Raw genomic sequence first — 72089 nt, 5'->3', positions numbered from 1 at the left:
ACATCCAATTTGATGAATTGAAGTTCAATTTGGCCAATTAGACTTTAATCAAGTTCATTAGTCTAGTTTGGCAGTGCAATTAACTCAAATTGAAGAGCAATTGGGTCAAACAAGTTAAATTTAGTTAATTTGTACTTGTATTTCAAATTGGTTCAATCTAATTTCATCAAATTCAATTCAATTTGGTCAATCAATCATAATAGGGATGAAATTGGACCAAAATTGAGCCAAGAACCGAACCGGTTCAACCCAGTTTGATCGGAATTGAACCGACCACTTCAAGATGGTCATTTCCCGGCTAAAATTCCGACGGCCGGTGGTCCATTCCGACCAGCCAAGGCCGGCCAACCAGCCATCGCTCCCTTTTGTGCCCAAAATTGCTAAAATACCTCTAGTGAATTACAAAATTGCCCTTATTAGAGGAATTACTTAGGGATTAAGCAAATAAATCTTTGCCATCTATCAAAAATGCATCTTGACCATTCATTGTGCCACATTACCTATCCTTAGCCCCTAAGAAATATTCTTAACCTTTAAGGAAGTAATTTGGACCATTGGATCAATCCAAAGGCCAATATTCAAACTTAGGGGAGGTATATAAGGATTTTCCCTCCAAAAATCAAAGGGGGGCTCATTTTCCAAATTCACTTTCTCTCACTAAACTCTCTCTCTCTTTCTCTCGCGGCCGGATCTACCCCCGCCCGATCCGACACCTTGCTGGCCACTTTCTGGCGTGCTGCCGCCTCACCGGCGTCCCCCTCAATTTGCTACCAGCCATCACCTCTAGTGGCCGGAGCTTCCCTGATCAGCGCCGTTTTCTCTCTGGTCTCATCACCGGTGCCCATGCTGGACTAGTTTCCAGCTGGTTCAAGTGGTTGAACCGACCCTCCGGCATCCTTCCAAGGTGGCCCGAGGCGTGCAACCGGCCTCCTTAGACTCATCCCGAGACCATGGTGGCCGGTCTTCACCAGAAAAGCCACCGGAACTTCCTAAACTTGTTTGATTTTGCTTCTTGTTCATTATTCTTCGTCGGATCACTATCTCGCTTCGATCTTCTTACGCTGTGACGTAGATATCGGGAGCTATCTTTGGCTCCATTCCGAAGTTCATCGATGGCAAAAATAGCTCGATTAAGCTCAACAACTTCATTGAACAAGATAGGCACTCTCGAATCCTATTCTGTGAAATTATGTATTAAGGAACCTGCATAATTACACTAATGATTCCAGCTCGTGTATGTCAAAATCTGAAAAAGCGTTCAACTAGAGATTTGATCTATACTCTGTGAGCTTCAATTTGATATGTTGCATGCTTAAATCAGACTTTGTTTGCTAGGACAAAATCACTTCGTAAGTTAGGATCAGAATCTTGAATCATGACTTTACATTCTATTCTTGTGATTTCTTGATTGATGTTATTCTGTTCTACGATTTTTCTGATTTTCTATGATCGTTATTTGAAGAAACTTCCTCATGAAAGTCGTAGAGAACATTCATATCTGTCTAGCATAAAATATTCATGAAATTTCATGCTAATTTAGTATGCATGATTGATGCTAGAAGTTACGTCATCTAGTCTGTGATAATCGGTTTCAGACCGACCTCTTCGTGTTCTATGATTTTTGTAAATTTTTGTATACATCATTTAGAGAAACTTCCTACAGGGAAGTTGTAGAACACATCTTGATCTACAAAAATTCAAAATTTTATGCAATTCCATGTTTATTTGGATGGTCCAATTGGCCTATGATGAAGATGTCAAGATTCTGTGATTTGATCCAAAAATTCCCAGTTTCAGTGATCGAATTGGTTTTACAATTTTCATAAAGTTCGGGACCTTTTTAGCAAAAAGTTAAAACTTAAAAGTTGTTCATTAGGGCCTCATTATGTGAACTAGAAATTTTGGGGACCTAATGGCAATTTTTGAGGGGTCAATTTGCTAAAAATTCCACATAAGGTCCTCCCGGCTTCAAAAATGTTTTGCAAACGAGTCCCCGGTGAAAACCGATTTTTATAAAAAATAAATAAATAAATAAAGAGCTTTTGGAAAAAAAACTCAAAGTATGAAAGTTTTTGGAAACACAGAATCCTAACTGCCTAAAAATTTTCACGTGGTTTGGATAACGTTTGTTATTTTTCCTACCATTATTTTGAAATCCCTAACTGAACCTGATCAAGTCTGTCATTCCAAACTAAACTATGATTTTCGGGAAAATCAGGCGGGAATTGAGAAAAATAGTCTCTTGACTTTTGATCCACACGATCTAAGCTTTCTAAAGACACCTTATTTGTATCATTTGGACATCATTAGATTGATTAATCACATTTGAACAAAATGGATCCGAATTTGACAATTATGATTGAATAAGTAGTCCACTCATGAGGCCCACTCCTCATTGTTTGATTGATTGAAAAACAAGGCCCATGGACCTAGTTTTGCATGTGATTGTTAGATGCAGGGGTGTTAAAAACCGAACCGAAAACTGAACTGAAATCGAAACCAAACCAAACCAAACCAAACCAAAAATTCGTGCACTTTCAGTTTGGTTTGGTTTCAGTTCGGATAATATGTAAATGAATTTGGTTAGCATAACGATTCAGTTTAGCTTAGCTCAAATCGGATCGAATTTTGGTTTTTAATGTTTTTTCTTTCTTTCATGCACTCTTTCTCTCCTAACTCTCACTCTTTACTACTACTCTCCTCTCACTCACTTTTCTCTCTCTCTCTTTCACTTTTCTACTTTATTCTCTCTCTTCCTCTGTCTTCGCACTCTCATTGCTCTCCTCTTTATTCGCACTCTCTCTCTCTTTTGCTTTATTCTCTCTCTTCCTCTTCCCTCATAGCGTTTTCATCTCCCAAAAAGTGACAAAACACATACTTTTTTCACAAAAACCGAGCTTCTTGAAGTTGGGCTAGGTGCTGTGCTTGAGCTGCTCAGAGGCAATTCGCGATGGGTTGGAGGCGGAGAAGACGGCCTCACAGTGGGAGCGCCGGAGCTTCACGGCTTTGGTGAGGCCAATGTCGGCATTGTGGACAAGCATGGGCTCGAGGTGAACCCAGTACCATGCACCCTTCCCCTTGATGGCCTTTATTCGTACCATGATGAGCCCTTCATAGCACTTGTTCACGGCCTTGGCCATCAGCTCGTCGGTCGAGGCTGACATTGAGACCAAGTCCACCTGGATCGACGGCGGCGGCTGCGAGGTGTTTGTGGTGGCCACCATTAACCAAATGGGTCACTCGAGTCCCATTCCTTGCTTTTTTTGTCGTTAGGGCAGGTTTGGTCGTCGGAAATTCGGTCTCCGGCGAGTTTCTATGACATCCTGATTCTAGCTCGCCTATATTAATGCGTAAAGAATAACATTTGGTTTTGCTATTTCGCTTTAGCTATCGAAGAATAATCCTTGAGCGATTAATTCCTGATTTAATTACCTTTCTTATGTGAATTATCAGTTTTGCAATGATTGTGATTTTAAGATACACGAGCTGTTTATAATTTTTGTTATTGTGGCATGTGATCTAAAGGGCCTAGTATAGGTGGTGCCTTGCTTTTTTGGCTTATGGTGTTTATTAGCTTGTAAAAATCGGCTCGGTGGCAATATCGTAATTTTCAAAAACTTCAGGGGTATTTTGGGAAAGAGGTCAATTATAAGTCAAATTTGATTTTCATTTGAAAACCTTTGACCCCCTTCTTCACATTGATTCTGCCACCACTCATCTTCTTCTAGTCTATGATTATAGCTTCGAAATTGTCATCTTTCCCATTATTTCAATTGAAGAGACAGCCAAAAGTTGCCTCTCTCTCTCTCTCTCTTCTCACACCCAAGACTAACCAGCCATTACTCTCTCTCTCTCTCCTCGTCACTTTATAAGTTCATTGGATATTTTGGAATTCAATTATTTGAGAAGTGATGATGACTTAGCCAAGAAAGTCTCCTTATTCAATTAATTGAGAAGTGATGATGAATTTGCCGAGAAAGTCTCCCTCTCTCTCTCCTCTCCTTTCACTCGGCCGAAGCTATCCCTTCCCCTTCATTGTTCTTGTCTTATATCAATTGATATATTACATTGGATAATGTTTTGGGTAGAATTGATTGAAAATTTATGATGATATTTGACTTTGTGCTCTCTTCTTCTCATCTTTCTTCTTCTTTCTCTTGCTCCCTCACGTCTTCTGCTTCATCACCGAACAGCCCCCTCACTCCACCGTGCTCTCCCTTTTCTTTCATTTCCTCATCTTTTGCTTCTTGAAAATCTCGCTCGTTGAAGCTTGGATTCCGGTGTACCTCGAGGAAGACGGAGGACGGAGTTTACGTTTGTGTTTAAGGCGAGTATTCTCGCCATTTCTCTTATTTTCAACCTTTTATGTCATGGTTATAGGTGGAGCTTGGGTTGTGTGATGTGTGTGAAGCCGACCGGCAGTCGTGCGGAACTCGTGATTGATGGTGGAAACTTCAAAATGAAGTGGTTTGTGATAATGAGATTGTTTGCTTAGAGATGGAGGAGAGATGCGATTTTCCGTCGATTCGGAAATTCCGTTGGTAGCTGACCATGTTGATGTTGCGGCTAGTGCTTATTTGAGGAAGAGAAAATACTCATTTCATAGTTAAATTGGCACAATGAGATCGTGTAATGATTATGTGCATGAAAGATGAACGTGAATTGCTTTGCATTGTTAGCTTTTACTGTTTACATGCTTCTACAACTTTCTATATGTATAGTGAGCTGGTTGTGATGATCACAATGATGTGATTTATATTAGAATTTTCAGTGGTGTTAGGATCGAGATGGTTCGGTTAGTAGTGTAGCCATGGACACTGTCTGATGGTTATTTCGACTATTGTCTAACATATCTTACTAACGATATCGATATAATTATTATCGAGCATTGAAGTGGTATTTTGCATTTTCATCATTTCATACATATACATTACATTGAGAGGATTACAGTAAGGACCATTGGATGGCGAACCAATGATGCCCCATGGGAGCCAACGAGGGAAATCGGGAAGCTCAAGGTCGTATATCTTAAGGCCATGCTTCGTGGTCTCGATGGCAGATGCGCAAGTAAGTCGTATAACGTCGGAGTAGAAGCGAGATGCCTGCTACTGTGTGGTCTGCAGAAGATTAGTTCTTAAAATTGATGGTTACGAATGTAGTGGCATTCGCGGGGAATTCATGGGCATATCCATATGCATTCTCATATGCATATTATCATTATTTATATCCCGATGGCAATCAATGATCTTGTGGTAGACCCTTTAATTGTGATATAACTATTTGGAATGAATAGTCAAGGCTTGATTTACTTGCTGAGTTGATCTCATTATTGTTGATTTCTATGTTTTTCATACCGGTAGAATGGCTTTTTTTCCGTCGACCAGACCTATCTCCACTTATGATTTAGTTTTAGATATCGAGGGATCGTTTGCCGAGTGTCCCAATCCCATTGTTCCTGGTGTGGTGTAGGAGTAAAGCAATCAACCCACCACTTGACCACTGTTTTGATCGATTGCTTTACTCCTTTGGGTCGTTTGCCATATCGCTTTGTAGCATACTACTTTTGCTTGGATGGTTGCTTGTATGGACCCGTTCCCTTCCCATGCGAGAGTATGAGGAGGTTCGCATCTGGTGGTTGATCAAGCTAGGTGTTGGTGCAGCAGCCCTTTTTTGTTGGAGCTACATCATGGCTGCTGGCTGGTAGTCTCCTAAGACTTTTGGTGTGACAACTTAAAGTCAGACGTGAATGTGACTTTTTGTAGCTGGTAGTAGGAGTAGACTAATCCTTGCTTCCTAGTTATCATTTCCTTTACGTTGTAATTATGCTTATCGCCTAAAGAAAAAGATAAATAAAAAGCTGTTCATTATGTTCTTCTGATATTTCTATTTTGTATTGTTGTCTTCCGCTAGCGTTTTTAATCAAATCTGATAATTAAGCCAAATAGTTTTTATGACGGCCTGGGACATCACAACTAGTGTTGGTATTATCATAGTGTCCATGGTTGGCTCCGGTGATCTAGTGGGGGCCTTCGGTGGTCGTCGTTAGCGACGGGTCAATTGAGCTGCTTCTTGACAAGAAGAAGAAAGAAGAAGCAGTTTCCCAGAGAAGGGAAGAGCGAGAGCGGAAGAAGAAGACGAGGAGGAAGAGGAAGGGAAAAAGCGCAATAAAAAGAAAAAAAGAGAAAACCGAACTGAACCGAACCGAACCACTTTTTCGGCTCGGATCATATTTCGGTTTGTGTCATGTTTCAGTTCGAATCAAGCACACATCTAAACAGTTCGGTTTTCTAGGAAAACCGAACCGAACCATTGACACCCCTAGTTAGATGTATGTCTAGGCCCAATGTATGTTCAGTAGGTAACCCATGGTGAACACTTCAAACCAATATTAAGGGTTAATTGATACGAGCCATCGTTTTGTGAATGCAAATGGTGGCTTGTTATCTTTAGTCGTTAATTAATCAATGTTAGTTGATTAATTGGATGGATTGATCGGAATGCATGTAAAACAAAAGCCGACCCGTTTTTAAGGTGATGTTTGAATGTTTGTACTTTGCCTTGTTTGAGTACTACTCGAATGTGTGGTATGAATGTCAAACTGACACCTGTAAGGTGGTCCATGGAGAAGATGACTAAACAACTTTGAAAATGGTGACTAAAGACCGATGTCCAATCCGGTCTCGACTTATACACAATTCATGTTACCCGACCATGTCTCGGGTCTTTCTATTCGTGTTGCATTAAACACCCGACGAGTTACAGGTTTCTCTTTTCTCACACTTAGAATAATTTTTCTTTTCATTTACATTGTATGTTTACTTATGCAATTTATTTCAATTCAATTGTTTGTTAATTTCTCTTTTCTAGACTAAGATAGGATTAGTTTGGAATCTTAGATGGAAAACACAAAAAGAAAATGAATGATCACCTAGTAGACTAAGACTTTAGCATGAAAATGGTAAAAACAAATGCATGACAACTTAGATAACAATCATGTTAAGTTTAATGATACCGAAAGGGCATTAGTGGAAACATTAATGTAAATTAGTCCCCGAACCTTTGATCTCTGGTTTTCGTGGAAATCAAAACGAAATTCCGGCATTTCGGTTGGGTATTCTAGCCGAACCCCGGCCTCGGCTAGTGGCAACTCCTAATTGCTAAAAAAATAAAATCAATATGCTGTCACACGAGGCATGGGCTAAGGGAAAGTCCACATTCGTGATTAATGGACCTTATGGATGAACAAAATATTGATGTTTCGGTAAGCCGTCTTTTGAGATATGTCATTCGGACCGTTTCATGAATACTTACCTCTAAACCTGCTTCTCGAGTTCGACCCTCGAGGGAGGTAGGTCGCGACAGTCATTGATATGCTATGCAGATCCTTTGAATTTGTTTCCAGGCACGATCTCAGGCGAAGGATTAGTCTCCCGTGTGTCAAATTTTGTAAGGAAGCACCTTCTTGACAGCTTGGAGCTGTGTATAGACTATTTTTCAAGTTGTAGGTGACTGTGCAGGCAATCTAACAACTGGACCACCGTGCCTTTCACCGTCCTGAATGAGAACACTCATTGATCAGTGATTATAGAGAAGCAGAAGAGTGTTACTTCTACTTGCTAGCGGTGAAATAGAGCACTGCCGCTACATATGACTGGAATTTTTCATTTCCTTAGAAGCTGGCTTCTTCGAATTGGCAGGGACATTATGCGAAGCCTTGTGCCGTTGGGGTGCTTTCATTATGAAGATATGTACTTGTTCCGTGCCACATCCAGGTGTTGAATTACCTGATATTGAAATCATGCTGTGAATGTAGTCCATTCCTAAGATAACATTACTGTGAAGAAATAACCCATTCTTTAACAACTGGGGAGTTCACTCATAATCATGCAGTACATGGCTGAGGAACCTGGAGCTTCTCTAAGCCAGAAAAAGTAAACTGATATATGGCGGACCAATTTCCACGGTCGCCCTTTGTTGTTGAAAATGAGAAATAAGAGCGAACGTGTTAACTTTTGTTAAACTGATCATACTAAAGTAAAGCAAATTCTACATAACCATCAAGATTGACTCCCATAATTACCTATATAGTAACATAGAAATCATAATTCCAAGGAAAGATATGATGACTTCATATAATATTATCATTGACATAATAGAGCCTATTTTTCTTCTAATTAACTTTAAATCTCCTTTTGTGATTGCCAATTCTTCATTTTCGCTTGATGCCTCTCCAGAATTGACTACATCTACATTTTTAGGTGAATAGATCCTGCATTCCTCAATATAATCTTCAATACATTGCACAAACCCTCGACAATTATCTGTCTGAAAAAAAATTAGTGTAAAACAATATCAAATATTACAAATGTCACTACATGCACAATATGGTAAATTGATACACTTATGTTACAAGTCGAATCATAATATAACCTTCCTCAATTAATAGGATTCTTTTGCACTTTTTTTACCGTGCATAATATCCCTCGACGATATGGACATGTCTTGGATGGAAAATCAACCGACCAATTTGAAGATACTCGAGATGTCATACTAAAGTAACAATATCATATAATCAAAATTAGATTAGATATAATCAACAAAAGTAATCCAAGCCAAGAGTTTTGGAATAACAAATAAATGTAATAGATAACAAAACCTACAACAACCTTTTTAGTTTATTTAACAAAACCACTTATCTGCAAGATATTGAAAGAAAAATCTTATCGGCAGGTCGCACAACCAAAAATTTGCGGGCTACAACAAAAAATCTTATTGTGCCTATGTTATTATTTTGTTAACAAAACTCTTTACATAGATAATTATGTGCTCTAAACTTCACCTAGTGACCAACAATGGCGAAACTATCCTTGGTCTACCTTCAACTTCTGATTCGTTTCCATTTATTGATTTTTACATCTTTTTTACCTCTGTGGGAGCATCATTGAGTGAAGCAGGTCTTAATTCAAGTCAATCGAGTGTAATTCTAGGTCTCTGCATTTACAAAAGTTGGCATTTCTGAAGCATGATCAAATATTGGGGAGCTTCCATGAATGATATCTTACCACGTTGCTTGGAAGATATTCATCATCCTCTCGCTTGCTTAGCAATCACAATTGCTGCTTAGAAGAGAACTCCTGTATCATTCCTACACATCCCACCCTTGGATTTTCACTAATATTCTCATGAAAATGCAGATGAAGTTGATCACAGTTTACATCAGAGAAGTTGAAAATTTGAGCATTACTATCTGATCGTATTCTGACTCAAATCTGCCCAAGCAAAACCGTGTCTGCAAGATGAATTCTCCTCTCTGTCAATTTTAAGCTAAAGAAACACGGAAACACAGTTTATACAGCCTAAGGAAACTGTGCCACAACATCGTTTCATCTCATTTTGTCCGAAAAGAAACAAAAGATTGCACGACCTATTGTAATGCGTGTGGTGAACATGCATGATCTACATTATGTACAATGACTCATCTCAAAAATAGCTAAATCTGCATGTTTCAAGCTTTAGAAGTGGAAAAGCAGTAACCAGAGGAACAAAAAAGAAAATCAACAATTGCTTTTGATCCACACATAGAGAAATTCAATCACGAATTGTAGAAAGAGTTCGATCATCGAGAACCCAGAAAATACCTGAAAACTTTGGAGCCGATGGGGCTTTGGAGGCGAAGGTGACGAGGGGAGGTGGGAGGGTGGAGATGGAGGCGACAAACAGGAGGTGGAGGCCACGAGGCGGAGGCAACGAGGAGGGGGCAAAGGCGGAGGTGACGAGGCGATGAGGCAGAGGCTGGAGCCGATGGGGCTCCGGAGGGAGAGACCACGAGGGGGAGGCGGAGGCGGAGGCGGAGGCAGGAGGGTAGAGTCGGAGGCAGAGGCTAGAGCCGATGGGGCTCCGGAGGCCACGAGGCGGAGGCAGGAGGGTAGAGTCAGAGGCAGAGGCTAGAGCCGATGGGGCTCCGGAGGCCACGAGGCGGAGGCAGGAGGGCGGCGGAGGCGGAGGGGGCTTAGGACTCAGCCGTTGCGACCGGCCTTCTGCTTTTCGCTGGAACCCCAAAGGTCGCCAACAGTTTCTGGAGCCGACGAGAACGAAAGCAAAGAACGAAGGATGAGATGAGGGAAGCTTTATGGGGAAGGAGAAGAGAGTCCAAAGTGAAAAAGAAAAGAGCCATTCAAACGAAAGATACAAGAGAGCGGGAGGGAGAGAGAGAACGGGGCAATAAATGCTCGCATTAAATGCATTGCTTGCTTGCTCAGTCCTTCTTGAGGCACCAGAGGAGAGAGCATAAATCCTCTTTAGGGCGCCAGAGGAGAGAGAATCTGAAAATATGGCTTTTTTCTTATTCCGAATCAGAGCCACGTGTCATTTCACTAGTGGGTTCACATGAATTTATGCACATCACGTGTTTACGTGACGTGGCGTGCACAAATCGCTAAATATTTTCTCACCTCTTTCGTTTATAATGGACTCCCCTCAACCTTGTTCCCATCACTAATGTGACAGAGCATCTATGAATTTGTTGTTTTATTATAAACCCAGATTGCCACCCTGCTCCAAGGCATCGGCATTTGCCCCACTCTTGCAGCTCCTCATCCTCTTTCTCCAGATTTGTACGAATCCAAAATGCGTAATGGACATTAACGATGGAAAGACATTCTTGTCATTCTCACGTTCATCACTCCGATCATGGTCAACTTATCGCCGCGAAATACCGACGGAAGCCAAATTCTCCATTTGACACTCACCTCATCACCATCTTCCTCTATATCTTCTCTCTCCTTCTCTATTGATACTTGTCCTTTGCCCTTGTTGCTAATATACTGGCCTATTATACTGTTTGTGGTGCCCGAGCTTTTTGCATCCTCATGCTCTTTTCCTTTTCCCTCTTCCCAGCGTTTACTTGCATCATCGTTATTCCAATGCCTCTCATTCTTTTTCGTCTATCTGCCATTGCCGATACCAATCTCTGCAACTCACTCGTGTGGTCTCTTTCAAATTTTAATTGTTGTGTTCATTCATTTGTATTATCGTTGACTGGGCGGACGAAGAGAACTGTTGCTTCCGCCATTTATGGTTGCCAATATGCATTTAATGTTAGAATTGTAATATCTGCCGGTGTTCAACTGGTTCTTGCTAGTAGCAGTAACACACCGCCATGACGTGGCGGTGTTTCACATGAGATAAGCGGCGATTTGACCTGAAAGAATATATTGGAATTTTGTACACGGGTTTAGTAATAAATTGTAAACATTGAAAAGTTTAGGATTAAATTGTATTTGTACAATAAGTTTAGGACTGACTGGATAATTTCTCCCCAATTTGGGCTTACTAGTTTCAAATTGAGAGGGGAATCCCATTCGTTGGGATTAGCTCAAGACTCACGTACACTGTACACTATCCAAGAAACAGAAAGCGGGAAAAGAACCAAATTATCAACCAAATAGATTCAAAGAAAAACGACGATAAGGCTAGTAATGGAAGAATGTGGGGGTGAAAATTCTAGACATCATAGAGAGAGAGAAGCGCTCATTTAGACAGAGACTTATTAAGTCCATCGCTTGTTGGGAAGTAGATGGATCTCACTAAAAATGGTGACAACAAATACAAAATTCTTTCACTGAACCACCATAAGGAGGGCTCAAAGGTAAGAGCACGGAAGGTAGATAGATGAAAGGCCCAACTAGGCCTAAACTGGGCGTCAAATCAGGTTTGGAGGCCTGCCACTACTGCTAATACTCTCTCTCTCTCTCTCTCGACAAAGCATGAGAAATGTTAAAACGTCTCACATAACTATTCTCTGTAAGTTCTTTTGACATACAGTGTAACATTTTCATTGTGAAAATATCAATCTTATCCGTGGCAGAACAATCGCTTACAAAGAGTCCCGTGAAACGTGACATGATCACTGAAACTATTAGTACCAAAAACAAAACATACTAAGAAAGAACTACAGACTCTTTAGACTCAAACTTGTGTTTATAGGGTTACGGAATTACTGGCATGATACCTTCAATACATAAACATGATTTGAAGGTAGTGTGTCTGGGTTCATGCGTATTTGGGTCTTAATTGTATGAACTCGTTTGACATAAGTAAAAACATGATCGCATTGGAATCAGTTTGCACGTGTCTAAAACGTTCTAGTTTACCTTTTTAAGATATGGGTCATGTTACCTAACCTACATTGGCCAATTCATCTTGAATTGGTAAGATTTTCCTCACCTTAATTATATAAGTTTACATTATAAGTGGATGAAGGTATTGATAATTACAATTACACTTCAAAGGTATTAATTAGAAAGCTTTTCTACACCTCTTATTGGTCTATCCTATTATAATTCTCAACTCGCTCTCAGACCCCTGAAAAGGTGGGGAATCAAACTCCCCACCTCCTCCTTTCCAAGTAGGAAAGGTGGCCACTGGGGCGTTATCTCATTCACATGTTGAGCTGTTAAAAGTATTTGGACAACTGTGGTTCCATCGTAGTTATTCAGAACGTTTTTCAATGATATCACACAAAACGAAGTGAAGATAGCAGATCTTTCATGTTTGGCTACAATGGCCTTGCAATTTTTCAATTTTTTCCACTACATGTACGTTCTATTAGGTACTTGGAAGGGACTGATGAGCTATCGGTCTTAAGTTGAGCTATCAAACACTGTATTGGGCATCCGTTTTTGTTCTTTTCTCTCGAAAGTTACTGATTGTTTTTACTGGCGAGTGTCTTAGCGATTAGTGTTTGCAATTTGAGGCAGATATGAATAAAAAAAACATGTTTTATATGTTCATGCCGCTATTATTTATTGTTTATGTCGGTGATGGTGAGCAAAAATGGAGCAGGGGAAAGCAGAAGAAGAAGGTGAACAATATGGCGCTGTTTGACCAGGCAACTTATGACAAGATAAGCTCATCACCTCGTTCATCCTCTTTGATCGCTGGATGGTACGCCTTAACGTTAATCTAATCAATATTTATAATTGTCTCTGTATTGGTTTATGCATCTACTTTTTCCCCTTTTCTGCTTACAAGATCAGTCGTCTTAGCCATTTCTGCAATGAGATGGTAATTACTATGTTCACACTCGAACCTTTTTGGACATGTTTTGATGGAACCTTTCATTGATACACTTAGGACAACCATGTACATGTACACAACTAATAGGATGTTTTCAGCAGGATCTTGCTCTGTTAGTTCTCAGAAGTGCCTCAACTTACTAGTTTTGTATATAGTGGAGTTCTCAAGTAGACTTCAAATCCAATAAAATTCATTGGCATGGTTTCTTTAGGTCTATCAAGTTAGGAGGATCTGAGTTCCGAAAGTTTGTTCACATTGGCAAATGATGATATTACTTCAGAACTCACCGTCAGCTCACTTCCTGTTTGGAATAGAATTGTTATTCTTCTTGGCCTTAAAAAGTACGCACTCTTCAGCAGCAAATTTTGCTGCTGTGGGACATATCGCTGCTAATATGGATAAGTCAGCCTTGGTTGGAAAATATAATTCACTTTCTGAGATTTGTACTATGAAGCAGTCTCTTCTGGATCCTCTGAACTGTTAAAATTTGAGACAATGTCATGATTAATACCTTGGTTTTGGCGAATTTGGTCCTTGTGCTCTTTTTATATAACCAATTTAGTCCTTTAATCTAATTTAGCTCGATTGGCATATGACATGACAATCCAGCTCAGCCATGGGACCTCTGTTTGTTGACGTGGCTGTCCGCATCATTGACACATAAGCACAAATTGTTAAAAATAAGGAGAAACTGAAAATTTTTAAAAATATATTAAAATGAAGAACAGTAAAATGGCCGAGAAGCCGAGAAACCAGGGAGCAAACTCTATGCAAAACCAAAGATTAATTACAAATTCAAAATTTGATGGTATGAGCGATCGAATAACTCAAATCAGAGATTCAATGCAAATGATGATGGCTGCATCGAGCTCTAGCAACGTGAACATAAAGGCGTCAAAACCAACTTGTTGGCGATGAAGCACGTCAAAGGCAGCGGAAGCACGGAAGATGACGCCATCGATTGAGGTTCAGGCTCGACTACACGTTGCGCTACAATTATTTAATAAGTTTTCATAGAAAAGTATGAATCGGGAGTAAGAAATGAAGGCGGCGTTTTAAAAATGTGCACGTGCAGGAAAACTCCTAACAAATCCTGGTGAGGGTCGACGGCAAAGGGAGACGCACACGGCCACAATTTGATTTTATAAATGCACCAACTTTAATGTATACTTGGTGTTGAAAATATTATTTATTATTCTATAAAAAAAATTCCTCCCTTCTTCATTTTTGTAGGCAGAAAGTCAAATTCTCAGAATGCCATGATTAAGGCAGCGGATTGCCAGTGCTGAACCTGTCATAATTCAAGAAGAAAAATTTCAAATCAGTACTCAAAGTGGATCGGCGAATCCAAGTCCTTACTTGAGATTAATTGGGCACTTCGGGCTCCTAGTTGAAACTGATTGGGCACTTCAGGCCCTTATTTGATACTATGTCCACTTTGGACCTCTTTTTTGAAAAAATGACCCCATTCTAGATACTGATTTGAAATTTTCCCTAATTCAAGGTCTCATAAGGGAATTGGAAAATTACATTTTCTGTAGAAACTTCAGTAATTCAAACACCCAAAAAAGGTCCACTATAACAATGTTCACAGCCACGGGTGCTCTTGTTGCCTGGCAAATTGTGACTCAACATTGCCGCAAAAGAACCACTCCGCTCCCATATATGATTTTTCAGGAAAATCATGACATGTAGGCATTACAACTAACAAAATAATGGCCTAGAGAAATCATAAGATTCCTTAGGTTTATTTCAGTAGACTAACAGCTATGGAAAGCATTTTTTTTTTTATATGCCAACAGCTTGGAAACATCTCATACCTGTAACAATACTCCTATGTATTCCCTCGCCACGGTTTCCATTGTTTCTTCTTGTGCTACTAACAATAATTGGTTGAACACTGGTAGATACTACAAGTCTAACATGAAATGTGTATTGGCAACAGTATGTGGCAGAAGCAGTGGCGCTCTTTCTCCGTGTAGTCGACAATAGAACAAATGAATGAATGTGACTACTGGAATTTGTTGCCTTAGCAAATGAAGGAGTTTTTGCGTGAGACCACATAAGTGAGCCGTGGAGAGTAGTATCAGCAAGGGCAGATAGAGGAGAAAGAATGAGAGGCCTTGGAACAACAGCAATGTAAGCAAAAGCAAAAGCGAAAGGCGCAAGCACCGTTAGCAATATTAAAGGTTGGTAGACGAGCAACAAGTGGAAGGGACAAGGAGTAATAGAGAAGGAGAGTGAAGACGGAGAGGAAGATGGAGATGGGTGGGTATCAAATGGAGATTTGGGCTTCCCTTGGTACTTCAATGCAATCAAGTTGAGCAGAATTGGAAAGATGAAGATAAGAATGGCGTAGTGTCGCTCCATTGATCACACCCGATAATAGGCATTTTGGATTTGTATAGCTTTGGAGGAAGAGGAAGAGGAAGAGGAGGTGCAAGAACAGAGAGAATAAAATTCCATATGATTTGGAGGGAGGATGGAGACGTGTTTATAGTGACTCAAATTAAAATTTTAACCCATAAATCTTCCAAAATTGTTGATGTAGGGAAGGACCAAGAATGCTTACGATTTAGACTCTATTTGTTTCGCGAAAAAACATTTTTCAAAAAAATATTTTCCTCATTTTTCAGCGTTTGGATTTCTTACGAAAATGAGTTAATGGAGAAATGTTTTCCTCGTCAATAGGAAACCTATGCTTAAATTCAGGAAAATAATTTCATATTAAAAAAATAAAAAATCATTGCTCAAAATATGACTAAATATTGGGCTCTTTGACCAAAAACTCTGTGCTTGGGAATGGGAACCCTCAGCTCATTCTCGAACACTAGGGTCTTGGGGTTCAACGAGGCTAGAATTGGATCCTCGTGCCCATGCTTGATTTCCCGACCATCCGTATGCAAGTCATTAGTGCCCGAATAATATATGTGTATTTAGGAAAATCAAATTAGATTTCATGTCCAAACAACAGAAAATATTTTTCGACTCTTTTTCATATTGTAGTCAAACACCGAAAATATTGCTATTTTCTTGAAAAATGACTTCCTAAAGAAAATTTTATAAAAATATAATATTTTTTGTTAAACAAACGAATCCAGTGAAATTATTAGGTTGGTGGAAAAGAGAGAGAAATTTTTTATACATAAAAAGGAAATAAAAGAAAGATGCACATGTGAAGAGAGCCGCCGCGAAGTATCGTTGGCAGCAGAATTCGTTCACGACACATTTTAATGTCGAAATTCGTCGACCTAGAACAATAAGGAGGAAGAAAAGTCATAGGGGTGTAAATGGTTCGGTTCGGTTCGGTTTTTCAAAAAAACCGAACCGAACCGAACCATTAAGGGTGCCCCCTTGAACCGAACCGAATTTGAACCGAACCGAATTGGAACCGAACCGAAAAATCGATTTGGTTCGGTTTGGTTCGGTTTGTTCGGATCAGTTTTCGGTTTCAAGTTCATTAAGCATAGAGAGAGAGGAGAGAGGAGAGAGAAGGGGAGAGAGAGAGGGCAAAATAGCCCAAAACCGAAGTGTTTATTTTAGTTTGGTTCGATCCGAACCGAACCGAACCGAACCGAAATGAACCGAACCGAAAAGAAAAATTGGTTTATTTTGATGATCCGAACCGAAACCGAAACCGAACCGAAATGCACGAAATTTTCGGTTCGGTTCGTATCTCGGTTCGGTTTTTCGGTTCGGTTCTGACACCCCTAAAAAGTCAAGCTCCGGTATGGACCAAACCGAATTCTAGTTGATTAGAAAATTAAGTGGGGCCAAATAAAGAATTTGCTTTTTCTAGCTTGGATTTGTTCATACTCGAGAAAGTAAAATAAAAGTACCAAGTCCTGACGTATACACAATTTGGTGATGACTAATCAAAGGTATTTTTTTTATGGGTTAATACTACGAAAAGCCCTGACTGATATTTTTATGATAAATTTATCACAAATTAATTTTTTGACTACAAAAATCTCAAACTGGTACACACATGACAAATTTACTCTCTGTTAGTTTTCGTTAAAATTTACCGTCAAATTATTAAGTTGGATGACATGTGATAGTTGACGGGTGTATCAGTCTGGAGTTTTACCCTTCGTGTATCACATGTGTACCAATTTATGATTTATCATGGTATTGATATAATTTAATGAAAAATAAATTTATCACAAATATATCAGTTTGGGATTTTTTGTGATATTAACCTTATTTTGATTTGTACATATTAGAGAAACAAGAAGCATGAAGAGTTGTTGATGCCTGTGGGGAGATAGCACTTCATCTCCACATGCATCATATTAGGCCCACAAAGATTTGTAGATTATTAAATGAAAAGCAACCAATCCTTTCGTGTAATTTGAGGTAATTTTGATCTAACAAATTTCGATACTCATCAGACCCTAATCAAATCAAAACATATAAAAGAGACTACGGCTCTCCTGATCAGAAGACTTTTAGAAATAGTTTAATTCTATCGCATTTCTTTTAGGCCTAACATCCTAAATAACTTTTTGAATCCACAAGATCTAGTTAACGTTTTAGTCTTCCGTACACCCATGCTGTACGAGCTCATCCACAAGCGAGCTCGCTTAACCATTCTTATCTAACCTTTATTTGTTAATCACAATCATTCCCAGCACGTTAATTAAAAATTTCTGTTAAAACTAATCGTTTCTTAAAATTATCGACATGATATTTTCAATACTACAAAAAATCTCAAACTAGCGACACATTTCAATAGTCGCGAGATGGGGGAACGGTGACCTAACATGCAACTTGGATGTCAAGAGACATATTATTCATAAATAAGGTCATCCCGAATTTTTTATAGATAATATAAAATTGGCGGTCCGGTCCTTCATTTGGTGGTAGGCATAGAACCTGGATTTTATATATATTTTTTATAAAGTTAACTGTCCTTGCATAGAAATATATATATTATTAACTGTCCTGGCATAGAAATATATATAAATATATATAAAGTTAACTGTCCTTCATCAGGGGTGGGCTTAGAAATATTTATATAAAATCCGGGGATGAGCCAAGCTGCATCTTCTCACTAAAAAGCTATATATACATAGTTCTTTTCAACACCATTTTTCTTAACATACTCTATACACTGTACTATTCTTCAGACATTTGCTCTGCTCTTGCAGCGCTCTCTCTCTCTCCCCTTCCTGTTTCCACATCTATATATTCAAGAATGCCGACTTTCGTGCGTGATAAATGGAACAACATCGATGCCATTGTCACTTTCATTGTTCCAGTTCTACTCAACTTCATTACCATGAAATATCAGAGGACACCCGATTCTCCATTTGACACCCACCCCATCTCCATCTTCCTCACCATCTTCACTCTCCTTCTCTATTGCTCCTTGTCCCTTCAACTTGTTGCTCGTCTACCAATCTTTCATACTGCTTGCGGTGCCCACACCTTTCTCTTCTTAAGGATTTTTTCCTCTCTCTATAGCTTTCCTCACGTCGGCGTTGTTTCGAGGCCTCTCCTTCTTTCTCCTCTATTTGCCGTTGTTGATACCGCTCTTTGCAGCTCACTTTTGGAGTCTTATTCAGAAGCTCAAGTAAAAGATTCTAGTGGTCACATTTGTCCATTGGTTTCGCCATCGAGGAAGAACGCCTCTGCCACGTACGATTGCCGATATAAATTTCATGTGAAAATTGTAGTACTAATTGGTGTTCAACCAGTGATTGTTAGTGGCACAAGAATAAATAAAGGAAACAGTAGACGGTGTAGAGTGATACACTGGCGTAGGATGCTTGTCTGCCCAAATGAGATAAATTTTCTTGTATTTAAGTTATCTCATGGTTATAGCTTCATTGAGAGGCTCAAATTGATAAGTTATTTACTCTGTCGTAAAGGGAGTATATTATAATCCATACTTGCTCAGATAAAGCATTGATTCATATCAATAGCCCACACCAAACATACTGGATTTCTTTGTATTAATAGATGTGCTATGCTGATCATCAATGTGATTTCTTTTCATTGCCAGCTTTTCCTTTCTTTCATATTTGCATCTAATGTCTTGTCTATAATAACCCGACGAATGACGCTCTGAAAGGGGGAAAAGACCTAACTTTTTGCTCGTTTCTTGGTAGTGAAACCCGATTGAGGTCGTTCCTATTGGTTGTTCTTGCCCATTTAGTTTTGCTGCGATGCAAAATTTTGCGGTTTGGGTCCAAATCGATGAGCATTTCTGCATTTTGGATTTTTCTAGGTTTATGTTAGTTAACCCGTTTTGTTTTTCATTGGAGCGATTGGCTTCCGCTTTTCACTTTCGACCGTTCTTCTGACTTGATGTATGCTTTAATGCTGGATTTTTCAGTTCCATTGTATACGTAACTCATGTTTGATGGTTTTATCTAGAGGTGGCAAATGGGTAGTGGGCTAGGTTGGGTTTGAGTGGATCATAAATGAGTTCAACCCAAATTCATCAATTTAACTCATATTGATCAATTTATTAATTATATAATTTACATGATCCATACCCAACTCAATTCATAACCAACCCAAATGCACCCATTTTATTCATTTTTTTTTCTATCTCCTTCTTTCAAAATCTATACCCACCAATAGAACCATTAAAATGAGCCATAAATATATTTCTTAACTCATATGAGTTAGCTATATTTAGGAAATGAATCATAAATGAATTTAAACAATGGTTCATAAATGGGTTAGAATTGGTCATAAATAGATTTACAACCTATTTAGACTTAATCCATTTCTACGATTTTCTTTATTCTTTTTTGTCTTCACTTGTGTATACTCACTGTGCAATCTTATCTCAATTTAATTAAATTAAATATAAAAATATTTTAATAATATGAATCGGGTTGGATATTTGCATTACATAAAAAATAGGTCAAAACGGATTGGATTAAATGTATCTATTTGAGTCACGTCATTTTTATCCTGCCCAAACCTCACCTGACCTGACCCACCGTTGGACGGGTTTTACCCATCAGCGCCACCACCGTCTCCTCCTCCTCCCCAAACCCCAGTCCCCATCTCTCCTCTCTGGCTCCGTTCCGGTGCTCGGCCTCCTCCTTCCCAGAGAAACGTCGCGCTGGCTCCGCGTCCCCCTCCTCCTTTCACACACGATCACGCGAGACTTCACTCGAAAGCGCCGTCGAGCTCGTGACGGGTTCCCGGAGATGGAAAGCAATCAGTAGTCATTCTGGCAGTTCAGCGGCCAGCTTCGCCTCGCCAACCTCTCCCTCAACGACTCCATCTGGAGTAACGACTTCGCCTCAAAACTCCCCGAAGAGCGACGCAAGTTCGACACCAGAGTCGGAGGCATAATCACCCCCCACCAGCACCAGCAACGCCGATACCAACATCAACGCCAACGCCAACAACGACCCCCTGATAAATCCGCTCAACAATGGTCAAGATCGAGGGAGGGGAGCACGAGGGCAAATTGGGGAAGAAGAGCGGGGGCGGATACAGGAAGAACGGGAGCGACAGCAGCCCATCTCGGGTGACCATGATGGCTCGGTTCGAGGAAGAGATGAAGAGAGAAAAAAGAGGGAGAGAGAAGAGACGCCTGAGTCCTATAACTCCTAATGAACCCATTTAAATTCATTTATTGTGAGATCTTTGACAGGGAACCCTTTTATGATCTATATTTTAAATCTTATTTTAAGCAGATCTATTTATGGCCCACTTTCATAATTTTGGGTTAAAATATGAATTTGTGACCCATTTTGACGATCTTGGTATTGTCATAGAGTTAGACGGGAAAAGTATATGAACATAAAAAAAAGGAGAAGGGGAAGTACAATGACTAGGAATAGTCAGAGTGAGTTTCATGGGAAGATCTGTGAGAATTAGATGTTGAAATTGGCTTGAAGTAGGGGTTAAGTGTCCCCTGCTTGTTTTTGAGCAATAATGGATTGTGATCATCCAACAAAATCGAAGAAGACACTTTCATAATGTTTCTCCTCTATTTGTGCTGCATTCTGCTCTCTGAAAATGTTGTTCTTGCTAATGGGGTTTTTTTTTAAGTGATCCCTCTGAGAAACAATTTTGAGGATTATTCAATTCAGATGCTTTTGTCTGAAAATCAAAAGATGAATCTTCGCCTCGCCTGGTTACTGCCTTAATGTGATGCCAAAAGAGAGGCACTACGATTTGGAATTTTCCATCATTGCGTCGAGATAAGTGCAAGTGATTAGGGAGAGATCCAGCTTGGCAATGAGGCTTTTCTGTGTTTGATGATTTGTATAGCTTGGTTGATTTATTTTATTCGTAAATGCACGCCACTTTTTTCTGAGATCTGCTGGCATATTTTTCAGCTGTTACTGTCACGGAATTCAGGGATGCTTGTGTTACCACTATTCCTTACCGCTTTTCAGGTTTTCAATTGTTCTTTTTAGATTTTAAAGATACAACTCCTCTGCTGGCGTCATATATCTGCAATTCTAATCCAATGGCATCTATCTTCTTTCTGAACAATTTTCAGGTTCTGCTACACTTCCAAAGAAGTTGGTTGTGCCGCCTTTATTTCAAGCAGTTATCTTTTAGTTGTTTTCAGCCTTTGAGTTCTGTAATGGCCGGTGAAGTCTCAGTGACCCTTCGTAACGGCAACTGCAATGGGATTCCATCTAATCGTCAAAGGACTTACCAAGTTGTTGTTGCCGCAACATGAGATATGGGTATAGGCAAGGATGGCAAACTTCCCTTGAGGCTGCCCTCTGATCTCAAATTTCTTAAGAGCATTACTCTCTCGACAATTGATCCTGGGAAAAATAATGCAGTCATAACAGGTAGAAAAACATGGGGGAAAGTATTCCTGCTGAACATAGTCCTCTACCTGGCCGCCTCAATGTTGTTCTCACTCATTCTGGGAGTTTTGATATTGCACCTGCAGAGAATGTCATCAAATGTGGAAACATATGTACTGCCTTGGATTTATTGGCTTCATCTCCTTATTGTTTATCAATTGAGAGAGTTTTTGTCATTGGCGGCCAGAGGTATCTGAATACTTGTTCATAACTACAATTGCATATGGGTTCTTCTCTTTCAACCTTAGTAACTTTTCTTTTTTGGTGCAGGGAAGCTGCCAGCGCTCCTGGATATGATGCTATCCACAAAACTGAAATTGAGACAACAGTTGAATTTGACACTTTTATGCCCATGGTTGATACATCTGTCTTTCACCCGTGGTACTCGTCCTTTTCTGTCGTTGAAAGCAACATCCAATAGCTACTTATGTCCGTGTAGGATGTTCTGCAGTGGATTTCTGCCTCAGAAAAATTGTATGATTGTCAATGGTAAGACAGATTCTGTTAAGTTTGAGGTGAAGAATTTTACCTTTGTGCTCAAGATGATTTTTTTAGATATGAAGAGTACCTGTATCTGAGATTAGTCGAAGATGTGCTGCTGTTCAATGGCACTCCAAAGGATGACAGGACTGAAACTGGTACTGTATCAAAATTTGGATGCCAGATATGTTTTGTAAACCATTAATATCTTGTCAGCTGTTACATTCTATCTGGCACATCTTTTCTATCAAGTAGGAATCACTCTGTTTATTCTCTTTCTGCAGGTGCAGTTCAATCTGCGCATAACCTTCTCTCTTTTGACAAATAAGGCGTGCTGCTCCAAGCTGGTCTACCTCTTTGTTATCTTCTTCTTGTAAAAGTCATTTATAAGAAGTGGAAGGCTTTCATTCTGAAGTCTAGTGACTGAGTTATTGTTATTGAATGAGTGGTCTTAGAAAGTATTTAGGCACGGAGTTGTTGAAGAACTCTTGTAGTTCATCAGTGTATCTACAAATGCCAAGGTAATGACCAGGGTTCTTGTTTTCTGCAGAGCTTGCATTTTTTAAATTACTTCTGTTCATTTGCCCACAGTTTGAACTCTATAAAGCAAATTAATTGTTGCTTTTCTGTAAACTGTTACTAATCGTTACTGTAGTCTGTCAGTCCTCTAAATGGAATGTATAAGTTAATTGCAAACTTATTCTTTGCAGTTCCACTTTGAGAAATAAGAGAATGCCTTTTAAGCATTTATGATTCAAGAAAATTGCTGAGCAGGATTTGTCTAACAACTATGACTGCAGTACTAGTACCTCCTCTGCTCCCCTTGATTAATCAATTGGAAGTGCTGTCTAGGCTGACCATTAAAGCAATTGCATGCTACTACTAATTTTGCTTAGTCATATGTTTTGCTTGATATCCTACTCGTTCTTAAGTTCTAGCAGAGCATTCCTAATTTGCTGGGGAAATTTTGAAACATTTCGATATTATGAGTTTTTACAACCTTTTACAGTTGAGTAAGTTTCCACCTCATTCTGCGGAACTGTCTGGCTTAGTTTTGGTGTGAAGTAATTACCAGTAAAACCATTAAATAAGACCACCTGTATTTCAGCTTCCTCCACACTTTTTGGTCAGAGTCAGTACCATGCTTATCAAGTGCACATCAGGCTCTTAGTTTAGATTTGAAGCGTGCATGTCTCCTCCCAAAATTAGATTATGAAGACAACCTGTAGGAATCTTAACCTAGCTGACTATCAAAACTGATTGACATATTCGCCAGGAAATACAGAGACTTTATGTCACGTCCTATAGAACAACAGTCTGGTAGTGACAAATAGGAATCATTGGTCGAGGAATGTTACATGTATCATTTGGACCTACAAGATGGAACTGCAGTCATGTTTATAATTCGCTAAAAAATATCACCTAAGGAAGTTAAGCTTGAGGATGTGAAATATCTATTTTGAGAGGCAATGATGCTTTAACTAAGCATGTAGATTACTCTTCCTTTAATTGATGAACAGGCCCTTGATGTATGTTTTAATCGAGTGATGACTCCATGAAGTTGAGTTGGGAAATTGTATAGTTGAAGTGAATATAAACGGTTGCTGAAGTTGCAATTCAGGGATCTAAAGTGACACTTATATGAAAAATGGATTGATGTGATAACTAGCATATGATCTTAATTGCCTTTGCTCTTAATTGGGACATGTAATTGGTTTCCTGCACATGTATCCCTTGGAAGGTATTCTAGATGTATCCGTTTGCCTTTAAGAAACTCTCTTTTGACCGTCTAATGTTGGGATGACTTTGTAAGACTAATTTGAGAATGCCCTTTTTCCAACAGATTCTTCAGGGAAAAGGCATTCATATATGGAATGGCAATGCATCTAAAGCCTACCTTGAGCATTTCGCATCCGATTCATGAGAACCAAATATGTATGGTTATTTTTTCTTTACCTTGATGACTCTATTTTAGACTTAGTCTGAAAGATGGAGAAGAAGTTGACTTAGGACCCATTTATGGCTTTCAGTGGCGGCATTTTGGTGCTAGGTTGGTTTGCCTTAATTTAGTTGATCAGTTTTTATTCGTTGCGGCAATCTATGTTTAATGACATTATATATGTTGTATGTCACAGGTACAGTAATATCCACGCTGACCTACCGGCCAAACGATTTGATCAGTTGTTGGATGTTATTCACAAGATCAAGAATAATCCAGATTCTCGTTGAATTATACTCTCTGCTTGGAATCCTTCTGATTTAAAACCGTTGCCACTTCCAACTTGCCGCATGTTTGCACAGGTTAGATATGTTTGGCTTCATTTTCCTGACTTCTCTCTGTTTTCTTTCCTTCTTTGTTTGATTAGCCTAATTTTACCTTTGCAGTTTTATGTTGCATGTGGAGAATTGTCGTGTCAAATGTATCAGCGCTCTGCTGACATAAGATTGGTAGTACCATTCAACATTGCTTGTTACGCTCTCCTTACATGCATGATTGCTCATGTTTGTGGTATGTATGTGTGCTTTAGGAAAAACATCCCAATATTTGTGGTATGTTCTTCTCTGTATTGTCTGTAATGGCTGATGTGCGGGGAAAAGTGACTCACAGATGCCTTTCTTATGCTTCTTATAGGATACTGTCTGGTCGGAAAGGATTTATGCTTCTATGGAAAATGCATTACGAGGATTGCTCCTATAATAGTTTACACTCTAGTGGTTGCTAGATGATTACTAGCTTTGATTTCCCAGCCTAAAGGGTGAGAAGCATCCCTATTGATAGGAGGATATAAACATGGGAACTAGTACTTATGTCAAGTTTTTCTTCTGCTGATCTTTCTCCCGGTGATATTGGGGATGCTCATGTTTTATCCTACCCATGTTAGAACTCTGCAGGAACAACTTCAGACAGCACCCAAGCTCTTTCCAGTGAGTAATCTGCAGTAAAATTGCAGGATGGTCACTTCTCTTTCGTTTCATTGTTCTGACTCAACTTATCTTCTGCTGTACTCAATAACACTCTTGTCCACATGTACAGATCTTAAAGATAAACCCAGAGAAAAAGGATATAGACTCTTTTGTAGCAGCTGATTTCAAACTCATTTGGATATGACCCTTATGATAAACTAGAAATGAAAATGGTAGATTAGAATTCAAGATTTGGTGACATTCATGATGGACTTCCTTTACAATTTTATATATGGTAGGTATGAATTCCTTAATTCCTGCATTTCCTCTAATATTGTTAGCTTTATCTTCTTAGTCAGAATGCTAATATGGTAGACAATTTTAGCACCATGTCCTTGACAGCACGTTGTTTTATGAAACATTTGGGGATCGCAACCATTTCCAGTGATATTAAAGGAGGCTCTGTCAATTATAATAGAATATTTGTGTACTTATTTCTCATTGATATCCTTACTATCTTTAGTTTAGCAATCGATATGAAAGAGAGTTAAGTCTGTTGCCCAGCTATTCCATTAGTATAAGTTGTGCAGTAGGGGTGTGATAATTGAGACTCTGGGCATTCAGATGAAGTTCAAAATCGAGATAGATGCATCTGCTGTTTCATTATCAATTGTTAAACCTGAGCCTGACTGTGGTTGAATTTTTTATACTTATTACATTAGCTGCAGAATGTTCCTTGAAACTGATTCTTTTTCTTTTTTAATTTTCTTTCAAGTAACCCGAAGATTACATGTTTCTGTCTTACATAGGGAGTTCTTAATTGGATGTACCTAATGCTTGGCAATTTAGGAACTGAGAATCCTTTAGTCCCTCCAGAATCATGGTAGTTCTAAGGTGATTTAGGATGTTCCTTTATCATGCTATATCGTGAAATTCTGTCTATGGATGCATAGCTCTTGCTCGCTCAGAGACAGATAAACCTTTGAAATTGTATGGTTTTCCTGAGATTGTGTTTAGAAGATCTGGAATCTCTGAGTTGCTGCACGTATTCCAGTCATCATCATGAGACTCTCTATCTGTCTTCTTCATTGTGTTTCTCTCTCTTTGATATTCAATTTTTTGTGGCTCGCAACTCATAGGCTCTGAAGAAGGACAAAGCCCTGCCTCCCTTGTCCAAGCCTGCAAAGTCTAGTGGTGGAAAGCTGAAGAAGAAGGCGTGACTGACTCTCTCTCTCTCTCTCTCTCTCTCTCTCTCTCTCTCATGTTGAGCTGTTGAAAGTATCGGGACAGCTGGGGTTCCTTTGTAGTTAGTGAGAATGTTTTTCAATGATATTACACGAAATGAAGTGAAGATAGCAAATCTTTCATGTTCGGCTACAATGGCCTTGCAAGTTTTCAATTTTTTCCATTACATGTACATTTTATTAGGTACTCAGGGACCGACTAACGAGCTGTAGGTTTAAGTTGAGCTATCGAAGAGAGAATGGGCCTTCATTTTTGTTCTTTTTCTTGTTAGTGACAGATTGTTTTTACTGGCGAGTGTTTTAGCAATTGGTCTCTACAATTTCAGGCAAAAATTAGATGAAAAAGGAACATGTTTTTTATGTTCATGCTGCTTAAATTTTTGTTGATGTCGGCTTAGTTGGGTCATGATAGATTACGTTCTGTGATGGTGAGCAGAAATGGAGCAAGGGAAACCAGAAGGAGAAAGTGAACAACATGGTGCTGTTTGACCAGGCAACTTAGGACAAGCTTCTGTCCGAGGCACCCAAGTATAAGCTCATCACCTCGTCAATCCTCTCTGATCATCTAAGTGTAAGCCTTAATGTTAAACTTATCAATATTTATAATTGTCTCTGTCTAAGGTTTAGGCATCTACTTTTTCCCCTTTTCTGCTTACAATATCAGTCAGCTAGTTATTTTTTATTTTATTTGATGGTAATTGGTATGTTCACACTTGAACCTTTCTGGACATGTTTTTATGGAACCTTTTATTGATACACTTAGGTGAACCATGTACATGTATGCATGTGACTGATAAGATGTTTTCAGCGGGATCATGCTCTGTTTATTCTCAGAAATGCGTCAACTTGTTAGTTTTGTATATGTTGGAGTTCTCAAGTAGACTTTGCATCTGATAAAATTCATTGGATGGCTTCCTTAGGTCTATAAAGTTAGGAGTATAGTATGGAAAGTTTGTTGCCATAGGCAAATGATGATATAACTTAGAACTCCCCGTCGGCTCACTACTGGCAGAACGAATTGTTTTATTTCTTGGCCTAATAGTATGCATTCTGCATCAGGAATTTTGTGGCGGCAGGACATATATCTGCTAATATGGATAAGTCAGCCTTTGTTGGAGAATGAAATTCACTTTCTGAGATTTGTACCCTGAACCAGTCTCTTGCGGATCCTCTAAGCTGTCATATTTACTCAGTCCTTAGTGTTCACCATCCTATACATTGAATTTTTATAATTTGCTGCATTTGTAGATGGTTGTCTGCATTCCTTGATTGAGTTAAGATGACAACATTTAATTTCCTTGCCTTGATTTTACCGGTGGCCTTATGTTTCTGTTGCTTTCGAACTTATGGTATTTCACGTCCAATGTTTTGCATAGAATAATTTTATACCTCAATGTGCTATGGCTAATCTATTCATGTTCTCATCAATGAGAGGATCTTGCAGGCTGAGCTCCTCTTTCTAGTGATTTGTCATCTCTTCATAATTTATAAACTTTATCTGGTGCAGATTGAATGGATCACTTGCTCGGAAGGCAATAAGAGAACTCACAGCTACAGATTTGATCAGGAGATCTACATCAGGGCGACACATAAATGTGTGTCTTAGGCCCCTTGCATTTTCAGCTATATAGTAATGGTTGTTTTATATGCTGCGTTGGTAAAGTAATGTGTTTTTTTATCTGTGGGATAATATGATGCATGTTGTGTAGTATTCATGAGACAGGTTAGTGTTCTTTCAGATTTTTAAGTAGTTTCCAAAAAGCCAACATTTGGTGTACATTCAATTCTTTTGCCCATCGGTATTACTCTTTCACCAGTTCTTATTACCAATGCCAAACAGATTTTAGCATCACAGATGCTCACCAACGATTATCTTAATTAAATTGTACAAACAGCTCATGAGTTGACAGATAGAGATGTACTGCTCCTCATGTGGTAATTTTAATGATGTGCATGGCAAATAGTAACCGTGTACGAAGCACAAGAATGGGTCTTTACTTGTCTGAACTTTCGTCTACTTGATGAGATTAGTCCACCAGATCCCATAAAAAGAAAGCCCAACATTTTACACCTAAGGACAGAACCAACGCAACCTTTTAAACGTTTTAAAGGAACTCTTCGGAAATAAAAATAACATAACTTTTCAAACATCTATAAGAAGCTTAACTTTTCAGTCGGGAGATGAAGATTGAACCTTGCTTTAGATCCAGTTTACTTTGAACGCTGAAAAGCCTCATCTCACGTGACTCACACATGACTCGCTAAGCTGACGTGTATAGCGAATTGCGTTAATCTTGACAAAAACAGATGTTATTTTGGTAATAAATGCGAGAAATTTGATAAAAAATATTGTAAGTTAAATTTGGTAACAGCAATTATAATTTATAAAGGTATGCTATCCCTTGTATATATTGCTTGGTAAGGTTGATTTGGAGCAAAGTATCCCTTGTGTGAATTACTTGGCAAGGTTGTCTGATTACTAGCAAAATATCCAGAGGATCTGAGTGCCCAAAATCACGAGGAAACAAGTGATTCCTCCTCCTTTCATCATGTTGTGACAAGATTAAGTTGTTCCGTCTATTGTGGCTTAAAAAGGGTCGAAAGTGATATTTTTCACTTGTCAAAATTTGGGACAATGACATGATTAATATGTACTCTTCTTTGAAACTTTAATTTTGTCCAATTTGATCCTCGTGCTCTTTGTGTACAACCAATTTAGTCCCTCAAAGCTGGTTTGGTATGATTGGCTTCTGACGTGTCCATTCAACTTGGCCATGGGACCTCTGTTAGTTGATGTGGCTGTACACGTAATTGACACATCAGCAAAAATTGGTAAAAAAATAAGAGAAACTAAAACACCAGTCCGCTAGTTTATGCAAATCCGAAAAAGTTATCATGGACGAGCCACATGTAATAAAACTTGCACTTGTGCTTTTGGCCAGGCTTTCTTTAGGTATCTAATAATATTGCTTCTGCTCACCCTTGGCGCGCCTCTCCTAACTGTTGCTCAATTATTCTAGAATAATCTTTTTAGGAGGGACAATTTTACATAGTTCTGCCAAATCTTCTATTATTTAATCATGGCCCGTAAAATTTCAAAGTGTTTCGATTTTCCCAACAAGAGAGGTTATCAAGTCAAGATAAGATTGAAAATGGGACTACTTTTCCTATCTCTCGTCTCTCCCTCTCTTGGTACTCGTTTCCTCTCATTATCAGACTCTTTACACTACCATGGTACATTATTTTCTCCCTAATTAATTAATCTAACAGGCTAAGTGGGGTCTTTGCCAACATCAAACTTCCGAGGCATAATGATTTGAGCACTGTCTCAGATATAAAAAAAAAATAAAACTAGTAAGAATATCCTTTTTTGGATAAATCAAATATTAGAGAGATAAGGGACGACTCTCACCTAGATCAAAGCGAAGGCCAGCGCCCTCATAGCTAGTGGCTGGCTTGTGCTTGGTTTTGTTGAAGCACCACTACAGAGATGATCTTCTTCGAGACCAAATTGTTCAGTTTTTTGGAGGAAAATTACTGAGAACCTAGAAATTAGGGAGGAGCAAACTCTCTATACAAAACAAAAAGTAAAACACTGTTGCAGAAGCAAACGATTGAACAATAAAATTAACAGAATAATAAAATAAATCGAACATCAGATTTACGTGGTTCGGTAGTAGTGACCTACGTCCAAGGGAAGAGCAGTAACAAATTCCACTATAGATCAAGCTATACAATGAAGATTATATCTATACTTGAGTCACTCAAAAACTTTCAGTATTTCCCAAACCTCAATTATACACAATAACTCAAACAGTATTTAGTCTAATAATTTCTCACGAAATAATCTCTCAATCTCACGAAAGAATTATACACAAAAAATCTTACAACGGGATTTAATCGACTTCAACACTAAAAGTTCTTTGTGTAATTGCACGAACGGAAACCCACGCCAAGTGCTCGGTCGAAAACTGCACTTCAAGACTCGTAAAACACCAAAGACCAAGAAATATATATCCAAAAGAAGGGACCATCATTTACCTACTTCAACATGAAGAAAGAGAATCCATATAATCCTAATTGGATTCGGTCAACTAAGTTCACGTTCTTTAAATTTCCTTTTTCTTTTTTTCAAAGTGAAGTCCAGCAAATAATATCAACCACGAAGGAAATCCCACCGCGAGAAGATATTCATAATTTGGTCCTAGTCAAAATACACGTTGGACTTTCCAACTTTGGTGGCCGAAGACTCCAGCACATATTAGGAAACCTTATTTCCGAAACTTGGTCTTACATTAATTTATATTTCCAAAATTCAGATTTTCGCTTCGGGCTCAAATTCGAGACATATTTTAACAAATTCAAAATTAAATGGAGGTCGAAAAAGAGTGATCCTCAAACAGCACTCAAATCGGAGATTCAACGTGAGTGATGATGGCTACATCGAGCTCTAGCGAGATGAACACAACGGCATCAAAACCACCTTGTTAGCGATGAAGGACATCGAAGGCAGCGGAAGCACGGTGGTGACGCCATCGATTGAGGGTCAAGCTCAATACTGCATTGGGCTACAACTGTTTAATAGCTTTCAAAGAAAAGTACGAAGTGAGAGAGAAGAAATGGAGGCGGCCTTCGGAAAACATTCATGCTCGGGATAACTCTAAAGAAATCCCGGTGTGGGTTGCCGGAAAAGGGAGGTGCCGCCTCTCCCTTCTCTCTCAAACGTTGCCATTAGGCAGCCTTCAGAAAACATTCACGTTCGGGATAACTCTAAAGAAATCCCGGTGAGGGTCGCTGGCAAAGGGAGGCGCAGCGTCGTCCTTCTCTCTCGAACGTTGCCATTCTGCTTTCCTTATTTCTTGGAGTTTGACTAACTTTTAAAATCTTTCCTTGATTTGTTTTTTACTTATAAAAATCGGAACAATCATAGGTTAATAAAATCGTACGTGCAAAAGAATCATTTGGGCAAAGACAAAATGTGAGTCCAAACATCCATATGCACGGCCACTATTTTATTATAAATGCACCAACTAGCTACTTGGAATCTTGGATACGTGCATAGTTGGTGTTGAAACTATGCATATTTTATCATAAAGAATATACATTGTTTATTGACAAGAGTAACATAGTTTATCAAAAGAGAAGGATTTTTATTTATTATTCGTTTTTTGGAGGCAAAGTAAAATTCTCACAATCCAATAATTAGGTAGGGGACGTCAAGCAAACATGTTGTAATTTCAAGGCCTCTTCAGGAGGGAAGTTTGGTTGGGAAAATTAGCTAATCAGTCCTAAATCAATTGTACGGATGTCAATTCGGTTCTAAATTTTTTAATATTCTCAATTTAGTCATAAACCTTTCCGCAAAATTTTAATGTAGTCTTTTTAATTAATTTTTACTGGAAATTGTAGACATGACGGTCTAATTATCGCCGACTGTCCTACGTGACACATTGCAATGCCATCAGTTTCCAATAAAATTGGCCGAAAGGATGACATTGGAATTTTCCGTAAAGGTTTAAGACTAAATTGGAAAAATTAGAAAGTTTAGGACTGATTGGATAATTTTATTAAGTTTGGTCTCCACGAAACTTTGGTCTCTTCCAATTTTCTGGACATGTTTGATTTCGGATTTTATAAAATTGAGATTTGCTTAGACATGTCTGAATCGAATATTTCATTTGGGATGGGAATATCAAGTTTCTAAATAGATACAACATATTTGCAAGTGATTAATTCAATTGAAAGAAACAAAAAATATAACAAAACTATTTTACTCAGATTCGAAAAATGGGGATAACCAGAGTTACCAACTGGATGGTACCAAATTGGAAACGGATGCAGATTCAAGGCAGCTTCCCGAGCTCTCAATTCATTATAAGTCTCTGTCCCATATATATGCCGAAAAAGAAACACTTCTCTTCCATATATGATCCTTTTTGGAAAATCATGACATGGAGGAATTGTAACAAACAACACAATGGCCTAGGGGAATCATAAAATTCCAGTACACTAAAAGCTATAAAAAGCATAGAAATCTAAGTAAAAATCTCGGACAAGTAGTAATTCCCCCGCCTCCATTCACCTTTGTTTCTTTTGATAATGACGGATTGCGTGTCGACAGGTACTACACTTCTGACATGAAATGTGTATCAGCAACCGTACGTGGTAGAAGCAATGGCGCTTTTCCTCCATGCAATTGACGGCGAAACAGATGGACGACGACTATTAGAATCTTTTGTTTTACCAAACCAAAGAGATCATACAAGTGACCGGCAGAGAGTAGTATCAGGAACGGCAAATAAAGGAGAAAGAAGGAGAGGCCTGGGAACAACAAAGAAGTAAGCAAAGATATAGAGAGGGAAACAGAAAGGATCATGAGGAAGCGGAAGGTGCGGGCACCGGAAGAAGTATGAAAGGCTGGTAGATAAGCAACAAGGGGAAGGGACAAGGAGCAATAGAGAAGGAGAGTGAAGATAGAGAGGAACACGGTGATGGGATGGGTGTCAAATGGAGAATTGGGGCTTGCTTGGTACTTCACTTCAATAAAGTTAACCAGAATTGGAACGATGAAGGTGAGAACAGCATGGATATTCCTCCATTGATCACGATCAAGAAAAGGCATTTTTGGATTTGTATATATTGGAGGAGGAGGAGGTGGTGGTGGTGTGATGGTGGTGGTAGTGGTGGTGGAGGAGGTGGAAGAGCAGAACGAATCTCAATACATCGGAATTGAAAAAAAAAGTGTGAATTTATAGGGATTAGTCCATGTAAACACCAACTCGAAGGCCTCCGAGTAGTCATGGCCACGGGTCGGTTTTGGCTCTGAACCGGCCCGAAATCGGCCCGGAACCGGCACGGAATCGACTTGGAACCGGCCAGAACCGGCCCGGTCAAACCCTGGCCCAGCCCGTTGACCGGGCCCCCGATTCGAAACCGGAACCGGCCCGTGGCCTACGGGCTCGGTTCTGGTTCCAAATTATTTTTCAAAAAAAATAATAACGAAATTTTAAAAAAAATTCATTATTTAATTTTTTTTATATAAAACAATTTGAATTCTAATTGCCATGCATTGTAAGTGCATTGATTTCTAATTACAAAGCTTGGCTTGGGTGTATTGAACTCTAATTACAAGGCTTGGCTTGGGTTTTATACACAATGATTTTAATGCCTCTTTGTTCTCATTCGATGTGGGACTCTCGGCTTGCCTTGAATACCTTCAATGTGAGACTCTTGGCTTGTCTTCATGCAAATGCCAAGAGTCCCACGTCGAATGGGAATGAAGAGACCATCAAAGGGGTTGTGTATAAAACCCAAGCTAAGCCATGAGCATGTGAAGTTGTATGCCTTTTGTGGCTACGATCCTTTGCTAATTAAGAGCAAAGGGTTCCATTGGACCGCCTAGAACCGGACCGGACCAATGGTCCGGTTCCCGGTTCTATGATTTGCCGGTCCGGTTCCTAGTTCTAAAATTAAGGGACCGGTCTTACCGGTTCGGTTCCCGGTTCCGAGCGGAACCGGACCGAACCGGGAACCAATCACCCCTACAATTTACATTTTGATTACAATTTATATTGAATAATTCATTATTTCATAATTTTATAATTCATTATTTTTTTATTTCATAATTTATTTTTAAAATTTTTAGATTACGAACCGGAACCAGCCGGTTCCAGTTCACACATGGCCATGAACCGGAACCAGTCGGTTTCAAACCGTGGCCATGACTACCTCTGAGGAGTTTGCATTTGGATAATAATCATTATTTATTATTTATTTCCCTTTTGGTATTTTCTCACGGTCTTTCCTCTTGCTTTCGCGGTTGAATAAGACATAGTTTCTTGTTATTATCACCTTGCAACGTTTCTAGAAATAGCATTGATTTCAACCCCTTGTACATAAACGATATTTAGCAATTAATTTTATTTTGCCCTTTGTAAGTATATCCCTTGCCCTTCATTACTGCACGCCTTGCCTTTTCTATAGAGAATCTCAAATTCCGCGTGAATTAGGGGGACAAATCGAACGTGTACATGTGGAGACATTGAACCAGAGTTTGTTCTCACCAAAGCCTAGTCGTAGTTCACTTCTCGCGGATAATATCATATTTTTGAAGAAATATTTTTCGATAAATCATTTTTTGGAAACATGCTGTCATTTTCCCTTATTTGATTGAAATTAAAAATAAATGGAGAATTATTTTCCGTCATTTGGAAAGGAAGGACTTTCTTTTTATTTTTATAAAGAGATACACTATTCGTGTGATATAAGAGCTACACATGTTATATCATCATAATTCAAGTAAAGTGAAATATGAGGAGCAAAACAAAACCAGCAGGAGTGAAATTGAAATTTTAGACGAAAACAGCTTCCATAACTTTTTTAATGCATAAACAAAAGTTCGGGGTTTCCTCAATAAAATAGCAAGTTCAGGGTTCAACGTTTTCTAGGATGATGGGCTTGAAAACAATAACAAGATTCTAAAATTAAACAATCTCGAAATGTCTTTTGAATAGAAGATCAATCGTCCTCTCTTATATATATTGATTCGGGTATGGTGTGATAAGTATCAAAATTTTTAAGATTGATTGCTTTTTCCCATCGTCGGTAACCCATGTTACCTACCATTAATCTCACTGCTATAAGCCGATCAATATATAGGTTTTAGCCATGATGCTTTCCTTAATTAATCGAAGTCTATAATTACTAAGGTTGACTTCATCTGGCTTTGTAAGCACAATATAGTCTTCCAATCTCGGTTAGAGGAGGGGATCATTTTCCAAAAAATTTCACGAAATAAACGTAACGGGGTTTGATTATTCATGTTCATCAAGCAAATCAGCGTGGTGCATTATGATAGAAACAAGAAAAATCAGTGCAGTGAATAGGATGATTGCGCTATTCTACGCGTGTTGGGTCTATCGAACGCATCGGGTGTTGAGGGTATGTCCAGGCTTCAGATGAATTACCCCCATCTTTTTCTTTGCCAGAGGAAAATGAGGGCACTTGTAGATTGGTCAAAGAAGTGGGACATGAAACTTTCCGAAGAGAGGAAAACGAGTCAGTTGCTAACAAAGACTAAAGGCAAGGCACCACTGGCATGGTCTACCACAAATCCTAGTTGGGCCCCGTTTATACGTTTGCTATCATCTTGCCATTCACGTCAGCAATGGAATCGTAGTAGCTGCATGTGTTCAACTAGGCCAAGATTGCAACCCCACGAAGCAGGAAGGGAGATGGGAAAACGTATGAGCAACGCTACGCGTACAAAATGTCCATGGAGATTTAGCACGTCGAGTGATGCGATGATAAGCATGACAGTATTTGATTAGAGGTTTTATCTGCTTAATATATGTTGGACTTACGGCAGAGTAATTTTAGGATCCGTTTATTTTGCGAAAAATAAATGATTTGAAATTTTTTTTCCCGAAAATGATTATTTGTATCGCTTGAAATAATTAGTCAATGGATAATGTTTTAATTATCGACAACAATTTATATCTAAATATTTTCGTAAACAATGAAAATATTTTTTGTTAGTTCATTTTAGTAAGCGATCTAGTAATCATTTTTAGAAAAATATTTTCTAAATCATTCATTTTTCGCGAAACAAGCAGAGCCTGTCTTTAGCTAACGGAAGCCCCGATCTTGCTACGGCAATTCTAACTATAGGATGCCCTTCTGTGTTCAATGCCAAGGGTTATGGCAACCAAACAATGCTACATGTAAGGATTATGTTGGAGATCAAGATGATTGAAGGGTGTGTCACTTTAGTTGAGCCGGAAGTAGCAACCTCAACTCCTTCAATAGTCTCTATCTAGATTTCTTTTTTAGGGATAAGTACATTGGAAGTCCTAAAACTTGTCGCAAAAGTGTAATTGAATCTTAAAATTTTCAAAAGGTGCAATCAAGTCCTAAAACTTGTGACGAAAGTTCAATTGAGTCCTAAAACTTTCAAAAAGTAGAATCGAGTCCTGAAACTTGCTAAGATAGTGCAATCGGGTCCTAAAACTTTCGACAAGAGCAATCAACGGAATAACATGATTGGATCAGTTTGACAAGTTTTAAGACTTGATTGCACTTTTTGCAAGTTTTAGGACTTGATTGCATTTTCGTGACAAGTTTTATGACTTAATTGGACTTTTTAAAAGTTTTAGGACTCAATTACACTCTAGTAACAAGTTTTAAGACTTCCAATGCACTTATCTTTTTTTTTAAAGTTTCTTTTTTATGATGCGATGCCATCGCCCTTGCACCAGCCACAACTATCTTTAAGCACATTGAATTTTTCTTATCACTAAGAAAAACCGAGTTAAGAGAAGCAACCAATTACCTTTTTGGGATAAGTTTTAACATTTGATTACATTACTATCGCGCCGTGCTTTCGCACGCCGTGCTTTCGCGCGCCTATAGAGGTACTTTCGTTTGTCACGAATGAGGAAATTGTCCCCGAATGAGCTGCTAAGGTATGAAACGGATATTTCGCCCAAACGTCTCACAAACATCTCATTACTAGACGAACGAGGGTCTCTCCCAAATCATACCTTACGAGACATCAGGTATTTATTTTTTTTAATCTTTCTATTTAACCTAAGTTTTGTTTTGGAGTCGCCACTAGTTCTTATAGGTCGATTAGAAACCTAATCAAGGTATGAGAGAAATATCATGATTTCTGCGAACCAGAAATCACATGGGTAAGGGGACTTGATTACTCTCGTTGGGGCTCGAAATCATCCAAAAAAGAAAATAGAGGAAAGACCTTACCAGGATCGTGGACTCCACCAAGCGCCGGTACCCATAAAATCAATGTAGATGGCTTGTTCTTGGAGGGTGAAGCAACTGGCGCCATCTCATGGGTGTGCCGAGACTCCACCGGGAGGCTCGTTGACGGCCATGCGAGCGCCATTCGGGTTCGATCGGCTCTTCACGCTGAAACTCTAGCACTGCTCCAAGCGGTGAAAAGGGTGTCCTCCCGTGTGTTAGCAAAGAGTGATAGTGGAGTCTGACTATTCTTGTAAGTACACTTCAAGGAGCAGGTCAGTTACCATGGGATGTCCACGTGTCTGACTATTCTTGTAAGTACACTTCAAGGAGCAGGTCAGTTACCATGGGATGTCCACGTGCTTATCAAGGAATCCCACCAGCTCCTTATCAGTATTCAAGGCCTGCGGTTGGCCCATTGCTTGCGAACCCAAAATAAGGTTGTAGATTGGGTCATCAAAACCCAAATCCATAATACCCTCCTCTCTAATTGGGTCTTTAACCCACACCAAGCTCTTTGGGATTTATTATGCTCTGAAATCCACTTGGTGTACCTATGAACTTTTGATTATGAATGATGAATGAAGCTCTTTTTCGACCAAAAAAAGAGTTGATTTTCTTTTAAAATCTTTTCCTGTGTTTTTACTTATAAAAATCGGATGATTAAAAAGGTTAGAAAGATGGTATGTGCAAACGAATCGTTTGGGCAGAACAATAGTTTAGCTTTGAAAAATGACAAGAAAATGACACGCAGTCGCATGACCAAACTTTCATGGTCTCGGCTACTTTGAAGTTTCTAAACAAACGTCAATCCAAGCATCCATACGCTTGCACACGGCCACTATTTTATTGGGAAAATTACCACAATAAACATATTTTTCTTGTACCAATTCAATCATCAACCTTTCAATTGTGCCAATTTAGACCTAAACATTTTTACGTTTTGCCAATTGAGTCAAGTGAAATAGGTTTAGTACTATTTTGGTAATTTTTCCATATTATATTCTATATAAATACCTAGTATAATGGATACTTGGATACTTGGTGTTGAAATTATACATTTTTTTTTATTAACATAGAGTATACCTTCTTCATAGAGAAAGAGAACGCATTTCTTCTATAAACACCCTCAAATGGCACATTCCTCCAAATTAAGAATAAAACTAAATGTTCATTATAATACATGTAACCATACTCCTATGTATTCCCCCACTTGCTGTTTCATTTGTTTCTTCTTGTGCTACTAATAGTGACTGTTTGAACACTCGCAAGTACTACAAGTCTGACATAAAATACGTATCAGCAACTATACGTGGCAGAAGCAATGACGCTCTTCCTCGACGGCGGAACAAATGGACGAATGCAAGTACTAGAATCATTTGGTTTACCAGAAGAAAGAGTTTCTAGAGGAGACCATGCAAGTGAGCAGTATTAGTAACGGAAGATAGAGGAGAAAGAAGGGGAGGCCTCGGAATAGTATTGACATAAGGAAAGCTATAAAGAGGGAAAAGGAAAGGATCAAGAAGAAGCGAAAGGTGCGGGCACCGCAAGCAATATTAAAGGCTGGTAGATGAGTAACAAGTGGAAGGGATTAGGAGCAATAGAGAAGGAGAGTGAAGATGGAGAGTGTCGCGACCTATCCGTCCCGATCAGGGGGAAGCATATGTATAGGTATAGAGGTATTTGTCAATCGACGTGAACATCGATTGGTTCGTTCAAAGGATAAACCAAAAGGCTCATCTATCCAAGGACGGAGGCGCTCTCAAGCCTCTTACCTCACGCGACATTAATTTCTAATATACGCATTCAATTGGAGTCGATACTAGCCATAATCAAGGGTTAGCTAGAAACCTTAATCGAGACGCGGGAGTGTCGTCTCGATACGGGCGTAACCAAATATTCTAATAATCGGGGACTAGATTACAGTAGTCATCTAACTAATGCTCTTTCGATCCCTAAACTTGACCATTTGCTAACTAATGCGTCTAGGCAGCCTATTGAAGAGCCTAAAGTTCATCCTAACCATGTTAAAAATGAAAAATAACAATCAATATATTAAAATGCGCAATCAAATAATCATAATAGAAACAAACAACCAGCGGCTTTGTATCGTCTCTAAAAAAGAAAAGGCAATCAAAAGCCCTAAGGTAAAGCTCTAAAGGCTTATCCAAATTTTGGACCCAATTTTCAAAAGTTTCACATTTTTTTCTATTTTTGTACTAAGTCTAGAATAAAATTAACACTAAGATCTAATGAAATTAACTCAAAAACTAATTTCTAGACCTTTCCTAATTTTTCTGAATTTTTCGGAATTTTTAAAATATTTTTATATCTTATATCTTATACCTTCATTACAGCTCATTTTTATGTTTTCCCTTTGTTTTTGCTTTTCTTTTTCTTTTCTTTTCTTTTTTATTTCTTTTTTCTATTTCTTTCCTATTCCCTTTCTTCTTCACCGACAACACCATGGTTGCCTTGCCGAGAGCACTCAATTTTCAATCGACACTCAATACTCTGAAACACATGAATAAAGATATACACATTTCAAATAGTAATCGTGACATACTCGACACCGGCTCTCCACCGTCCCTTATCGCCGGACCTCCACCGTCAATCACCGGAATAATGCCACCGGTGAACACCATGGGAGCACATGATGGTGAAATATGTATGGTATCAAATCTAAATGCTAGCAGATCAATCGATAATAATCAATTTGCGTCAACATATTCTCATATTTGAACAAAATCGCAGACTATTTCTGACGCGTGTCTTTGAGGCATTCTATCAAACAGGTTGTAAGCGTTTCATCCGCAATGCCTATATACAGATCTAAGACAAACGATTCATTCTTAGTTATCAAAAACAAGAAAAACCTGTCTCAGATCATCGCAACAACATCAATACACGTTCAAATCGCAAAAATCAAAAATAGAATTCATTGTCTTTGAGCAAACTGTGTTTGAGCAAGTATAGAATATTACCTGCGATGATTACTGATCAGACTTGAACAAGGCGACCACAAAGAAGTTACAGCGGCCGAAGTCGATAAAGGAGGTAGTCGGTGATGATTAACAACAGTGAATCGGTCTCGAGTAAGATCCAAATTCTTCGAGCTTTCCTCGCCGCAAAACAGAGTACAACTGGTGAGGGCTGAGGACAAGTTCGCCGGAGGTAAGCGGTGACTTTTGACTGCGGTGGAGGGCGACCGAGGAAGTTCACCTTCTCCAGAAACATTCAGTCGAGAGAGCTTTTTTTCCTCTCTCTCTCTCTCGGTGTCGCGCCACTCCTTTTTGGCACGCTAAGGAGTTACTTTCATTTGTCATGAATGGGAAAACTATCCCCGAACAGGCTACTAAGGTCTAATGCGGATATTTCGCTCAGACGTCCCACAGACATTTCATTACTAGACAAACGGAGGCCTCTCCTAGATCATATCTCACGTGATAGCGGGTTGTAATTTTTTATCTTTTATTTAGTCTGAATTTTGATTTGGAGTCACCACTAGTCATTATTGGTAGGTTGACTAGAACCTAATCGAGGTACGGGAGAAATACCATGATTCCGCGAACCAAAGATTCTGAATACAGGGACTTAGTTACGCTAATGATTCTAAGTCGAGATCCCTAACGCCTTTTCAGTACCTAAAACGATATGATATGTCTAATGTGTCACATGAGTTTCCGAGGTCTATCCACTAATGCTAACCATTCTAAACGTGAGAACTCAATCAATCAATATAAGCAACATAATCAATTGCAATCAAACAAAACAAACCTAATTTGGGTCTCTAAAATTAAAATCAATTCAAAATATCAAAACCCTAGTAAAGCCCTAAATGATTATTCATTCAGCGATGTACGTTGTTTTGGGGTTTAGGATTTTTTAGGGATAAAAACCCCTAAACTAAAGATTTTCAGAAAATGACGTTTAAGCACCTTTAAAAATTATAATTTCACTTGCAAAGGTTAGCCACAATGTTTTTGGGTTATTCTGTGAATTTTTGAAATTTTTGCTTAAATTTTTTTTTGATTTTTTTAATTTTTTTTTGAAATTTTTTTTCTTTCCCGAAGTCAGATTTTCTATTTTCTGAAATTTTTTTTGAAATTTTTATGGGATTTTGGGATTTTTTGTCAAATTTTTTAAAATTTTCCTGAATTTTTCATATTTTTGTAAATTTTATGAATTTTTTTTGAATTTTTATGATTTTTTTAGAAATTTTTCAATTTTTATTAAATTTTCTGAATTTCTGAAATTTTTTTGAATTTTTTGAATTTTTTATTTAATTTTCGAATTTTTTTATTAATTTTATGAATTTTCTATTTTTTTACTATTTTTTAGGATTTTTATTTGATTTTCTAATTTCTAATTTCTTTATTTATTTATTTTTAAAATTTTCCCACCAAGGGTCGAATCGGGCGGCACCGGCGCTGGCTAGCGCCCCGGCGAGCACAACACCAAAACGACGCTGTTTGGCCTATCTTCTCTTCGGCATTTGGCCGAACACTTGGTGAGCATGATCTGGTTTTGATCATTATCGAGACCGCAGGTTTGAGCTCACTGTCGGTGAGCCTCCGACGAGCTTTTACCATTTTGATTAGTTCTATGTATAGTTCATGCCACCTCCTATCAGTCTCAACTTACTGGTTTGCCGTCGAACTATCGCCGGCCAGCGAAAAACCCATCAAAATACCCTAAACCATTACTGATTCAATCAACCCCATCTCTTGCACAGATCAAGCTACAGAACGCCCTAGCCGTCTAAATCGATCCAAAACATAATCAAAACATCAATCAATGTGAGAGACTACTAACTTGAGCGGCCATTGGCCGCGGGAGGCACTCCAGCGATACTCGGGGTTTCGGGCGAGGGTCATCAATGGTCGGCCGACTCGGTTTATGCAGATTTAATCATTCAAAACGCAATCAAACAATAAAAATATGATCAGAACATGTTTTAAGCATCTATAGTCGAAAAATCACAAAGAAACGTGCACAATTAAAGCTCAAAACCTATTCTGGAATTTTTGCTAAACTGTGAACATGAACTGATTTTACCTTCTTCAAATGAGGTCAAATTGGAGTTTTCGAGCTAATTGGCGGCTGTGGAATTCTTCCTCAACACTTTGACTCCAAGCTGGTGGTCTCAGCTTCGCCGGAGCACTTCTGGATCAATCGGCTGAGCTCGAGTTTCAGGTCTTCACATACAATGAACTCAACTCAACCCAGGAAGGGAGGTCACGGCCGAGCTCTGATTTGCCGGTGCTCTGCCATCTAGGGCGGTGCTGAACACTCAGAAAGGGACCTCTACCTTCTCCTCTTTCTCTCTTTTCCCTCTGTTCTTGTTCTCATTCTCTCTCTCTCTCTTTCTGGAATTCTCTCGAGCAATTCTTGTGCGTTTGATAGTGTTTCTTCAGCTTTTTTAGCAAAATTTTCCCGCCCAAAGTTTGTTATTCACCAACCTCGAATCGGTTGGATCGGATCTCCGATGCCAGCCGGAGAATCTCCGGCTGGAATCGGAGCTTATCACGTGTTAAATTGCTCGGATTAAGTCGGCAAAGTCCCGGGCCGAAGTAGATATTTTTCTTGGTTTATTGTGTCTTGGATGAGTCGGGCGAAGAAGGAGACCGACCCCGGTCGGGTCAACCCGACAAACCCGAGTTGGTTTAAATTCACAAATTAAGCCCGGTTTTGACCCAATTTTTCAAATTTAACCCCAAAATTGAATTCTTCATCACATTTCGCACCCAAATATGTGATTTGTCGTAATTTTTATCACAATTAAACCCAAAATTCTTAAATTGCAAATTCAGATCATTAGGTTTTTTATTCAATTCAATATCCAGATGACCTGATTGGGAAAAATTGGTGCCAAAATTGGATTACCCATACCTGATTAACCCTAAAAATTATAGTCTCAGGGTTCAACAATTTCTAATTGGTTATGAACCCCAATTTGGGCTAAAAATCCCTAATTTTCAATTGAGTTTTGGGGCTTTTCGATTTCTTTGATAAATTGTGAAATTGGATGGACCATTATATAATTCAAGGTCCTAGAATCATTTGTTGTGAAGATACTACGATCGAAAAATGACTAGAAATGAATTAATTACATTTTTTATTCAACTTGGACTTGTTTTTACCCAATTTTTGGGAAAAACACATTCCCAATTGAAATTTTCTAAAATTGACGCTGTATTAACGAAATTGGGTTTAAAATAAGACTAATGACTATTTTTATGGAATTTTTGGATTCCATTTTCTATTTGTCTTGATTTTTACCCTTATTTTGATTAAAAGAAATTAAGAAAAAATTCAGGAAAATTTTAAAATTTTTTTTTGATTTAGATCTAAGGTTCCTAATTCTAATTTTGTGATTTTTAGAAAAATCTGAAAAATAAGATGAAAATCAGGCGCCAACACTCGGTCTCTTTCCAGTCAAAACGGCAAAATTTTCCTCTCTTCTCCACCTCTCGGTCTCTCCTCCAGCCTCTCTCTCTCTATTCTTTTGTCGTGAACTTGGGTCGTCTTCTTCCTCTCCAATGGAAGCAACGCTGGGCTGTCCGTAGAGCTGCACGGAGGGGCTCGCCTCGGAGTGGTTCGTCGATGGAGTGGTTCTCGGTTGGAAAGTGCAGCAGGGACTCTTCGATGGTTCCGCCCTGATCTCTGCCCACCGCTTGTACTTTTGCCTTCGACCAAAAATCTGCCCCTTCCTCTCTATGGGCAAATGGTCGCGTGATATGTGGTGACGTCAGTGAGGATACTAGGCACCAATTTCAGGAAACACGCCGAGCTCGCTGAGTGAGCTGAGCATGGCGATGGGAGAACCCACATACGGTAAACCTGCAACCGAGCTAGCAAGAACAAGCGGCCACGGTGAACGCTTAGAATTCGGCCACATGCGTTTTGCCTTTTGTCCTCTGTGTGCTTGTCGCTTCTGTGCTTTTTGTCGTCTGCTTCTTCTGTCTGTCTTGCTCCCGTGAGCGAGCGCGAGGGAGAGGAGCGGGAGGTGGAGACAGAATAGGGGCTGGGCTACAAAAAGAAAAGGGCAGAAAAAAGGGCCCGGGCCGGGGCCTAATTGAGAAGAGAAAGAGGAGGAAAAGGGGCTTGGGCCCAATTGGGAAAGGAAAGAGAGGTGAGGAGAAGGGTCCCGTTTTTTCTTTCCTAATATTTTAATATTATCTCTCTTTTATACTAATTTGGCCTATTTACATTTTAAGCACCGATTCATTGGATTGGCAAAAATCAGGTGTCAACGATGACACCATAGATTGAGGTTCAAGCTCAACAACGCGTTGTGCTACCATTACTTATTAAGAAGATTTCACAGGAAAGAGCGAAGTAAGGCGGCATTTATAAACAATTCAACTACGGGACAGCTCCAAAGAAATCCCCGCGAAGCGTCACCCTTCTCTCTCGTATTTACCAGTCTAGTTTTGTTTTAAAATTTAAAAATCTTTTCCTGTCTTTTTCCCTTAATTGTTTTCGAATTTTGGCTAATGCGGATAGCGACATGTACAACCATGTGGATTGTATGTCACATGATTGACTTAGGCTGCGCATGGCAACCCATTCTGTGCCTGGGAACAGATTCTGGTCAGAAATGATTCTTTTTTATTCTGTGCCTGGGAACAATTTCTAAGCATTTGAAAGCGTTTGGTAACTGTCCAAAATTTCTATTCTTAGAATAGAAAAAGAACATATATATACGTTTGGTAACTACACAAAATTTCTTTTTATTAATAATATTTTGAATTTTTTAATATTTCTTTCTCTTTTTTTTTTTCCTTGGCCATGGCCGATCGCCGGCGCTGGCGACCGACAACAGGCTAAGGCTGGCAAGGGCGTCGCAGCCCGCGGCCGGCGGCGAGGTCGACCTCGCCAGATCACGTCGAGGTCTAGGCTCGCCCGACCAAGGCGAGGCCGACCTCGCCCCCCTTCCCCCCCCCCGCGCCCCGCGCGATGGCGAGGTTGGCCTCGCCATGGCCGGGAGAGGGTCGACCTCGCCCAGATCTGGCGAGGCCAACCTCGCCGTCGCCACCTCCCACAACGGCGAGGTCGGCCTCGCCTTGGCCGGGCGAGGTCTAGCGAGGTCGACCTCGCCGTCGCCGAGGGTGGCGACGATGAGGTCGGCCTCGCCAAATCTGGGCAAGGCCGACCTCGCCGTCGTCGGGGGCGGCGAGGGCCACCCTTGCCGGCCTTGGCCGATCGCCGGTGCCGGGCCGACGGTGGGCTGGGAAGAAGATGAAGAACAAATAAAAAAGAAAGAAGAAAACTAAGAAGAATCAGTTCCGGAAAAATTGTTCCAGAATCAAGAAGTTACTTTTTTCTTCTTCTTAATTCTGTTATAAAACTGATTCTGAGATCAATTTTTTGCAAAATTGTGTCCGGGCACAAAAATTTTATCAAACAGATTTCTGTTCCCAAACTGATTCTGAGAACAAAGGAACATAAATTTTTACTATTTGGCACGTTGTCAAACGGGCCCTTAAAGCGCCAAATCATGTGCCAAACGAGCCAAATCGAGTTCATGGACTTAAATAGTTCTACTGCAAAAGCGAAAGTACCACGTTGGCTACAATTAAATATTAAAGACCAAATTGAACTTTAAACAAGAGCACCATAACTCTTTTTTGACACCGTCCCTCAAAACTTAAAATATTGTCTAAATTTAGAATTTAACTACACTACTATTTATGCACAATTTGAATGTTTTTTCGCATTTTCCTTAAAAAAAATAGTTTGTGCTTGTGACGCAAGATCAGGAAAAAATAGTTGAAATCTACTGAAATTGGTTTTTGGCTATGTTTTCAAAGAGACACGTGGGGGTTTTTTTTTTTGACTTTTACACTAACCAAGTAAATTGCTCAAAAAGATTCGACCAAAAAATTTTTCTTTCCCAAAAAGCTAAACATTAGTATTCCTATAATGATTTTCACGTTGTTTAGATGCAACCACTCTCTTTAAGAAAAGTTCAAATGTGGCTTACTGAGCCATCCAAAAGTGTCCTATTTTGCCAGTCCGGTGTCCTATTGTCTATTCTTCGTGCTGTCAAAAATGGTAACTTGGCAATATCTGTTTACAAATTGTGCAAATCTTTGTCACATCTGATTCCTATTGCTTCTGTGGATGAAGACATCAGAAATAATGAATATGGCAACAAAACGTCAGCGCCTAAACTTCATCGGTGCTGTGATGGCTTATAATGGGCGAGGGTGTCACGACTCATGACCCTCACCAACGACAAGCGAGAGTTGCCCTTGCTTGTGGTCCATCGTTGGCCACCACCGAAACTGGGCAAAGGCGAAAAGAAAAAATGAAGAAAAAGAAATTAAAATATTTTACTAAGAATTGCAAAACTCATCTACGTTAACACTGGTCGTGCCACGTAGGACAACTTGTATCAACGTCAATGATTTCCGATCAAAATTGACGGGATGAATTACATTGAAAAATCGTCAAAAATTTTAGGATTAAATTGACCAAAATTAGAAAGTTTAGAACTAAATTGGTTGCCGCACAATAGATTCAAGACTTTTTGGCCAATTATCTCCATATTATATCAAACAAATTAATGACAACGTCCTGTTATTTTGACGAAAATTGATATTTTGGAAAACATTTTCACGAAATGATTGTTTATATGGATCACTTAGAAAAATTGGTTAACGAATGTTTTTTTCATCATCAATAACAATTTATGTTTAAATATTTTCGTTCATAATATAAATATTTTTCATATATTCATTTTATTAGTTGAAAATACCGAGGCTCAGAAAATGCACGCGCCTTGGGCCTTTCTTGCTTTGCCTAATTCTAAAAAAAAGCATCAACTTTAGGTCAAGTGATAATTCCGGCTCAATTTTTTTTTGTCTCGTAAAAAAACATCAACTTTAGGTGGAGTGACAATTCTAACCCCAACTTTTTTTTGTCCCGTAAAAAATCACCAACTTTCACTTATATCCCAAATCTGACCCCATTGATTTAGAACCATTGATTATCCAACTTGACTATTCCATCTCAACAATATATCCACATGGCTTGCTGACTGAATTTAAAGCACTATTCATTATTTTCTTCTTCGAGCCACAGCTAGAAGAATAACGGTAAAACTGTTCGTCTCCTTCACTTCATCGGCAAGTTAAAAATATCTCCAGATTGAATCTCTCTAGATAATATGAAGTTGTAGACTACTGCCTATTGACAGACGCCATGGATGAGATCCGCCAAGCTCACGACTATAATCTTTTTTCTCAAACAAGGGTAACTTCAGACAGAGAGTCAACAGGGGGGGCCAGATTTGGGATAAGGATGAAAGTTGATAATTTTTTACGAGACAAAAAAAAATTGGGACCAGAATTGTCACTCGACCTAAAGTTTGTGCTTTTTTACGAGACAAAAAAAATTGAGGATAGAATTATCACTCGACTTAAAGTTTATGCTTTTTTTTGGAATTAGCCCTTTCTTGCTCATGGTCAAGTAACTAACTGGCTTAGGGTGCGCATGGCAACTATTCTGTGCCAAGGAACAAATTCTGGTAAGAAATGATTCTTTTTTATTCTGTGCCCGAGAACAATTTCTAAACATTTGAAGGCGTTTGGTAACTGCCCAAAATTTCTATTCTTAGAATAGAAAAAGAACATAAATGTGTTTGGTAACTAGATAAAATTTCTTTTTATTAATAATATTTTGAATTTTTTAATATTTCTTTCTTTTTTTTTCATTTTTTTCCTTGGCCATGGCCGGTCGCCACGGCGAGGTAGGCCTCACTATATCACGGCGAGGTCGAGCCTCGCCCGGCCAAGGCGAGGCCGACCTCGCCGTCGCGGGGGGTGGCGATGGCGAGGTCGGCCTCGCCAGATCTGGGTGAGGTCGAGCCTCGCTGTCGCCACCCCCCGCGACGGCGAGGTCGGCCTCGCCTTGGTCGGGCGAGGTCGACCTCGCCGTTACTAGAGGCTGCGAGGGCCGACCTCGCCGTCACTGGGGGCGGCGAGGGCCACCCTTGCCAACCCTGGCCGGTCGCCGGTGGACGGTCGCCGGTGGCCGGTCGTAAGCGGCAGGCTGGCGGTGGGCCGGGAAGAAGATGAAGAATAAATAACAAAGAAAGAAGAAAACCAAGAAGAATCAGTTCCGGAAAAATTGTTCCAGAATCAAGAAGCTACTTTTTTTTGCTTCTTGATTCTGTTCCAAAACTGATTCTGGGATCAATTTTTTGCAAAAATTGTGCCCGGGCACAAAAATTTTAACAAACGGATTTCTGTTCTCAAATTGATTCTGGGAACAAAAAATAGAAATTTTCACTATTTGGCACGTTGCCAAACAGGCCCTTAGTTACTGTTTCGCCAGTTTTATCCTGTCAAAAATCTTTCACCGAACGTTGCGTTTCGGATTTTATTAGAGGAGACCAGGGTCTTGAGTCAAGTTCGGACAGAGAATGTCAAATGCATTTATTAAGTCCAACTTACAACTTGACTGAACAATATACCAAACTCGATAATACTAACAATGGGATGACAACTTGCAAATACCGAGATCAAGCTATGTCGGAATCTAATCAACAACACAACTAATATGCGGTATTACCATTCAAGGTACGCCAGAATCTAATCAATGACACAACTTGAGAGAATATGAGTGAAATCTAATCAACAGCTATATTCCAAGCACAACGCCGGAATTTAATCGACGACGCTGAACTAATGGCACAACAATGGAATTTAATCAACAATGTTGAACCTGATAAAGACTCTTACCGGAATTGAATCTACGACGCAGAATCTGAAAATTACAGCTAAAACTACTTCTAATGAGCTAAAAGTAAAGCTAGATAAAAGATATGTTGTGTTGTTTTCGAAAAAAGGGTCCCTTCATCGTTGGAAATCCTTGAGTATTTATAGAGCAGCTTGATAACTGTTGACCGCACTTCTCCTTGAAAGTCGTTTTCCACTTCCTTACGTTTCGCATTTTAACCGCTTCCTGACTTATCGATGTTGCTTACGCTCCTTGAGCATCACGTAGTAGCTAATTTTCTTCCACGTGTCTCTTTATTTCTTCCTTGATCTTCACGCCCATGGTCATATCTTTACCTTTTGACACTTGTAAATGAATTTTCCGCCACGTATTACCATGATTCCGTGCAAAGCTCGTGATCTTGGATTCGTCGACGTCACGTGCAAAGCTCGTGATCTTGGATTCGTCGACATCACGTGCAAAGCTCGTGGAGTTGGATTCGTCGACGTCACGTGCAAGGCTCATGATCTTGAACTCGTCGATGTCACGTGCAAGGCTCGTGATTTTGAACTTGTCGACACCTCTATGACGTGTCCTGTCGATAATTACCTTAGGTCTTCTTAATGCCTCTGGGCCTGACTTGCGGCCTTTTTTTGATTTTCGCTATGTGGGCCGTACTTTATATCTTTTGTAACTTGTAAACGACCCACTCCCACCAGGGATAATTTTGGGTGTCAACAGTGACGTGAGATGCTGGTCTAGAAAAGGACAATTTAAGAAAAATAATAGAAAGGAGAAGAAAACTTTACGGCCTAAAAATTGGTTCTGCCTGACAAAGTTAATGTACGGTCCCATACATTGTCACTGACTTTCAATCTGCATTGCACGGGCTTCATTTTATAGTTTCTTTTGTAAAAAGAAGAAAACATCAACGTAGAAGCACTCTCCAAAATACACCGTGCATTTCGATTATCTTTTGTCATTCGAACTATAATCATTCATAAATAGTTTCACTTAAAATCTTAACAAGAAAAAAGCTCGGCGATACATGCCTTAAAAACAAGAACCAAAATGGCCAAAAAAGAAGGGGAAAAGGATGGGAAAATCCTCGGTTTCAAAGCAAAGACAAAACTTCTTTGTGTGAGGTAATTGAACTATGATCTAGTCAACATAAATATTTTATGTGCTACCATAATGCAAACTATTTTATTCTTAGGGAAAACGACATAAATGGTCCTTGAACTTTAATTTAATGTGTAATTTGATCTCTGAACTTTTAATTTGTTCAATGTGGTTCTTGAACTTTTGGTACATATTCAAACTATTCCCTAAACTATATAAAAATGTTTAATGTTATCCCTGAACTTAAATTGATAGAAAAATAATATTGGATATTGTAATGTAGTCTAGGGACTAGTTTGAGCATTTACCAAAAGTTTAAGGATCACAGTAAATAAATTAAAAGTTTAGGGACGACATTGTATATTAGGCTAAAGTTCAATGACCATATTGAACAAATTAAAAGTTCAGGGAGCACATTACATATTGGGCCAAAGTTTAAGGATTATTTGTGTCATTATCTCTTATTCTTATGTGATACATACATACATTGTTTAAATGGTATGGTGTGCAAACACTAATATTTCTATTGCTTGGAAAGGAAAACAAAGCAATAATGGAGGATCAAACACTAACAGTAAAATCACCATATAATTTAACAACCATGACAAAAGAAGCGTAGAACTTTTATCCTTAAATTTTTCCATGACAAATGCCAACCCCCGTTCAATAGTCTCTCTCTAACCTTTTTTTTCTTTTTTTTTTTAAAGTTTTAGTCTGTGGCATCATCAGTCCCACGTCAATGCCAATTGTCCCTAAACACATTAAAAAGAACCACATCGAATATTTCTATCAAATAAAAGAAAATGGAGTAAACAGAAGCAATTTATTGTCTTGTTTGAACAAGTTTTAGAAAAAAATTCATAAAATTGCAATAATAGTCCACGTCAGCGCCGAATGTGATTGTGCCACGTGTCACGCCAAGCGTCGACTAGACCGCCATGTAAGTGATTTTCAGCCAAAATTGATTGTAATGACTAAATTGATAAATCATCAAAATATTTATGACTAAATTGACACAATTAAAATGTTAGGACTAAATTGGCAAGTTGTCAAAATGTTTATGACTAAATTGACACAATTGAAAGGCTTAGACTGAATAGGCAAATGTAAGGTTTATGACTTCTTGGATAGTTTTTCCGAGAATTGGCCTTCCCTTGGAACTTCACTACAATGAAGTTGACCCGAACTGAAATGATGAAGGTGAGAATGGTGCGGTGTTGTTCCATTGTCACACCCGATAATAGGCATTTCGGATATGTATATATTTGGAGGAAGAGGAAGAGGAAGAGAAAATGAAATTCTATGTGAATGCAACGTGTTTATTGCGACTCAAATTAACATCTTAACTCAGAAATCTTCCAAAACAGTAGATAAAGGGACGGACCAAGATCGGGGTTGCAATTTAAAGTGAACTTATCGGGTGAGTGAAAAAAGACAGAAAAAAAAAACTGAAAAAAAAGAAAGAGAACGGTGGACATGTTAAGAGAATTGCTGCGAAGTATCGTTTGTAATAGAATTCTTGTATGGCTCATTTTAATATTTTATGTTGGTATTCGTCCACCAAGAAAACCATGTGATAATGACGAAGGAGTTGATTCCAAAATCAAGTGGGGCCAAATAAAGAAGCTGCTTGTTTTTTGCTTGGACAATATATATATACACACACCTGTGTGTGCGAGTGTGTGTTGGAAAATCTACTTGATGACCTAACTAACCTTATGTGTTTTTTTTTTTTTAGGTTTTAATCTTTCTTGCGATGTGGCATCACCAGTCCCGCATCAACACCAGTTGTCCCTAAATACATTAAGAAGAACCACATTGAATTTTTCTATCGCATAAAAGAAAAAGGAATTAACTGAAGTAATCGATTGCCTTTTTTGACAAGTTTTAACACTTGATCGTGTTATTTGAAACTTTTAGAAATTCGGTTGTAGCATTCAAGAGTTAGTAAGTATTAGTGCTCTTCTTGCCCACGCTTTTTATGGATTTTATCTCTACCATCTTTTAATACTTGTGAATTATTAAAGGCTCATGCTAATGTTTTATGCCTAGGAATATGAACGCAAAGACCTGACTACCTGAAAGTCCACGGAACCACGTTAATATATGCACATTCTAATTTGCTTATTTAGGCTTTGAAAAATATACTAGGAAGGAGCCGAAACTTGGTGAATTTTTAGGTATTTTCCTAGTAGAGTGTGTGGGTGTGTGACAACAGAATAAAGGGGAATTTTCCCCCGGGCACATTTGGAGTACATCCATATACTTGAAAATGGCATTTGGGTTTTGGTTTTAAGTGACAATTACAAAGGATGACAAATTCACTAAAACCAGAAGTTTGAGGAGGCGTCAAACTCAAAAGTCGAGTTCGACGGGTTTGAGGTGCCCTCAAACTATTATAAGTCTTCAGTCGAAGATGCAGAGGCGAGAAAGATGCTGAGGAAAGGATAGGACTGGAGACTGAACATTTTTATATTGAATACAAGATTCTGAACCACAAACTTTTGGTTCTAAGTAATAGCAAATAATGATTTTTTAGGTATTAAGTCTTTAATACAACGTCCGGTTCATGAACTCGGGTCTTAAGCCCCCAATATCGGCCAAAACCTCGGGTCCGCAAATTCACAAATTTACCTATTGATGTTGGGTTATGGGGAAGCTTTCGTCATGAGCATTCCGATGCCCTGAAGATCACGCAAACCAGACGTCGGAGGCAAGAGTTACATGAAAGTTGCACAAACTTGAGGCCACAACACCTCGACCTGAGGCAATCACGTTCTTCTCTGTTAAATTTGTAAATTTACAAATTGAATTGGAAGATGAAAAAAGGGAGACTGATCGTTATTGGTGACAATCGAAATAAAAATCATATGACCCATATATTGATAGAGTAGAAGCTACAAAGAAATCCTCTCCACGATAAGGTTACGTCGGAAAATGAAGGATTTGGAAAATATTTTCCTAAAAACTATCGTTTATAACTCTTACAAAAATGAATGAACGAAATGTATTTTTATTGTCCATGAAAATGTTTAGATATAAATTGTTATCGATAATGAAAATATTTTCTATCGATTAATTATTTTAAGCGATCATTTGTAGAAATATATTTTTTAAATTATCTATTTTTCGCGAAACAAACGAGCTTAAGATCCCAATCCAATCCGAGGCCCTTTTCCAACCTTGAAGTCGAAGGATTTTTTTTTGTAGGTCCAAAAAAGTACGCCCTTTCTAAATTACGTCCTTCTACGTTGAGCAATTCCAGGTCTCCGGCAAACCCACCATGTTTCTAAAATTTCCTTATAAATTCATTTTGTTACTCTTTAGACCTTGGCGGAGGTGGTGGTCAGGTGGTGGTCGTGGAGATGGGCTGGTGGCCAATCGACAATGGGGAACGGAGCAGTACCCTAAATGGGCAGCTAATATAAGACTACGACACGTTTGAAAAAGACATAATCCGGCAGAGAACTTTTGATGAAAGTTTTAGGGGTTGATGGAAGACGAGATCGGATCTTGAGGGAAAGTCTCGCTCTTTTCTCACTCTCGCTCTTCTCTAAGTCTCGCAGGTGGATATTTGCCTAAGAAAGTATAGGGGACAAGGGAAACCTAATTCCCTATACTTTCTTATGGGAATTTTCCCTATACTTTCTTATGATTCCCTATACTTTCTTATGGGAATTCCCATAAGTGATTCCCTATACTTTCTTATGATTCCCTAATTCCCATAAGAAAGTATAGGGAATTACTAATTCCCTATACTTTCTTATGATTCCGTATACTTTCTTATGGGAAAAGTTTGCCTAAGAAAGTATAGGAAACTTTTGCCTAAGAAAGCATTGTCCTCTATACTTTCCCTCGAGATCCGTTCTCGTCTTCCAACCTTCTATATATATGTGACTTCGTTCTTCTCAACACTCAAAAGCCACATTCACTCTGCTCTTGCAGCTCTCTCTCCTTCCTATTTTCCACATCTACACACATTCAAGAATGCCAATGGCAATTGTCGTGCTTGATCAACAGAACAGCACCCATGCCATTTTCGCCTTCATGGTTTCAGTTTTGGTAACCTTCGTTGAAGTGAAGTACCAAGGGAAGCCCGATTCTCCATTTGACACTCAGCCCATCATCGTCTTTCTCACCATCTTCATTCTCCTTCTCTATTGCTCTTTGTCCCTTCCACTTGTTGCTGGTCTACAAGCGTTTCGTACAGGTTCCGGTGCCCGCATCTTTCTCTTCCTCAGGAACCTTTCCTTTCTCTCTATAGTTTTCCTCACACGGTTGTTGTTCAGAGGCCCCTCCTTCTTTCTCCTCTACTTGCCGTTGTTGCCGTTGCTGATACTGCTCCTTGCGGATCACTTGTGGGGTCTTATTCACAAGCTCAAGCAAAAGATTCTAGCAGTCGCATTTGTCCGTTGGTTCCACCATCGAGGAAGAATGCTTCTGCCATGAACGGTAGCCGAGACACGTTTCATTTGAGAATTGCAGTACTAACTGGTGTTAAACCAGTGATTGTTAGTGGCACGAGAAGATGTTAAGGAAACAGTAGGCAGTGTAGCGTGATAGACTAGCGCAGGATGCTTGTACGCCCCCAAAAAGGAATAAATTTTCTTGTATTTAAGTTAGTCTCATGATTATGGCTTCATTGAGAGGATCGAATTGACATATTATTTACCCTGTTGCTACGTTGATTATCAATGTAATTTCTTTTCACTGCCGGATGAATGACGCTCTGAAAGGGGGAGAAAGCCCTGACCTTTCCCTCGTTTTTTGGTAGTGAAACCCGGTTGAGGTCGCTCCCATAAGTCGTTCCTGCGCGTTTTAATTTCGCTGGGGTTCAAAATTTTGCGGTACGCGTCCAAATCGGTGAGCATTTCGCTCTGCTTTTTGGCTTTTCTTGGGTTTATGTTAGTTGGCGATACGAATTTTTTTTCTCTTTGTAGCGATATGCTTTCATTTTCACTTTCGACTGTTGTTCTGTCCTGACCGTGTGTCTAAATACTGGGTTTTTGAGTTCGATTGTTTATGTAAATCATGTTTGATGTTTGTTCTGGGCATGGAGTTAGAGGGGGGAAGTACAATGACTAGGAATACTAATAGCGAGTTTCATGGGAAGATATGTGAGAATTTCTCTATTCATTCTTGAATTCCTAAAATGTTGAAATGGGATTGCAGTAGGGATTAAGTGTCCCCCTTCTTGCTTTGAGCAGTAATGGATTGTGATTATCCAAAAAAATTGGAGAAAACTCTCGTTTATGATGTTTCTCCCTTCTCTTTTGTGCTGCATTCTGCTCTCTAAAAATGTTGTTCTTGCTAATGGGATTTGTGGAAATGGAAATTGTTTGATTTAGATACTTTTTCCTGAAAGTTGAACATGAATCTTATGCTTCGCATACCGCTTCAATGTGATGCCAGAAGAGAGGTACTAGGGTTTTAAATTTTCCACTATTATGTCGAGTTAAGCGCTCGTGGTGCGGGAGAAATCCAATTTTGCTAGGAGGCTTTCTGTGCTTCTTGATTGGTCCAGCTTGGTTGGTTTATCTTATTCATAAAAACGCACCTCTTTTTTCTGAGATAATGATCTGTGGGCAAATTTTTCAGCTTTAGTGTCACCAATTTCAGGGGTGCTTGTGTTACTACTATACCTTTCTGCTTTTCTGGCTTTCAACTGTTCTTTCGAGAAAAGATATGACTTGTCCACTGGTGTTGTATATTTCTGCGATACTAATTGTCGACACCTAAATTTTGACTAATAATTTAGTGATTAATTATATAAAAAATTAGGGATTAAATTTTAACCCCTAGACAAAGATATTAAAATTGCATAGCATATAATTTAGGTTCATATAGGTTAATTGCATTCCACATTAGATTGGCGGTGGCGAGTAAACCGAGAATCCATCGCGTAAATCGAGCTCAGGCATCGAACGAAACTCGGCTCACTTAGGGGATAGGAGTAGAAAATCGCAAGTCTAAAAGGCTTTGGTTATCTTAATGTGAAATTAAATAAGCCCAAGCTTAATTAGAGAAAAGCCCGGATTAATTCAGCCCATTTGAAATTAAAATAAAATTAAGTGATAAAACCTAAGCCAAAGTCCATTAGGTCTTAAAAGCCTGGCCAATTAACCCAGTATACGATATAAATATGTCAGTTATGCCTCATAAGCAGAGGACCCTCAGAATTTTCAAGATTAGAATTTTTAGAGATAGCAAGAAACACATGTGAGATTGAGAGTGAAGAGGAGAAGATGGCCGCATGTGCCATGCCGTCGCCGCCACCGCGGGTGCCCGTGTCTCGTTCAAGCCTGCGCCATCCCGCTGTCATGCCCGCGCCGCTGCGCCCTCACCGACGCTGCACCCCCTGCTCACGGCCAGACCTGTGGCCGTGAGTCACCGCCGCTGTTTCGCCCCCGGTGCCCGCTGCTGCTCCCGCGCCGACGAGCTCCCTGCCCCTGCTGCTGCCATGAAACGGTGACCCAACTCCGTGTCTTCTTGTCGACGACGAAGCCGCGAAGCTCTGCACGATCTGCTGGCCCCGAGACTGGGATCCTTTGATGCCATCAACGAAGTAGCTGAGCTGCTGTCCTTGACAGTCTCGTGCCGCTGCAGCTGTTCTCTTCTTTGTCGCCAAGTCTCCAGTCGAGCCTTGCATTAGTTAAGCCAACGAGTTTCCAGTCCAATCCCCCCGTTCTCCCTGGCGTGCTTGTTTTGCTGCAACGTGCCCACCTTTCCACAAGCGTCCCTGAAGTTCCTCTGGCGCGTAGTCCAGCTATTAGTCCATGCAAGATACGGAGAGAGGGAAGGGCATAAGGGGGCAATAAAAGACAAAAGGAAAAGATTATTTTTTCTTTCTTGCAGGATACGTTCCACCACTCCCTTTCTTTGCTGACCAGTAAAGTTAACGAGCCCAATTCCGAGACACCACCGTGAGCCTTACCGTTGGCCGAGTCCAGTCGAGCACCGCCAATACACCGCCGTCGTCCGTGATCCCGGTGCCTAGCCGAGCCACCCCTGCGCCGTCACTGGCCACCCACTGTCGGCCACCCCGTCCCGTGATCCGTGATCCCAATACACCGGCGAGATGAGCCGCTCGTGATCCATCGCCTGCCCACCCCATCCCGATCTGCGAGTCTGATCCCATGACATTCGAACTTGGAAATTATCCGCGAAATTAGGTAAGATTCTCATCCATATTTTTAGAATATTTGATTTCCTAATTTTCCGGTGTTTGAATATTGCGTGTGTATCTTTAGTGGATTGCTAGATAATCTTAGGATAATGCATGTGATATCCACAATATTTAAAATAGCGAGATGACTATCCGACCTTAACCCTGAGGTACGATACGCGGTGGTACGAAAGATTGTTATCTTATCCATAACCACTTAGATATGATAATATATCTTATTTGCTTTTCAAATTCAAACGGTCGACTTTCCATCGATATTCACGACCCTGTGGATATGATCGATATCCCAATTCATTTCCCTAATTTGAACATAATAAAATAGATTTTGCGGATCGCGTGGATCGGTTGGCGTGTGATTGCTATCCTTTGTTTTTTTGCTCTATTTTTGAAATAAAAAGAAAATCAACAAAATATATTAGTTAGGATTTAAATTAGAAATTTTGCATGTTTAAAGAATCCTAAGTATACCTAGAAGATAGGGTAATTGTTTAATTTAAATGGGGAATTAAGATAATTTATTCCCTAGTTTAAATTAGGGGTTATTCCATTCCTAATAGATTATTTATGATATTTTAGAATTTCGAATTTTCAAAAAATATCCAAAAAGAGTCACTTTAAGATAGATTAAATTGCCTTTTCTAGGATAGATTGCATCTTAATTTAGGCATTTTTTAAATTCCGAATTTCATTGGAAAAATACCAAAAATACATCATTTGCCCGTCATTACAATTAGGTCATGTAGTTTGTATGTTAGGTTTAATTAATCACATGTCATATTTTGGACGTCATTACACGTAGGTTAGTGTTCATTTAAATAAAGAGAAAACCCTAAAGAACAAATTGTGTGAATTGCTTTGTTAATTAAAAATCATATTAGGATTGTCTGTGTGATTTTCTAGCTAACAGTGCAGATGCTTACGTTGCTAAAAGGTAGCTTGTTCTCCTAAGCTAGTAATTTATTTACTGTTTTCTTTATTGGGTGTTAAATTGATGGATTGCGCACTTGCATGGTTACCCCACATGTTAGCAACTAATATTTTTTTGAAAAGAAAAAGTACCGAAAGGGCGTTAAATTAAACCTAACGTAACCAAGTCCCCAAACTCAAAATCTTTGGTTCCTAAAAGTAAAGCATAACTCCCGATACTTTACTTGGGTTTCTAATCGATCCACCAAAAATAAATTAATGGCGACTCCAAAATGAAAATGATTTGCATGTTAAAAACTTGAACGTTAAGTCGTGAGTTGGTATGGGTTTGGGAGAGCCCAAGTTAAGTCTAGGCTTAACAATCCATTAGCCGAACCCTTAGGTGGTGCACCCCGAGGTTAGGTCGCGACACTAATATAATGGGATCTATCTTCTTTCTGATCGATTTTCAGGTTCTGCCTCACTTCCAAAGAAGTTGGTTGTGCAGCCTTGGTTTCAAGCCGCTGTCTTTTGGTTGTTTTCAGCCTTTGAGTTTTGTAATGGCGGGTGAATTCTAAGTGACCCTTCCCAATGGCAACTGCAATGGAACTCCACCTGATCCACAAAGGACTTATCAAGTTGTTGTGGCTGCAACTCGAGATATGGGTATTGGCAAGGATGGAAAACTTCCCTGGAGGCTTCCCTCTGATCTCAAATATTTTAAGAGCATTACTCTTACAACAATTGATCCTGGGAAAAAGAATGCAGTCATAATGGGTAGAAAAACATGGGAAATTATTCCCACTGAGCATAGGTCTCTACCTGGCAGCCTCAATGTTGTTCTCACTCGTTCTGGGAGCTTTGATATTGCAACTGCAGAGAATGTCATCATATGTTGAAGCATGTGTTCTGCCTTGGATTTATTGGCTTCATCTCCTTATTGTCTATCAATTGAGAAAGTTTTTGTCATTGACGGTCGCCAGATATTTAGGTATCCTAAAATTTACTCATAGTTACAACTGCAGATGGGTTCTTCTCTTCCCCCTTGTAATTTTTCTCTTTTGGCGCAGGGAAGCTCTCAATGCTCCTGCATGTGATGCCAACCACATAACTGAAATTGAGACACCAGTTGAATGTGACACTTCTATGCCCATGGTTGATACATCTGTCTTTCACCCATGGTACTTGTCCTTTCCTGTTGTTGAAAACAGCATCCAATATTGTTTTACTACGTATGTCCGTGTAAGATGTTCTGCATTGGAGTCTCTGCCTCAGACAAATGCTCTGATCTTCAATGGTAAGACAGATTCTGTTAAGTTTGAGGCCAAGAATTTTACCTTTCTGCCCAAGATGATTTTTGAGAGATATGAAGAGTACCTGTATCTGAGATTAGTCGAAGATATACTGTTAAATGGCACTCCAAAGGATGACACGACTGGAACTGGTACCCTATTAAAGTTTGGATGTCAGGTGTGTTTTAAATTCTATCCAGCACATCTCCTTTATCACTAGGATCATTCTGTTTGTTCTTTTTTGCAGATGCGGTTTAATCTGCGCAAAAACTTCCCTCTTTTGACAACTAAGGTGTGCTGCTCCAAACTGTTCTACCTCTTCATTATATTCTTCTTGTGGAGTCATTTATGAGAAGTGCAAGGCTTTTATTCTAAACTCTGGTGGCAGAGATATTGCTACTGATTGGTTCTCAGATAGTATTTTGGCATGGAGTTGTCGAAGAACTTTTGTGGTTCATTAGTGGTTCTACAATTGCCAAGGTGACGACCAAAGTTTTTGTTTTCTGTAGAGCTTGCATTTTTTGAACTAGTGCTGTTCATTCATCCATAGTATTGAACTCTATACGAGCTATAAAGTAAATGAACTGTTGCTTTTCTGTTAATTGTTACCAGTTGATGCCTTAGTCTGTCAGTCATCTTAATCGAGTGCAAAAGTGAATTGCAAAACGGTATCCTTGAGTACTAAACTATTCTTTGCACTTCCACTTTGAAAATAGGAGATTGCGTTGTAAGCCTTTATGTTTTAAGAAAATTGCTGGACAGGATTGGTCCAACAACTTTGTCTGCAGTACTGGTATCTCCTCTTCTCCACTTGATTAATCAATTGGAAGCGACGTGTAGGCTGACCATTAAGGCTGCGAATGGTAACCATTCTGTTTCAGAAATCAATTTCTGGCCAGAAATTGATTTTTCTATTTCTGTTTCTGGAGGAGTTTCTTAGCAAAAAAATACGTTTGATAACGACACAAAATTTCTGTTCCAGAAACAGAAATTTGTTTGATAACGGCACAAAATTTCTTCTTCTCGGGTGGTCGGCGGGCGGTGGATGGTGGCGGGAGGAGGGCGGGTGGCGGCGGGAGACGGTGGCCGGTGGTGGGAGGCGGGCGGCGGCGGGAGGACGATGGCCGACGGTGGGAGATGGTGGCCGATGGACGGCGGGCGGCAGCCAACGGTGGCCGGCGGTGGGAGGTGGGTGGCGGCCAAAAGAGGGCGACCGGCGGCGGGAGACGGTGGCCGGTGGACGGCAGCCCACGGCGGCTGGCGAGAGATCGTGGTCGGTGGACGGCGGGCGGCGGCCGACGGCGGCCGGCGGTGGGAGGAGGGCGATCAATGGTGGGAGATGGTGGCCGGTGGACGACGGCTGGCGGTGGGAGGTGGGCGGCGGTGGCGGGAGGAGAGAGGCCGTGGGTGGAAGGCGGGTGGCGGCGGGAGACGGTGGCGGCCGGCGGCCCACGGCGGCCGGTGGTGGGAGGTGGGCGGAGGCCAAAGGCGGGCGGCGGTGGCTGAAGGAGGGAGGCCGGGGGTGGGAGGCGGGTGGCAGCGGGAGATGGTGGTTGGTGGTGGGTGGCGACCGTAGGCCGCCGGTAGGGGGAGTAGGGTAGGCGGCGGCAGGAGACGGTGGCCGGCGGTGGCGGCTAGCGACGGGTAGCGGCGGTCGGTGGGCGACGGCGGCCGGCGACGGGCGGCGGGTGAGCAAATGGCTAGTAGTGAGGGAAAGTGATAAGAAGAACAAAAAAAACTTTGTTTCTCATTTCTGTTCCAGAAATAGAGAAGCTAAAAATTTTAACTTCTGATTTCTGTTCCAAACCTATTTCTGGAACAAAAATTTATTCCAGAAATAGAAATTGGAATTTCGTTACCAAACAGATTTCTGTTCCAAACCTATTTCTGGAACAGAAATAGAGAAACAGAATGGTTACCATTCGCAGCCTAAACAATCTCATCCTACTACTAATTTTGCTTAGTCATATGTTTTGCTAAATGTATACTACTTGTTCTTTAGTTCTAGCAAAGCATTCTTAATTTGCTCGGGAAATTTTGGAACACTTCGATATTCTGAGCTTTTACAACCCTTTACTGGTGAGTAGTTTTCCACCACATTCTGTAGAAGTGTCTGGCTTAGTTTTGGCGTGAAGTAATTACCAGTAATACCGTAAAATGCGACCACTTATATTCGGCTACCATAACACTTTTTGGTCTTTTCAATTCAGTTAATTTATTGTGCCATCTATCCTCCAGAAAGATATCTATTTGAAATCATGCTTATCAAGTGCGCATCTTGCACTTAGACTAGATTGAAGCAGTCATGTCAACTTCCAAAATTAGATCATGAATATTAACTTAGCTGACTGTAAAAACTAATTATATTTGCCAGGACATACAGAGACTTTATATCATGTCCAATAGGACAACAGCCTTGTTAGTGACAAATAAGGACCATTTGTTGAGGAATGGTAAATTTATCATTTGAAACTATAAGATGGATCCGCAGTCATGTTTATAATTTGCTACGAAATATCACCTAAGAAGGAAGAACAAGCTTGAGGATGTGAAATATCTGTTTACAGAGGCAATGGTGCATTAACAAGAATATATAGATTACTCTTCCTAATTATAACTTGATGTTTTCTTTGATGGAATGATGACTCAATGAAATTGAGCTGGGACAGTGTTTTGCTTGGAGTGAATACAAACGGTTGCTGAAGTTGCAATATAGGGATCTGAAGTGACATATTTGTGAAAAGTGAATTGATATTATAACTCCAAAGGGGCTTAATTACCTTTGCTCTGAATTGTAAGATGTAATTGGTTTCCTGCACATCAATCCCTTGGAAGGTATTCTGGTTGAATGCTTTTGCCTTTAAAAAAACACTCTTCGACTGTCTAATGTTGGGATGACATTGTAAGACTATTTTGAGGATTTCCTTTTTCCGACAGATTCTTTAGGAAAAAGGCATTCATATATGGGATGGCAATGCTTCAAAAGACTACCTTGACGGGTTCGCATCTGATTCATGAGAATGATATACATATGGTTATTTTTTTCTTTACCTTTATGACATTTGTCCTGTCTATTTAGACTTGGTCTGAAAGATCGAGAAGAAGGTGACTTGGGACCAGTTTATGGCTTTCAGTGGCAGCATTTAGGTGATAGGTTGGCTTGTTTCATATTATTTGATTACTTTCTGTTGCTGCAATATATGTTTAATGACATTATATGTCGTCCGTCACAGGTATAGTAACATGCATGCTGACTATACCGGCCAAGGATTTGATCAGTTGGATGTTATTTACAATATCAAGAATAATCCAGACGATCGTCGAATTATACTCTCTGCTTGGAATCTTTCTGATTTAAAATTGATGGCACTTCCACCTTGCCACATGTTTGCGCTGGTTGGATATGTTTGGCTTCATTTTCCTGAATTCTCTGTTTTTTTCTTCTTCCTAACCTAATTTTTACCTTTGCAGTCTATGTTGCAAATGGGGCATTGTCGTGTCAAATGTATCAGTGCTCTGCTGACATGGGATTGGGAGTGCCATTCAACATTGCTTCTTATGCTCTCCTTACATGTATGATTGCTCATGTTTGCGGTATGTATGTGTGCTTTAGATAAAACGTCACAATATTTGTGGTATGTGATTTATCATTTGTAACGGTTGTCGACCAGTATTAATCAACAGTCTTGGAATACTGTAACTGCTGGTGTGAAGGGAAACGTGACTCACAGATGCCTTTCTAATGCTTCTTGTAGGATACTGGTTGGAAAAGATTTATGCTTCTGTAGAAGTTGCATTATTAGGATTACTGTTATAATAGTTTAAGTCTACTGGTTGGCAGAGATTACTAGCTTGATTTCCCAGCCTTAAGGGTGAAAAGTATCCTCTTCTTGGGAGGATATAAACATGGGAACTAGTACTTATCTTAAGTTTTTCTTCTGCAGATCTTTCTCCTGGTGATTTTGTCCATTTTATCGGGGATGCTCATGTATATCGTAACCATGTTAGACCTCTGCAGGAACAACTTCAGAAAGCACCCAAGCCCTTTCCAGCGAGTAATATGCAGTAAAAATGCAGGATGGAGACTTCGCTTTCATTCTGCTGACCCAACTTATCGTCTGCTGTACTCACTAAAAAAGTCTTGTCCACATGTACAGATTTTAAAGATTAACCCCGAGAGGAAGGATATAGACTCTCGGAGTCTCTCTTGCTTTCACCACCTCTCTCCCTCCCTGACCATGACGCGAGTCGCTCGATCCCCATGGTAAGTCTCCTCGTAATCTTCAGCTTTCAAGCAAATCATCATCATCAGACTCTCTATCTGTCTTCCTCGTGGCAATTCTCTCTTTGACATTCGAGTTTTCGTGGGTCGTAACTCGTAGGCTCTGAAGAAGGACAAATCCCTGCCTCCCTCATCCAAGCCTGCGAAATCCGCTGGTGGAAAGCAGAAGAAGGTATGACTCTCTCTCTCTCTCTCTCTCTCTCTCTCTCTCTCTCTCTCTCTCTCTCTCTCTCTCTCTCTCTCTCTCTCTCTCTCTCTCTCTCTCTCTCTGTGTTTGTCATGTTTAGTTGTTGAAAGTATTGGGATAACTGTGGTTCCTTTTGTAGTTATTGAGGATGTTTTTCAATGATGTTACTCAAAATGAAGTGAGGATAGCAGATCTTTCATGTTCGGCTACAATGGCCCTTGCAAGTTTTCAAATATTTCCACTACACATGTACTTTTTTATTTCGTACTTGGGGAGCGACTAATGAGTTATGTGGGTCTTAAGTTGAGCTATCGAAGAGTGTATTGGGCAACTGGTAATTACTGATTGCTAGTACTGGCGAGTAGTTTAGCGATTGGTGTCTCCTATTATAGGCAAAAATGAGATGGGAATATGTTCATGCTGCTTTTATTTGTTGTTTATGTTGGTTTAGTTGGGTCATGATGGGTTAGATTGTGTGATGGTGAGCACAAATGGAGCAAGGGAAAGCAGAAGGAGAAGGTGAACAACATGGTGCTGTTTGACCAGGCGACTTATGACGAGCTTCTGACCAAGGCGCCCAAGTATAAGCTCATCACCCCGTCCATCCTCTCTGATCGCCTAAGGGTATGCCTTTATGTTAGTCTAAATAGTATTTATAATTGTCTATGTCTTGATTTAGGCATCTACTTTTTCCCCTTTTCTGTTTACAAGATCCGTCATCTTGTTATTTCTTATATAATGTGATGGTCATTGCTATCACACTTGAACCCTTCTAGACATGTTTTGATGAAACCTTTCGTTGATGCACTTAGGTGAATTATGCACATGTATGTAACTGATAGGATGTTTTCAGCAGGATCTTGCTTTGTTAATTCTAACAAATGCCTTAACTTGTTAGTTTTATAAATGGTGGAGTTCTCAAGTAGAGTTCCATCTAATAAAATTCATTGGCACGGTTTCTTTAGGTATATCAAGTTAGGAGGATCTGAGTGTGGAAAGTTGCCTTGCAAATGATGATATAATTAGAACTCCCCGTCGGCTCACTTCCTGTGTGGAACAAATTGTTATTTTTCTTGGCCTTAAAAGCATGGATTCTTCATCAGCAAATTTTATGGTGGTGGGACATACTTATACTATGAACCATTCTGAGATTTATACTATGAACCAGTTTCTTCTGGATCATCTAGGCCGTCATATTTCAAAGTGGTTATTACTCGCCATCCTTTACATAGAATTTTAGAAATTTAGAACCAAAAACTCTCACGGAATTAGTGTTTGCTGCATTTATAAATGATTGGTTGTGTTGCTTACGTGTGATCGAGTTTAAGATGACAACATTTAACTTACCTGCCTTAATTTAACATGTGGTCTGGTGGTTCTGTTGCATTTGGACTTATGTGTTTTTCATGTCCAGTGTTTTGCATAGAAACGTGCTATGGCTAACATATTCACGTGCCCATCGATGAGAGGATCTTGCTGGTTGAGCTCCTCTTTCTACTAATTAGTTATCTCTTGGTTATTTATGAACTTTTTCTTTGTGCAGGTTAATGGATCACTTGCTCGGAAGGCAATAAGAGAACTCATGGCCAGAGGTTTGATCAGGATGGTCTCTGCTCATGCAAGCCAGCAGATCTACACCAGGGCGACAAATACATAAGTGTCTTGGGCCCCTTGCATTTTCAGCCTTATAGCAATGGTTGTTTTATGTCCTGCATTGGTAAACTACTGTTTTCTTTATCTCTGGGATATAACATGATGCATATTAGAATTTTTGAGACAGGTTAGTGTTCTTTGAGATTTTGAAGAAATAGATTATTAAATTTCCGATAAGCCAATATTTTTGGTGTTCATCCAATTCTTTTGCCTACCTGTATTACTCTTTCACGAGTTCTTACTACCAATGCAAAACAGACTTTAGCAACTTGAAATGTTCCGATGCTCACCCGCGATTGTCTTTCTTAAATTGTACAAACACCTGATGAGTGCCATAAATGCACTGCTCCTTGATGGTGTAATTCTAATAACGTGCTTGCAAATGGTAGATTGTTCTGATTGCCTGTGTAGTAAAGAAAAGAAGTTTTGCTGAATGGGATGTCACACTTATCTTGTGCCATAAACAAAAACTATGAATCTCGTTAATCATGGCAAAAAGTGAAGTTATCTTCGGTACAGAATGCAAGAGATTTGATAACAAAATTATGAATTGAATTTGGTTACAAAAATTAAAAATCAACAAGGTCTGTCATCCCCTGTATGTATTGCTTGGCAAGGTAATTGATTCTCGTAGCCCCTTTTCGAAAGATTATCCTTGCACTTGTTTATGTCTCAGATTAGAACAAATTACTATAGTTCTTTCCCTCCTACGGATTAGTTGACATTTATAACAAATTTTACGAACGGAGGTCCTTATTTTCGTAATCATCTTCCTTAACTTAATTTTGACTCTATTTTGGAACTGCCATGAAAAATTTGAAAAAAGTTATTCATTTCTCTAGTTAAATGTGAAAGACATGTATTGGTCAAGCAATTCCATTTTTTTTATTTATCTTTGTCTATTTTCGTCGTGCTCGATTTATACATGTAACAAAATACATCGAAAAGTTCAAAAAGACCAATCCTTACCCAAAGTATCCCTGGTATGTATTTCTTAGCACGCTTTTGCCCGATTACTAGCAAAATTTTGAGGATTTGAATGCCTCGAATCATGAGGAACGAGTGATTCCTAATTCCTCCGTCCTGTTATAAAAATATTAAGTTGGTTAATTTATTTTGGCTAAAAAAGGGTCAAAAGTAATCGTTTTTCACTTGTCGAAATTTGCGAAAATGGCATGATTATTATCTGCATTTTTCTTCGACGTTGAATTTTGTCCTTGAATTTTAATTTTGGTCAATTTGGTCCTTGTACTCTTTCTCTATAACCAATATAGTATTTCAAGCTAATTCGGTCCGATTAACGTTTGACGAGGCAATCCTACCCAGCCATGGGACATCTATTTGTTGACATGACCATACATATCATAGCCACGTCAATGAAAATTGTAAAAAATAAAGAGAAACTGGAACTTAGAAATACTTCAAAAAAAAAAAGAATAGGTAAGAATTAATCTAAGAACAGGTTAGAGAGATAGGGGCAGGCCTCACTTAGATCTTGGCGAAGGCGAGTGCCCTCACGGGTGGTGGTAGCGGTGGCCTTGCACTCGGCTTTGCGGAGCACCATTACGGAGACGATCTTCTATAAGACCAATTTGTTCCACTTTTTGGAGGGAAAACGCCTGAGAAGCCAAGAAATTAGGGAGCAAACTCTTGTTGCAAAACAAAAAATTAAGCACAAGTTCAAAATTAAACGGAGGTCGAAAATGAGTCATCCTTAGCAGGCGCTCCAATAAGAGATTCGACGCGAGTGATGATGGCTTCATCGAGGTGTACGAGATGAGCACAACGGCATCAAAACCACCTTGTTGGCAATGGTGGCCGATCCAACCCGATCCGTTGACACGCCTACACGGAAGCACGGTGGACGATGCCATCGATTGAGGGTCAAGCTCAGCAATCATTGGGCTACAATTCTTTAATAAGCTTTCGCAAAAAAGTACGAAGTGCGGGACAACATCAGAGAAATCCCTGAGAGGGTCGCCTCGCCGGCATAGGGAGGCGCAGCGTCGCCGTTCTTTGTTGAACTTTGCCATTCTGCTTTCTTTATTTCTTTGAGTTGACTTTATTTTTTAAAATCTTTCCCTGTTTTGTTTTTAACTCATAAAAATCAGAAAAATCATAGGTTAAAAAATCGTACGTGCAAAAGAAATGCGAATCCAAACATCCACCATTTTATTTTATGAAAGGGTTAATACCACGAAAAACCCCTAATCGATACACCCGTGATAAATTTACTCAAAACTAATTTTTTGACCACAAAAAACCCCAAATTGATATATCCGTGATAAATTTACCCTCCATTAAATTGGATTAATATCACGAAAAATCATAAATTGGTAAATCTGTGACAAACAGAGGGGTAAAACCCTAAATTGGTACACCCGTCAATTGCCACGTGTCATCTAACTTATCGATTTGATGGTAAAATTTAACGGAAACTTACGGAGGGTAAATTTGTCACAAGTGTATATATTAGCTTGGAGGTTTTTTATGATCAAAATATTAGTTTGGAGTAAAATTATCGTAAGTGTATAAGTTTGGGATTTTTTGTGATATCAACCCTTTATGAAATGCACCAACTATCATGGATACTTGGACACGTGCATGCTTGGTGCTGAAATGGAAACTATGCACATTCTATCATAAAGAGTGTACATTGTTTATTATAAAGAGCAACATAGTTTATCAAAAAGAGAAGGCTCTTTATTTATCATTCTATAAAAGGACGTTCCCACCCTTTTTGACCAGGTAGCGGATTCAGAAAAGGGTCGTGGTCTTTTGGGGAAATTTTCAGTTAATGTTGGAACATTGCCTAGATTTTCGAAATTCATAAAATCCACATTTGTTTAGGAATGTCTAAATTCAACCCGTCATTTGGAACCGGACTATCAACTTCCTAAAACAAGCACAACATATTTTTCCAGTGATTGATTCAATTGGAAAAATATATATATAACAAAACTATTTTACTAAGAATCGATAAAAAGGCTTCAGCAATAAATGCCTCCGCTTCCCAACCGAATTTATCGGTGTGAAGTGGTCAGAGACTCCACTACGAGTCTTTCTCGCGTTCGCGAGGCCGACGAGGTTTAGGTTTTCCGCCAAAAGCCACGGCTTCCGCTCGAGCGGCAGATTTGGTCTGCACGCTCTTCGAAAAGCCATCCTCTGAATGCCCGGCGCTGTCTCTGCAAATACAGCTGTTGGCTCCTTCTGTGGAGCCTTCAAGGGAAGGAGCTGTCAGTGTTTAACGCAGGATCCGACCAGACTTCATGTTGCCCAAGGGCAGAGCAGGAAGAGATGCTCCGGAGTCTTAGGGCGCATTCCACACGCATCACGGGATGGCATTATTTGGTGTGAAATAGAATAAACAAGATTCAACATCGCCGAAAAAAAAAATTAGTTCTCTTCCATATATCATTCCTTTCAGAAATAGTAATTATAACAAACGCGACACAATGGCCCAGAAGAATCCCAAAATCCCAGGAGACTAACAGCTTAAAAAAGCTATGAAAAGCTCAGACCAAAGAAAAGAAGAAGAAGAAGAAACAGCTATAAAAAACATAGAAATATAACTTAACGTCTCATGCTATATTAATTCCCACGCCCACTGTTGCGTTATTTTCTTCTTGTGCTACTGACGACGATAAATGGTAGACCGCTGGCGGGTACTGCGCCTCTGACACCCAATGCCTATCGGCAGCTGTAAGCGGCAGAAGCTGCTTTGCTATTCCTCTGCGCAGACGAAGGAGTTTCCGAAGAAGACTACACAAGCGAGCTGCGGAGACCATCAGCAACGGTAGGTAGAGGAGAAAGAAGGAGAGGCCTCGGAATAACAACGACGTGAGCAAAGCTATAGAGAGGGAAAAGGAAAGGATCCTGAGGAAGTGAAAGGTGTGGGCACCGCGGGTAGGATGACAAGCTAGTAGCTGAGCAACAAGCGCAAGCGACAGGGAGCAATAGAGGATGAGAGAAAAGATGGAGAGGAAGGCGGTGATGGGGTGCGTATCGAATGGAGAATGGGGCTTCCCTTGGTACTTCACTGCAATGAGGCTGACCAGAACAGGAACGATGAAGGTGAGAACGGCATGGATATTCATCCATGGATCTCCATGAACAGGAGGCATTTTGGGATTTGTATATATTTGGATAAAAGAGGAGGTGGAGGAGTCGGCGCCGCAAGGGCAAAGCGGATCTCGATGCTTGGGAGTGAAGTAGGGAAAGAGAAAATCTAGGAGACAAGACAGTCGAAGAATATATATCCATTTCACCCCGGGCTCGTCTCATCTTCTGCAGAACTCATGGTACTTTTTCATTGCTTTTTGACGAATCCTGACATGTGAACCGCGTAAAAACTGGCAACTTTCGTATCATCACATGGTCTAGTCTCTCGAGGAATTCACGATCGAGAAATCCTGATATATCCATATCACTACAACTTTCGTATCATCACACGGTCTAGTCTCTCGAGGAATTCACGATCGAGAAGCGCGTGAATGGAAGATAATATTCTGCAATTTAACCTTTGAGTTACGCATGTGCCCCCACTTGATTCATGGCTTTTGCTACCCCATGCATTGTGTTTAATGTTTATACCCCCAAAATTTTTGTATCCTGCTTCAATGTGTGCGTGGAGGATTTTGAAATTTTTATTACCCTGGTTCTGCACACACAAAGTTAGTTCTCAGCTTTTTTTTTTCCGTGATTAAACGAGTCATTCATAAAAAAAAAACATATGGTGTATTATTATATGGACTTTAGGAATTTCGAGCTTTGAATGTTTGGGTCTTACCTTAAAGATCATATGAACATCTCGTTATTGAGTGTTTCGAAAAATGATTCTAAGGCCAGAGAAATATGCTTCTGATGAGCACTCTCTTTTAAACTAATTAGTACTTTGTGTACTTTATTATGGTAAGTATGCATGTAGTTCCTGCCTTGTGTTTTGAGACTGATGAATGCAACATTGAAATTATCATTTGAGGCTAACATGATACGTTAGGTTACGTATCTCATTAGTCAGTTTTTAGGATAATATCGCACACATGAGGAGGTTGAGCGGTGTGCCGTAAATGATTGGCTATCATCATAATGACATTTGAGATTTTCTCTAACAGTACTCTAGTACAGAGAATTTCATAATAAGTTGCAGATGCCTGACTGGCAAATTAGCTCATTCATAGTGATAAGCTTAATTTTCGCCCATTTGACATTATGACGAAATGATCTGGGCGTGATCGGGATCAAACTTCAAAGATGACTAAGTCGGGTGGGAATTCTTGATTTTTGCTCTCCGAAATCTCCCAGATAGCAACCAACAAAATTCAGGAAGAAGGGAATAATACACAACAATCACCTAAGAATGAGAACCTGGGAATTCGGAGCGAACGAAAGTAGTCGACCGATGATGACCCATTTTGCTGTTCTATTTTCCTTCTGTCGGCCGTCATGTTCCTCTTTCTGCGACTCTGCAAGTTCGTGTGAGAGAGAGAGAGAGAGAGAGAGAGAGAGAGAGAGAGAGAGAGGACTTCGGTATTCTTCATATGTGACCGGGGATCAAACACGAAATCTCCCGCCACTCCTGAGGCCGACCACATCGTACCATGGGTCCCACCCACGACGCAAATACGCCATTGCCGTTGGTCTCTCTCTCTCTCCTCACCACGATCCCGGTGGACTTTTTCTGTCTTTTTGGGGTGAGAACCCACCTGCAACTTTTTTCTGTCTTCTCTGTCTTTTTGGGGTGAAAACCAAAGTTTTAAAAGTGCTGAAGGTGGTTGAATTTTGAAAAGTGATGAAGATGGTCGAACCAACTTTTAGATTCTTGTTTCTGACACTGGGATGATTTTTGTAGAAAACGAGTTGAAGATGGTTGAATTTTGAAAAGTGATGAATTATGATTTTTTAAGAATAAATATATTAGAAGTCCTAAAATTTGTTATGAAAATGCAATTGAATTTTAAGATTTTCAAAACCTACAATCAAGTCTTAAAACTTGCCAAATTGATCTAATCAAGTCTTTTCGTCGATTGCACTTTCGTGACAAGTTTTAGGAACTTTCAAAAAGTGCAATCAAGTCTTAAAACTTTTGAAATTGATCCAATCAAGTCCTTCTGTCAATTGCACTTTCGTAACAAGTTTTATGACTTGATTGTACTTTTTGAAAGTTTTAGAACTCAATTGCACTTTTGGGACAAAATTTAGGACTTCCAATGTACTTAAATGACACATTGATCTTTCATACTTGAAAAATCCATTAAATTCATGTTAGTTTGATAAGTGAATCAATTTTTTCAAAATCAGAGTCAAAATCGTGCTAAAAATTAAAGTCAATCCGACTATTTAGGTAAAACGCATAAATTCTCTCAATTTATGGGAAAATTCAAAAATTTTGAAAAAGAGAAATTGTAGAGCACTATTGACACTTGATTTTTACCAATCCGAAAAATCGGTCCTTAAAATGT

The 72089-nt window shown here is 39.5% G+C and overlaps 2 protein-coding genes and 1 pseudogene across 4 annotated transcripts; all 3 read left to right on the top strand.

Annotated features, from left to right (window-relative positions):
- The first annotated feature begins 21445 nt into the window (after positions 1-21445).
- Positions 21446-59873, top strand: LOC115689666 (bifunctional dihydrofolate reductase-thymidylate synthase-like). 3 transcript variants are annotated; one of them, XM_056308327.1, is made up of 4 exons: positions 21446-21562; positions 58688-59205; positions 59285-59684; positions 59754-59873. In XM_056308327.1, the coding sequence occupies exons 2-4, from the start codon at positions 59117-59119 to the stop codon at positions 59856-59858; spliced, it is 594 nt and encodes a 197-aa protein (XP_056164302.1). In that variant the 5' UTR covers positions 21446-21562; positions 58688-59116; the 3' UTR covers positions 59859-59873. The 3 variants fall into 3 exon arrangements, with proteins under 3 accessions (XP_056164302.1, XP_056164303.1, XP_030471677.1); XM_056308328.1 differs by lacking the exon at positions 21446-21562 and adding an exon at positions 54041-54969; XM_030615817.2 differs by lacking the exon at positions 21446-21562 and adding an exon at positions 54041-54985.
- LOC130137374 (bifunctional dihydrofolate reductase-thymidylate synthase-like) lies at positions 21530-26481 on the top strand (annotated as a pseudogene).
- A 3813-nt stretch (positions 59874-63686) lies between the features above and the next one.
- On the top strand, positions 63687-65805 carry LOC115688854 (40S ribosomal protein S25-2-like). Its single transcript, XM_056308329.1, has 4 exons — positions 63687-63770; positions 63889-63960; positions 64462-64599; positions 65519-65805. Exons 1-4 carry the CDS (start codon positions 63768-63770, stop codon positions 65630-65632), a joined length of 327 nt encoding a protein of 108 aa, XP_056164304.1. The 5' UTR covers positions 63687-63767; the 3' UTR covers positions 65633-65805.
- The last annotated feature ends 6284 nt before the right edge of the window (positions 65806-72089 follow it).

Source organism: Syzygium oleosum, unplaced genomic scaffold (assembly GCF_021117445.2).
Source record: "Syzygium oleosum isolate NSW1041296 unplaced genomic scaffold, Sole_v2.1 Sole_v2.02, whole genome shotgun sequence".
NCBI lineage: Eukaryota > Viridiplantae > Streptophyta > Magnoliopsida > Myrtales > Myrtaceae > Syzygium > Syzygium oleosum.
This window is presented reverse-complemented; position numbering and strand designations above follow the sequence as displayed.

Coding starts and splice junctions, on each gene's coding strand:
- LOC115689666 (XM_056308327.1), top strand. CDS start 59,117: ATGTGTTCTGCCTTGGATTTATTGGCTTCATCTCCTTATTGTCTATCA. Junction 59,206..59,284: donor GACGGTCGCCAGATATTTAG/GTATCCTAAAAT, acceptor CTTTTGGCGCAG/GGAAGCTCTCAATGCTCCTG. Junction 59,685..59,753: donor TATTAAAGTTTGGATGTCAG/GTGTGTTTTAAA, acceptor TCTTTTTTGCAG/ATGCGGTTTAATCTGCGCAA.
- LOC115688854 (XM_056308329.1), top strand. Junction 63,961..64,461: donor CTGGTGGAAAGCAGAAGAAG/GTATGACTCTCT, acceptor TGTGATGGTGAG/CACAAATGGAGCAAGGGAAA. Junction 64,600..65,518: donor TCCTCTCTGATCGCCTAAGG/GTATGCCTTTAT, acceptor TTCTTTGTGCAG/GTTAATGGATCACTTGCTCG.